Below are 65,368 nucleotides of genomic sequence, written 5' to 3' on the forward strand. Positions count from 1 at the left end.
AAGAAGGGGTAAGGACTTCTCTCCTTCCTTATCAGTGCCAGACACTGAGACCCTAGCCCCCCCCCCCAAACACTCCTCATACCAACCTGCTTCCGCATCTGTGGGCCTTTTTGCAATCTTTTGCAGTGGGGACTGGGTGGGCAGAAGATGTCAAAATCTCCTGTCCAGTCCTCTGTGATGATGCAGCCAGCAGACTGCATGTCCCCCATGCCCTAGGTTCAGGCCTTTGTGGCCTGCCCACAATCTGTCTTAGTTTTAAGTTTGTTCCAATAGTTATTTATGTATTTGGAACTATTGCCATTCTAATGTTAATGCAGTGTGCAGTGCTGCAGAATATATTTGCCATTTCTAAGCTATAATAGTGGCAAAATCCAACTACTAAAAAGAATATGGCCTGTGATAAATGAAAATCATTCCTCACAGTGAAATCAACCAACTTACCTGGTCCACACTGAACTTGGGTACAGCAGGCAGTGAGCAGCAGCAGGCAAAGGGCCACCATGGAGATCTGCATTCTGTTCAGTTTAGAGTGTAATTGCAGAGCAAGACAAATATTTATCAAGAGCACTTCAAGGTTCTTCGAGGTCTGACCGGCTTATGTCCTCCAGCATCTATTTATCCCCAGATAGAAGGAAGGGAAAGCCAGGGGGAAACTCCACAATTTGTGGCATGTGTGATGTCATCACTGAGCTTCTCTGAAAAGACATATGCAGCTCCTGAAAGGAAATCTAAAGAAAAAATTTCAATTTTCAGAAATTGCATCATGCCTAAAAAAGGGAATTAATCTTAAAACTGATTAGTCAATCTCCCTCTTTGTGGACAACCTATTAATATACTTGGTTGATACACATGATTTATTTGCTCTTGTCTGTTTAGTAGACTAGTTTAGTGGATTATTGTCAGTATTATAATAGAAAGCAGGACAAATCCAAGGCAGTAGCTATGACTGCAAAGTGCTTTTATTGGGGAAAAATGCTCCACAACATGTTGCTCACCTTCTCTTTGGATGTTGCTCCCAATAGCCTCAAAGCAGGTACTTATTTTTGAATTCTTGACTTGGCGACAAGTTTTGGTTTTATAAAATACAGGGGTACTGCCAAACAGAGTCTCTTGTTGGCATCAGTCTATATAAGGGCTACCAAATGGCCAATCACAGCTCTTATTTGGCACTCTAGGAACGTTTTCATGCCTGTGTTGCTCCCCAACTCTTTCTATATTTGAATGTGGGGTCCGCCGCAATAGACAATCAAGCAACTCTGGACTTACCTCTTAATATTCACATCCATTGCATCCCTGGATTTAAATATTTAGGGGTCACTGTACACAATTTGTAATATCTGGGTCCTATAATAGCTGCACTGTCCCATCCAGAACTGTAGTCTGCCACTATAGTGTAACTCCAACCTCACCCATTTTCAAATACTGGGTGGTTTTCTTTGCTGGCCTCTCTAAGGGATTGAGTGTGTTAATCTGAAAACTAACCATAAATTGTAACGGCTTACTACGTTTACTATGTTCCAAATCTGCCATGTGTTCAAGACACAATATGATACATTTTCACCTTCAATGTCGAACCCGAATATAGATGGCGCACTTACTTCAGATGACACCAAAAACCTGGTAACCAGGTTATACTGTAATTTATTGGTGTCCCTGCCCCTTTCCACACAACACAAGCCCAATAGCAAGCAGCTGTTCTTAGCCTCACCAAGGATAATTTTGATGAGGCAACAATTAATTGTATACCTGTCTCTTAGTTACACAACAGGCTGGTTCACTAAAAAATATTCCACCAGTTGTATGTAACCCCCCCTGAAAGTTAAGGCTATGGGGAAACGTCAAACTGATAACTTTACCAGGTGTGGGTCACCCTCAACCAAATTCTGCCATGATAGGGGCTTGTCCTATCATGCAGAGCTTCTAGTTCCAAGTGATGGACTACCTATCCTCAGTGTCCTGGGTATACTCAATTAAATTATTACCACCAACTTTTTTTTTCTATGAAAAGTGTGATTATGAACTTGATGGGGCTGCCCTCTACCACCTGAGACTTATGGATAAAATTAGTGAATAGTGCACTCCCCATAATCAAACTCATTCACTCAGTCAAAAGAACCTCAAATAAAAATACACAAAATGGCTGGTTTTACTTGTTTATTTTTTAAAATCAACTTCACCTTAAAAAAAAGAATATGCCAGTACTATTCTCTAACACATTCTTATTATTACATGGTTATATTGTAGATTTGCCCCTGAGTCTGGTCCTATTGCAGTGTAGTAGAACTTCAGAATCCTACAGCTGAACAGATGCGAAGGATCGTATGCAAATATAGATAGTTTTCAAAGTTATTATTAATGGATTACCAGTTCTACCTAATGATAGATTAATTAATGATACCTAATGATAGATTAACCCCTGCAATGGACTTCTACTAACAAAATTGTCATCAAATGTTAAAGGGAAGTGGTTATTTATTGTTAATTTAATTATCTACTTCACAAGGTCCAAACATGGAGTAGATTCGGTTTCCCTGTTTAGATCAAGACATAACTACTGAGGAAGCATATAGTGTGGCCATGGAACGGCTGGGCATATAAGGATAGTCACCTGCAATTTTTTGCATGGGGGGTCACCGAGGGGCAGAAGGGGCCCTGAATGTTTTTTCTTTGTTATACCCCTGGCCCAATAAATAGCCATATTTAATTTCCAGTTTCATTGAACTCATGTTGAACAAGTTAGATATAATGCACCTTTAAGTGTAGACAAGAAACTAAGTACAGTAGATTTTGAGGATTGGGGTTTTGTTTTAACCACAGCAATATCTGCATGGAATATTTATGTTCCTTCTGGTGCTCATGTGTGTTTCCTCTGGGTACTGTGGGTTTCCTCATAAACTACAAAAAAATCAGGCTGGTTAAAGGGTGAGTAGAACCATAAAGTGAAATTATTTAAAGGTGACATGTGACCTGTTATTTTTAGGACCCCTGTTCTCCCAGATCCCTACGTGGTTAAAGGACTCTGCCCTCCTTTTAGTTACAACTCTGCATTTCAGTTCACTGTTAAACTCTGTTCTTTAAACTTTGAATACAGTGTTGTTGTAACCCTGCTTGTAGTTACTATTATTTACATAGTGCCAACATATTCCACAGACCTTTACAAATATTATGTATATATTATTATTATAGATAATTCACATAAGTCCCTGCTGCAGTGGAACTTACAGTCTAAGTCCCTGTTACATTCACACATGTAGTCCACCCGTTACTGTGCTGTAGAAGTGTGGTACAAGTGTGTGCTACTTACAGTGTGCTTTCTGAGCCCTGTATAAGACAATTACTGGCAACTCATAGCAATGTATATTAACAGTGGTTCTTCTCAATCTGGTCAGTATCCTGGTATATCTGGGCCACTGGGAAAGGCCAATCACCTTAGTTACCTATCCTTTGGCAGTTTAGGCAAATAAGTAGAGAAGTAGCAATTTCTTCAAAACCAAAACCAATATATTGATCCCAGGCATGTTACTTCTGGTGATCAGAACTTTGATCACGAAGGAACTTCACAACTGGATTGACACTCGTTATCTGTCCTCTCTGGAGGTGGTAGTGCCTGCCTTAGTGTCAGTCCACCGTGTAGTCTGGACCCACCATGGCCCCTTTCGCCAAGAATCTCACTCACTGTGTCCCTGAAACTCAACCACTTTGATCCTTATACTGGCAGTCTGGTCACCATGGGGTAATAATTCCACTATCCTCCTTGTTGGAGCCTCAGCTAACTGAAATCCTGCCAGTCTCTCACTCCTGGAATAACTATAACAGAGCTAACTATAACTAAATTTGCCTAACTTGACCTGATACCTGCCTACACCCAATCCTGTACCCACTTTCCCACTAAGTGGGATCCAGGAAAAGAGCCTTGAGCACGTGCATGCTCTCCCTTTTATATTCTTAAACACTACTGCCTGCAGCTCTCTAACTCTGAGTCAGTCAACGAATTGAAGGGGGGCCACATGGGACATAACTGTTTAGTGAGTTTGCAATTGATCCTTAGAATGCAGCTCCGATTCAAAAGCAACAGTTATGACCCATGTGACCCCCCCCTCAAGTCACTGATTGGTTACTGCCTGGTAATCATTCAGTGGAAACCAAGTGAGCTGCAAAGCAGGAAGTAGTGTTCTGTTTTGTTCTGTTAGACATCCAGTCACTCCAGACTTTATATATTATGTTTTTGGCTAAATAACTATATTAGAATTTTTTTTATTTTGCACATACAATATATTTCCAGTTTTTATTTTTACCCTGAACAATTCCTTTAACCCGCCTGAGTTTGTTGTGTGTCTGGTTGTTGGGGATCTGGTTGGGCAAATGGTAATATCCCCCAATTCTGCTGCAATCAGACTAAACTGGTACATAATCTACTTTTTCAAATTTTTTGAGAGGGCTGATTTTAGGGAAATATGAAGCCTTTGCATTAACCCTATTTTCCGAGCATGTAGCAGAATGTTTTCTCTTGGTTTTCCCTGGATGTACTGTATACTGCCATAATCAATACTAAATATTCAGGATTGATAGGATAAAACACTGATGTTCATTAATACATTCTTTTTTGCTCTTGAGACCTGCAAGTCCTGAACTTTGTATTTTGTAAGTCCATACTGCATTTGTGGCAGGCCAAACATTGTCTTAAGTATATGTGTTTTTGTACACTGACTTAATATTATAAATATATAAATGATTAAAAAATTATGTAAAATCAAAAAATAAAATGTTAAAAAAGTGAAAGTATTATCATGAAATGAACTCCTAATCAATCATGTATGAATCTTTGTGTCTCAGTTGGTAATAATTTGATTGTAAATCTATATTATTTATCTCTACATTATTATCTATATTAATATTTCATGTATAATTGTATCAATGGTCCCGATCTAATGTTCTGGCCTCAAGGCAGGTTTGATGTAGTGTAAGTGCTGAATATTTGAGGATGAATGCTTGGATTTTCCAGAACCAATAATAAGATAACATTTACTACAAAGTTTATCTGTTTCTAGGAAAACGGGGAGCCTTGCCAAATGTTCAACCATAAAGAAAAGCTTCAACCAAATCAGTCTGAAATCTGAAAATCTGTGAAATATGACAATTTGCCTTTACAGTAAAAACCAGTGCTGTGCTTTAAGCATTATGGTATTCAGTGATGTAGTTAGAGACATGAATAAATATGTTCTGGTTTTAGCAACTAGGGCCCTGTATATAAATAGCAGCATGATAGGTCATCATTGTATATTCAATAACATAAAGAATAATAACTGCTTTACTGAAAAAAAAATATTAATTTTGGAGTCAGAAGTACTGCATTTAACAATAAATAGATATAGAAAAGACATTTACCTAAAGAAATTTTTCAAAACATTCATTAAAGATTTACAAGTCTAAAAAGACGAATTAGATGTTCATTGCAAATGACCCTCTCTTGAGCAGTTGATGTTGCATTGCTCAGTACACAATAAAATGCAACCCAACTAGCAGAGTAGCTTTTGTATGTGATGAGACACAAGTTCTTTGATTTATCCACCTTGAATCTCGGGTTACAGAGAAAGAGATTTCTGGTCCAATTTGGTCATATAATCAGTCACCCATGTGTCACTTGGCACATATATCTTTTCCTTTGTTTGTTCTGAATCTGTTGGGGGGAAAATTACATAATGGTTTAATTTTTGGATGTAAAATGGCCTGTCTATAGCAGAATACAGGATGTAGACCATTGCAATGGGATCTGTGGTTATACCAGCAGTGATTTAATAATAAAACACTAAAAATACTTGCTAGAACCTTTATATCGGTCTATAGTCAGCCGTGAACCTATCTATTCTATCTATTAGTTGTAAATAGAAAAATAGAAATCTTATTGTGCTGCATCAGTTTAAAGTAAGGCATTTCAAACAACAGGGAGTCGCTGTGGGAAGCAAATGTTCATTAAGGCCTCTATCGGAAATGACTTTCTTATAGCTCTAAGGTATCAGTATAATAGGTTTCTGGATTATAGATTCTGCAATCATATAGCCTTTTAATATTTTTGTGGCACTTGGCCTTATTTGCTTTGTTATTTTTTCTTCCAGATCATCTCATTCATTAAGGTATTTAAACAGGCTGTCTGCAAGTTTGTATATATGGAGCTGAACCATTAGGCTGTATCTGTGCTATAAACCAGTGGTTCTGGATGCATAGTTGGCCAAAAGGACATAAAGGAGTGATTTGAATGTCTCTGCCCATGGTGCCTTATGGGAGAATCAAAACTCTATATTGGTTTCAGAAGGCTTCACTTTGCATGTAAAATGCTAGTGAAGGGCTTTTTTATGCCTTTTAGACCTTCTCACCCTAACCAGGTTCGGTTTTTTATTAATCTGTTTCAACATATGTGCTAAAATTAGTATTAGTCAAATATATGGAAGCTCATACAAAATGCTTGTGTGATCCACTAGTCCATGATAATGAAGTTCATGGCTTTATACTAAAGCAGTAGAAAATCTCAATGTGATCTTAAAAATACTTACATAACTCCAGGGTTGGAACAAAAGCTGCTGGTGATATAATAGTCCTTGAATAGTCTTATAGTTAGTAGTTTCTTGGCATAATGAAAACTTCAGGATGTTGGGGAAAAAAATCCCTCCTAAATAAAAAAATAAAATATTTTCTGTACTTGTCTGTAGCTATTATTAATTATATCCAGAATTATATTACTATGTTTTTTCTATAGGTTAATCAATGCAAATAAATAACTTATGGGTTTCATTCAGGTGGTAAACACTCAGGAATAAAGACTTCTCTCCTAAGGGTAGGACTCCACGAGCGATTTTGTCGCGATCCGACACGCTGCGACAAAACACATGCGAATTGTCTCATGCGACAAAAATAAGGCAAGAGATAGAATTGTCGCATGGTGTCACAGCATTGATCCGACCCGATCCGACTGTCGGATGCAGGCGCTGCGTGCTGGATAGCGACAACATCGCTCTTGGAGTCCTACCCGTATATTGGTTGTACTAATTGTATGCTCATGCCAATGCTTGTACAGTGCTGCAGAATATGTTGCAATCTCTAAACTATAATAATAGGCATAATCTAACTACTATAAAGACCAATTGCAAAGGTAATATGCTGCTGTGTAACCTGAGCCTTTTATCCTTTGAATGGCTGCCCCCAATGCTGCACAGCAGCTTATTTATATAAACAATAGTAGTGTTTCTGAAGCAAACCCAGCAGTTTACCAGTGTAGGACATAACTGCATTACATTTTTAATACTTTAAAAAACTTTTTTTTTTTGATGTTACTTTTCCTTTAAGGGTTCAATTGTATTGCTATCACTGAGTAGTGGAATTATCTTGCAGTGATAGTCAGTTGTGTTGAGCACAACTGTGTATCTCCCTTTAACTGCTGGCAGGATAGTGATGTTCAGTCCTTACTTAAAGAACTGAGAGCTCTACTCTCTTGTGTAGTAAGGTTAGAGGGAGGTGTTCTGGCACTTGACACTTTTAGCCAGAGTTGTTCCGCTTCTTCCTTTTGTGATTATTATTTATGGCAGATTCTGTGGCTTTGACGAGTTCAATTACCGGGATGTGTTGTGGTATGTTTAAACAAAGGTTAAAACATGCTGTACAGTAAGTATCTCCTGTTAATAAATGTGGAATAGTTTACCACAAAAAACAGCCCCAGTAGATGATTGATGTATTATGTCCAAACTAGGTTAAAGTTGGAGCCCAATCTAATCCTGATAGATTCTCGAACAGTTTAAATTGCTATTGCATTTATTCTCTCCTCAAAAAAAAATTCAAATTGCCACATATATCAAAACATTTTGTAAAAATGCATGGGTCTATTTTTTTTAATATTTTAAATACTGTATGTGAAACATGCTACTTTAACTGTACTGTATTGCTGTTAAAATCTGGAGGCCTCGTTTACAAAGTATGGAGCAGAGTGCAAAGTGCAAAAAGGGGGTGCAGACCACCATGCCGTTTGCAGTTTCTACCCAGCCCCACACTTTGAGCCCATAGCTGCAGGACTTTGAACTTCAGACTAGTGAGAAAAAGAAAACCTGTACTTACACAACAGCAGGATGGGGGCAGAAACTGCCGGTGAGGTAATAGCCTTTCACTTGTTTTGGTGATAGAAGTTTCTTAGTAAACTTAAAGCTGCAGGATGTTGGAAGAAAGCCCCTACCTGTAAGACCAAAGACAAGATATTAGCTTGTTTTTTTTCAAATACTTTATAATAGTTTTCATTAAGTCTTAGAAAAACATTAGATTTACCACACTGAACCTAGGAGCAGCAGGCAGTTAGCAGCAGAAAAGAAAGAATAACCAGAGAGATCTACATATTAGCAGCTTGGAGTGTCTTTTCTGAACAGGCAAATGATCAGCAAGATCTGATTTTCTTATGCCCCCATGTATCTATTTATCCCCATGGAGAGAAGGGAAAATCCCATGGAAAATCCAAAATGTGCTCTTATGCATGCAGTCAACTCAGAGCCTCTCAAAAAAGTCCATGTAGACACAGAAAGGAAACAATAAAAGCAACAGTGTCTCTGTGCTTAAAGCTGATGAAACAGGAATTTTGTTTCGGTTTCACATATTTCACTATTCCTGACCGAGACCCAAGGAACTAGGGGTAGGCAGAGTAGACACGCACCTCCTCTGTCGCCTACCCCATATCTGGTCCCCTCTCTCCGATGGCCTGTTCTATATGCCCGTGTATTTGCGCATGCACGCAAGTCGATTCTCACATGCACGTGACCAGCCAGCACCGCGACCGCCCAGGTTGCCTAGGGCGCCTGCCCTGCCTGGCCCAGCCCTGGTAAGCCTGTACTGTAAAATACCACATATAATAAAATAACTTCACAACCCCCTAACCCTAGCTACATAATACCCAGTTAATTTCAGACTCACCAAGGCACACTTTATTTCTTAATGTATGCCATAAACAACAATGGAACATTTGTTCTGTCAGATGTTCCAGTTCCCGGCTGAAAAATAGTGTTTTTTGAATGGAAATTAGGAAGTCCATTGCAGTTTGCAGAAGTTGCTGTGATGTAGTAAAAATACATACATGGAAGATAGAAAAGGGAACAGGTGGATTCAGTGATTCAGTAAAAAAGTAACAGTATGCAAACAGTATAGGGCTATGCTGGTTTACATACAGACTAATGTTTCTTCATGGGACATGAAACCATACTGCACTGCTCAATCACACTTTACTCAGTTGTTGCTGGACTACAAAACCCAGCATCCATACAAAATGGACTACAAATCCCAGCATGCTTTAACATAATATCGGAGCTGTAGTCCAGCAACATCATGGTTGTATTCTTAAAGGGGTTATTCAAACACTTTTTTCAGTTTAGTTGATTTTAGATAGTTTACCAGAAATAAAGACTTTTTCCAATACTTTATATTTTCTATGTGTGACTGTTCTTTTGTAAAGTGTAATTTTTCACCTTCTAAAGCAGCTCTGGGAGGGGGGGAGGGGTCACAGACCCTGTCAACTGTTCTAAATTGATCCATTTAGTTGATCTATTTCTTATCTTTGTCCCTGATGAGCAGAATCTGAGTCAGAATCTCTGAGTTTCATTAAAGGCAGATGTTACAATTGATATAATACTACTTCAGAGATGCTGCTGAAAAATGTATCAACTTAATGTTGTAAAAATTGTAACAGTTTAATGTTTTCATCTGGATTATTGAGCTGTCAGTTTGAAACACCAGAGACAGTGACATTAAACTTTAAACTTACATTTCAGAAGAAAATGAAAAATGGGAAGTCATTGAAAAAAGTCTTTGTTTGTGGTAAACAATCTGAAAACAACTGAACTCAGCACTGAACAAATCTATCCTTTAGCCCCACCAGTGAGAATTATACTGATGAAAAACTTCATTATAAATGCAAAATAACTGACAAAACCAATGTCGAATCTTAGCACGTCAGACATCTTGCTGTTATCTTACATATAGAGATAATTATGTCATTTTTTCATTGGAGAATTCTTAGCATTTTAAAGCAGTCACTGGCTGTGGAGGTTTGGGGAAAGTTTTGGAAAAGTTTTATTGTGCACTATTGCTTTGAGAATACAACCTTAATTTTGCTGGACTACAGCTCCCAGCATGCTTCAACCTTTATTATATGTAACATTATTCTGTAATTTGTAGTCCAGCGACACATGAGTAAACATGAGTAAACTCTCGTCGAGCAGTGCAGAGCAGCAGGGTTTACAACCCCTTTAGGTATCCTTTAAAATGTAATTTTAGCCACCTTTGCATGTTTACCAAAAGCAGAGTATACAAATATTGAGATTCTTTCATAAATGTTATTAGAATAAGTTGGAGATATGCAATAGAATTCCTTTGAGACAATAGTTGCTCCAGTAATTTGGAATTTGGAAATACGAGCTAGTGTTGCAGGTGCAAGGTACCAGTGATGTACCTAAAGAATCGGACACAGACATCACTTGCACGGTGAACCAGAAGTGATGGCTGATACTGGACAACTGTGCAACTGTGGCCAAATTGCACTAAAACACAAGTGATTGAATTACTTTTTATTACTTTGAAATACTTTCATTTTTTGATGTTACTGTTCCTTTAAGGGTTCAAATGTATTGCTATCATTGAGCAGTGTAATTATCTTGCAGTGATAGTCAGTTGTGTTGAGCACAACTGTGCATCGCCCTTTATCTACTGGCAGGATAGTGATGTTCGGGTCCTTACTAAAAGAACTGAGCGCTCTTCTCTCTTGTGTAGTAAGGTTAGAGGGAGGTGTTCTGGCACTTGAAAGGGTAGCTGACACTTTTAGCCGGAGTTGTTCAGCTTCTTCCTTTTTAATGTGATTATTTTTGATAGCAGATTCTGTGGCTGATGAGTTCAACTACTGGGATGTGTTGTGGTGTCACTGCATAGTTTAACCCCTTGACTAGCACATCCTTTTTTGGCTGAGTTAGTACACTATCTGATAGGTTCCTAACCCACGTGTCTTTGGTGTCTCATCTTTCTGCCTCCAGGTTAGTTCTTCAGTCCCTTTCCAACTGCTGCTTCGTGACAGTAAAGTGGTGAATTTGCTTATTTGTTGCTCCTTACTCTTAGGGGCCGATTCACTAAGCTCGAGTGAAGGATTCGAATGAAAAATACTTCGAATTTCGAAGTATTTTTTGGGTACTTCGACCATCGAATGGGCTACTTCGACCTTCGACTACGACCTTCGACTTCGATTCGAACGAAAAATCGTTCGACTATTCGACCATTCGATAGTCGAAGTACTTTCCCTTTAAAAAAAACTTCGACCCCCTACTTCGGCAGATAAAACCTACCGAAGTCAATGTTAGCCTATGGGGAAGGTCCCCATAGGCTTGCTAAACTTTTTTTGATCGAAGGATTTTCCTTCGATCGTTGGATTAAAATCCTTCGAATCGTTCGATTCGAAGGATTTAATCGTTCGATCGAACGAAAAATCCTTTGATCGATCGAACGAACGTTTAGCGCTAAATCCTTCGACTTCGATAGTCGAAGGATTTCAATTCGAGGGTCGAATTTCGAAGTATTTTTTACTTCGAAATTCGACCCTTAGTGAATCTGCCCCTTAATGTGTTGAGCCATCTGTGCATGTTCAACAAACACAACCACCTTTTCAGAGTTCCATCAGACAGTTCTTTTTCCAGACTCAGTTTCAGATGTTCAACTTTCTGCTTAAGGGCATCAATGGTAAAGTTGATCTGTCTGACCCGTTCATTTAGTAGATGTTTTTGGGCTTTCTGTAAAATATTGTTAGCTCTGTGAGGCCAGAGCCACACAGATAACTAAGCAGGCCAGTATCAGTAATAAAGTGACATTTTCCCAGGGGGCCACTATCAACCATTTTACTTGCAATTACTTTAACTCTGACATAGACAAAAAAATCTAAAACCCTTGCCTGATGACTGTAAGCAACTAATCAGGTCTTGCTTTCCTTCTTATTTGCATCCTGATATGTATTTATGGTTTGTGGTGCAAATTAAGACGTTTATTAAAAAAAAGTGCTGTGTGCTAAGCAGTATGATGTTCAGTGACAAACACTAGTTGCAAACATGAATAAAAAGCAATGTGTGCAGTTCAGGATTTGCCATATTAAACTAGGCCCTTTGTAGAAATGGCAGGAAACAACATAAATAAATAATTCTATTATTAGAAAAAATATACATTTATTTTGTAGTCAATGTACTCAATTCAACAATAAATTAATATACAAAAGGTATTTATACAAAGAATGATTTAAAATATAAATAAAGATTCTAAAAAAATCGAATTGGACATCCATTGCAAATGACCCCATTTTAAGCAGTTGCTCAGTTCTTAACTCAAATGGCACAGCAGCTTTTGCAGGTGACGAGACATGAGTTCTTTGGCTTATACACCCGAAATCTCAGGTTATAGAGAAAGAGCATTCTTGTCCAGCTTTGTCATATAATCAGTCACCCATTTGTCACTTGGTTGGGCACATATATCTTTTCCTTTGATTGTTCTGAATCTATAGGGGAAAATGACACGATGGTTTAATATTTTAACATAAAAAAAACTTACTAGAAAGAGAAGCCTATAGTCAGTCATTTACCTTTAAACTTTAATCTTGAACTTTTTTGACCACTAATGCCTATGCCATGTATTTCTAAGTTCAGTTTTTTCAGTTATAAAAAGAAAGCTTATTTGAATGTATTAGAATGTATTTGCTTATGATTAAGGGAGTCTTTCCAGAAATGCGTACGGCAATAAAGTTCTATTTTATCCAGAGTGCCGACTAATCAAATTGCTGATTGGACTTATTGGAATGTATCAGTTTAAAGTAAGACCTTTCAATCAACAGACATTCACTGCTGGAAGCAAATGTTAAAAGTCTGCCTATTAACTGCATTAAAGTATATATTGCATATATTCATTTTATATATTTTATCTGGAATGCTTGGGATCTATGGTTTTCCCAGGAAGAGGTATTTAAGTAATCCAATCACCATACATTAAGGCATTAAGGCTACTAAAAATATGCAGTACTGCCACCAAGTTTATGCAAGTTTCTAACAAATACAAAGTACCATTTTAGTTTTACAGAGGTAAAAGAAAACCATTTAAACAAAAGGAATTGTTTGCTTTAACAGACCTGTATGGGAAATCGTATTCTCCTATCTCTAGGATTTGTTTGATAGGTTTCTGGATAATAGATTAATACTTGTATATCGTTTTTGTAGTTTGGTGGCATTTTTCCTTATTTGCTTTGTTATTTATTCTGAGATCATCTCATTTATTAAGGTCTTTTGAAACCCACAATACTGGACAAATGTGTGTGATCCACTAAGCCGTGACAATGAATTTCATGGTTTGAGTAAGGAGGTAGAAAACCCCAGTGTGATCTTATAGATACTTACATAACGCCAGGGTTGGAACAAAAGCTGCTGGTGATATAATAGTCCTTGAATATTCTTATAGGCAGTTGCTTCTTGGCATAAATAAAACAGCAGGATTCTGGTGAAAAGTTACCTCCTAAATGTAAAAAGAAGATATTTGCTTTACTTTTCTGTAGCCATTTTCTAGCATTAGATTACTAATTCTGTCCTACCCATGCCACCCATGCCCTAGGCCTGGGCCTTTGTGGCATGCCCACAAATCTGGGCCTGCTCCTTATATCTTTATTTTAAGCTCTTTATGTTTTTGGAACAATTTCTAACGTTAATGTATTGTGCAGTGCTGCAGAATATGCTGTCATTTATATGCTATAATATGGCATGATATAGTAATCTAACTACTAAAAAGAATATGGCCTGTGATAAATGAAAATCATTCCTCACAGTGAATCAGCAACCTTACCTGGTCCACACTGAACTTGGGTACAGCAGGCAGTGAGCAGCAGCAGGCAAAGGGCCACCATGGAGATCTGCATTCTATCAGTTTAGAGTGTGATTTCAGAGCAAGACAAATATTCAGCAAGAGCACAGAGTTCTTCAAGGTCTGACCGGCTAATGTCCTCCAGCATCTATTTATCCCCAGATAGAAGGAAGGGAAAGCCAGGGGGAAACTCCACAATTTGTGTCATGTGTGATGTCATCACTGAGTTTCTTTCAAAAGACACATGCAGCTCCTGAAAGGAAATCTAAAGAAAACATTTCACTTTTCAGAAATTGCATCATGCCTAAAAAAGGGAACCAATCTAAAACTGATTAGGCAATCTCCCTCTCTGTGGACAACCTATTAATATACTTGGTTGGCACACATCATTTCTTTGCTCTTGTCTGTCTAGTAGACTAGTTTAGTGGATTCTCAGACCCTAAAATAAACAGGGACAAGTCCCTTATCTTTGCATTAGACTAGTTATCCCCAACCGGTGGCTCATGAGCAATATGTTGCTCACCTACCCTTTGGATGTTGCAGTCAGTAGCCTCAAAGCAGGTGCTTATTTTTGGAGGCAAGTTTCCAGGGGTACTGCCAAATAGAGCCTCTTCTAGACGCCAGTCTATATAAGGGCTACCAAATAGCCAATCACAGCTCTTATTTGGCGCTCGAGGAACATTTTTATACTTGTATTGCTCTTTCTATATTTGAATGTGGCCCCCCCCCCCCACAATAGACAATCAAGCAACTCTGGACTAACCTCTTAATATTCCTCTCAAGTGCATCCCTTCATTTAAATATGTAGGGGTTACTGTACACAATTTGTAAGACCTGGGTCCTAAAATAGCTGCACTGTCCTTATTCATAGCTGTAGGCTGCCACTATAGTGTAACTCCAATCTCACCCATTTTCAAATACTGGGTGATTTTCATTGTTGGCCTCTCTAAGGGATTAGGTGCGTTGATCTGAAAACTAACTGTAAATTGCAACAGTTTACCATGTTTAGGTACTTCCAAATCAGCCATGTGTTCAAGACACAATTTAGTACATTTTCACCTTCATTGTCCACTGTAAATATAGATGTAAATATAGATGTATAATTGTTTCCACCAACTTTTTTTCTATGAAAAGTGTGATTATGAACTTGATAGGACTGCCTTCTACTGCCTGGGACTCATGGATAAAAATAGTGAATAGTGCACGCCCCCTAATCAAATTCATTCACTCATCCAAAGGAACCTCTAATAAAAATACACAACATTTGTAGTAATGGCAACTTTAACCCTGATGTGAACAAATCAGTGCTGTTTGAATGGCTGGTTTTACTTGTTTATTGTTTAAAATCAAATCAACTTTACCTTAAAAAAAATAATAAGCCTGTACTATTCTCTACCACATTCTTATTATTACATGGTTATATTGTAGATTTGCCCCTGAGTCTGGTCCTATTGCATTGTAGTACAATCCTACAGCTGAACAGATGTGAAGGATCGTATGCAAATATAGATCATTTAGTTATTATTAATAAATTACCAGTTCTACCCAATGATAGATTAATTAATGATACCTAATGATAGATTAACCCCTGCCATGGACTTCTTCTAACAAACCTGTCACAATAAATGTAAAAGGGAAGTGGTTATATTTTGTTAATTTTATAATTATCTACTTCACAAGGACCAAACATGGAGTAGCTTTCCCTGTTTAGACCATGACATTAATACTGAGGAAGCATTCAATGTGGCCATGGAATGGTTGGGGTTATGGGGATAGTCCCCTGCAATTCTTTGCAGGGGGGGGGGTCACAGGTCACCAGTTTAACAGAGGGGCAGAAGAGGTCCTGGATGTGTTTTTTGTTATACCCCTGGACTAATAAATAACCATATTTAAATCCATTTTCTCATGTTGAACAAGGTGGATATAATTCACCTTAAGTGTAAACAAGAAACTAAGGACAGTAGATTTCTTCACTTGTAGAGTTGAGGTTTGGGGTTTTGTTTCAACCACAGCAATATCTACATGGAATATTTATGTTCCGTCTGGTGCTCATGTGTGTTTCCTCTGGGTACTGTGGGTTTCCTCATAAACTACAAAAAAATCATTCAGGCTGGTTTAAGGACGAGTAGCACCATAAAGTGAAAATATTTAAAGATTAAAAGTTATTAAGCTTAATATTTTAAGGTTATCTTTTTGTCCACTAGGACTGGTGTTCTTGCTGTTTAAACTAAGCTTTGTTCTGATGATGCAGAATTAAAAATGTTTTATCACATCATGTTAACAGAAGCTACTAGCTGGTTTGTAATGGACTGCAGTTTACTCCAAGATCACTTAGTAACCCCAATAATTATGTAATGGATCTAAAGCTTCTCATTCACTATGGGCTTATTTACTATGTGCAGGGCAGGGTGCAACATGCAAAATACAGGTGCAATCAGTCATGTTTAGTGCACTTTGTGTCCAGTCCTGCAGACCCATAGAATACAATGTGTCCTCGTGCTCTTGCAGATGCACCTGGGATGTCATGCAGCAATTACTTACTAGAAAATCATGAAAACATTAAATAAACCCAATAGGCTGTCTCTGCTTCCAATAAAGATTAATTATATCTTAGTTTGGATCAAGTACAAGGTACTGTTTTATTATTACAGAGAAAAAGGAAATAATTTTTAAAAATTTGGATTATTTGTTTATAATGGAGTCTATGGGAGACAGCCTTTCCGTAATTCGGAACTTTAATGGGTTTCCGGATAACGGATCCCATACCTGTACTAACTTTTCAGAACAGAGGCATAATTTAAGAATCCAGGGTCAACACGATGTGCTGTAGAAGTGTGGTACAAGTGTGTGCTGCTTACAGTGTGCTTTCTGTATAAGACAACTACTGGCACCTCATAGCAATGTATATTACTTGTGGTTCTTCTAACTCTGGTCAGTATCCTCTGGACCACTGGGAAAGGCCAGCCACCTTAGTTACCTATCCATTGGCAATTTAGGCAATTAAGTAGCGAAGTAGCGATTTCTTCAAAACCAAAACCAATATATTGATCCCAGGCATGTACTTCTGGTGATCATAAAGGAATAGTGCAGGAATACAGTATAAAATGTTCTTTTTAATGAGCAGCTTCACAATTGGACTCAAACTTGTTATCTATCCTCTCTGGAGGTGGTAGTGACTGCCTTAGTGTCAGTCCACCGTGTAGTTTGGTTCCACCATGGCCCCTTTCCCAGTAACGTAACTAGAGGGGGACGGGCCCTGGTGCGAGACGTGCAGCCGGGATTGAACACTATTATCTGCATGAATCCAGTGGCGCGCGAACTGCCGGGGGGCCCTGAGGGGGTCCCCTGGCCCAATTGCAACCCCTGCTCCCCCGGTAGTTACGCCACTGCCCTTTCACCAAGAATCTCACTCACTGTGTCCCTGAAACTCCACTTTGGTCCTTATACTGGCAGTCTGGTCACTATAGGGTACTTCTATTTTCTTTGTTGGAGCATTGAACTGCTCAGCTAACTGAAATCCTGCCTGTCACTCACTATCACTTATAGCTAACTATAACTTTGCTTAACTGGACCTGGTACCTGCCTACACTCAATCCTGTACCCAATTTCCAGGAAAAGAGCCCTGAGCACCTGCATGCTCTCCCTTTTATATTCTTAAACACTACCACCTACTGTGCAAACAATGAATTGCTATTATATAACTTTTACCCTGGAAAGAAAAATAATCACCCAGAACTTACTGTGGACCCCCATAGGGGTTCAAACTATAGGCAAAACTGTCTGAACAAAATATAGCTTAACTCTCAGGGTCCCTACATGACCCTATGATGAAGTTTATGAGGAGCCTTAACCTGCCTGAGTGTGTTGGTTCACATCCATATGCCATAGACAGTCTGGCTGTTGGGGATCTGGTTGGGCAATTGGTAATATCCCCTAATTCTGATGCAATTAGACTAAACTCGTACATAATCTACTTCCTCAAAGTTTTTCTGAGAGGGCTGATTTTAGGGAAATATGAAGCTTTTGCATTAACCCTATTTTCCGAGCATGTTAGCAGAATGTTTTCTCCTGATTTTCCCTGAATTTTCTGTGTTTTGCCAGAATTGATAATACATTTTCAGGATCGATAGGACAAATATTGATACTCATGAATACATTCTTCTTTGCTCTTGAGACCTGCAAGTGTTGAACTTTGTATTTTGTAAGTCTATACTGCATTTGAATTGTGGCTGGTCAAACATTGTCTTTGGTATATGCGTGTTTGTACACTGACTTAATATTATAAATATATAAATTGATAAAATATAATGTAAAATATCAAGAAATAAAATGGTAAAAAGTAATAGTATTATTAAAGGGACTCCTAATCAATTATGTATGCATCTTTGTGTCTCAGTTGGTAAAAATGCAATAGTAAATCTATATTATTTATCTCTACATTATTATCTATATTAATATTTAATTTATAATTGTATCTAATGTTCTGGCCTAAAGGCAGGTTTGATGTAGTATAAGTGCTGAATATTTGAGGGTGGATGCTTGGATATTCCTGAAACAATAATAAGATAACATTTACTTCAAAGTTTATCTGTATCTAGGATAAGGGGGAGCCTTGCCAAATTTTCAGCCATAAAGAAAAAGTTGGAAAATCCGTGAAATATGACAATTTGCCCTTAAAGTAAAAAACAGTGCTGTGCTTTAAGTATTTTGGGAGGGGTGTCCAACCTGCGGCCCAAGGATGGATATGAATGCGGCCCAGCTTGAAACGCTCAGTTCCCGAGGAAATGTCATAATAATATAATAATAAGTCTATTTAATATCCAGGTGTCCCATATTCCAGTGTATAGTTATCCAACTGGTATTGTAGTTCTTTTCTGTGTATTTTCTTTACTTTAACGAATCAAAAGTGTTTGTGTATGTCATGTGTGGCCCCAGACAATTTTTCTTTTTCCAATGTGGCCCAGGGAAGCCAAAAAGTTGGACACCCCTGCATTATGGTATTCAGTGAGAGGTAGTTAGAGACTTGAATAAATAAATTCTGGTTTTAGGAACTAGGGCCCTGTATATAAATAGCAGCATGATAATGTCATCATTCTATATTCAGTAACATAAAGAAAAATAACTGCTTTATTACTGAAAAATATATATTTATTTCATAGTCAAAGTACTGCATTTAACAATAAATAGATATAGAAAAGATATTTACCTAAATAAATATTTAAAAACATTCATTAAAGATTTACAGGTCTCAAAAGACCAATTAGATGTTCATTGCAAATGACCCTCTCTTGAGCAGTTGATGTGGCATTGCTCAGTGCACAATAAAATGCAACCCAAATGGCATAGCAGCTTTGCATGTGATGAGACACAAGTTATTTGATTTATCCACCTTGAATCTCAGGTTACACAGAAAGAGAATTCTGGTCCAGTTTGGTCATATACACCCATGTGTCACTTGGTTTGGCACACGTTTCTTTTCCTTTGTTTGTTCTAAATCTGTTGAGGGAAAATTACATAATGGTTACATTTATGGAATAAAAACTCTCTGTCTATAGCACAATACAGGATGTAGACTATTGTAATGGGCTCTGTGGTTATACCAGCAGTGATTTAATAATATAACACTAAAATATACTTGCCAGAACCTTTATAGTGGTCTATAGTCAGCCATAAACTATCTATTCAGTTGTAAATAGAAAAACATGCATCGTATTGTACTGCATCAGTTTAAAGTAAGGCCTTTCAAACAACAGGGAGTCACTGTTGGAAGCAAATGTTAATTAAAAAATAAGGATTGCTTACTGTACCAGGCCTATATGGGAAATTACTTTCTCGTAGCTCTAAGGTTTCTGTAATATAGGTTTCTTCATTATAGAAACTGCACTTAAATAGCCTTTTTTTAGTTTGGTGGCAGTTGCCCTTATTTGCTTTGTTATTTTTTCTGCAAGATCATCTCATTCATTAAGGTCTTTAGAAACCCACAATACTGGACAGGCTTAATCTATTTCAACATTTCTGCTAAAATTAGTATTAGTCAAATATATGGAAGCTCACACAAAATGCTTGTGTGAATACTGGACAAATGTGTGTGATCCACTAAGCCGTGACAATGAATTTCATGGTTTGAGTAAGGAGGTAGAAAACCCCAGTGTGATCTTAAAAATACTTACATAACTCCAGGGTTGGAACAAAAGCTGCTGGTGACATAATAGTCTCTATGGGTGAGGTAGAAGCTCTGTCAGTGTTCTGTTAATGAAAAAGTATAATATTCTATTCTAGAAGTGAATATTGCCTTTGCATCATGTTGTATGTACTCTGCTGTAGTTACTGTGTGCTGTGCAGCAACTTTACTGAGTTTGCACTGCAGATTAACTGAAGTTTATAGTGAAGCACTGCAGAGCACATGGTGCATCCCAAGATGGCTGCTGTATAATCGCTGGTCTATGAGAAATCTGCCCAGTCTGAACAGCACACTGTTACTATCATTTTCTCATCACACTGAAAGGATATTGTTATCTACTAATCTTTGATGTATTTTGTGTTATACTGTATACTCTATAAAAATCCTGAGATATCTAGTAATAACTGCCTGTAATGTAGGTGGGCTGGTGGCCTTGCTTTGTACATGACAGTGGCAGTGTCTTACAGGGCTCCAGCTAATTGCGCTCCACCTTAATGAAGAATTGAAAAAAACCCTGAACAACTCCACTCAAGTCCTTTTGTCAGCAGGTGTATGTCTATATGCTGAGTGAGTGTGAGATGCAATGCCTGCACACGCTGATGCGACAAGGTGGGTTACATAAGGAAAAGAAGATATGTGTATAGCTAAATATTAATTTCATTGGCTTTAGGATTGTGGGATATACAGTATTTGTGCTGCTCTTAAAGCTGTTTCTGCTGCACGTAAATACTTTCAGAGAACCTCCCATCCTTTCTCCAGCCTCATGCTAAGATAGATTCCTGAGCTCTGATAAGAGTTTTTAGAGACCCAGCCATGACTGATGGCAACCCTGTATACTGGTCTCTTGACTGTGCAGGCAATATGGCAGTGTCTATAGTAGCTGTGGTTATATACAGCAATGTTTATAGAAGCTCTGGGAATAGTACCCTTTGGGAATGAATTGTGGCAGTAGAAGGCAGATACAGTAGGGTAACATTGGTTACAGTTTATTTCACAATGGCCCAACCTGCAGCTGATGGGCTGCTGGGAGTTGTACTTTAACAGCTGCTAAAAAAAAACGGTTTGGCCCAGGCCCAACCACCACCAAAAGTTGCCCTAAACCACATGTTGGAAAACAAGCACAATTTAAAATCTACAACTTGTAGTGTATTGGTTGGACGGCGCACTCCAGGGCCCTCTTAGTACAGAATCGCTCGTTTCCAATTCAGCGTTTAAAACACATTTCCTTTAATGAATGAAATTAATTAATGAAATGTGTTTTAAATGCTGAATTGGAAAGAAGCGATTCTTCTAAGAGGGCCCTGGAGTGCGCCGTCCAACCAATACACTACAAGTTGTAGATATGTTTTCCGTGGTGACGGACTCAGGGCAGCAGCACCTGGGTCACAGCACATCCTGGGTAAGATTTTTTGTTGAAAACCGGTTGATGTGAGGGGAGTTTGCACCGCTCCAATTTTATAGCGTGAGGTCCGGGGCATTGAGCACCCAGGCCATAAATTCTGAACCGTGAGCGAGTGCCAAATCTATTTACATACCAGGAATTGTGGCCATAAATTGTGAACGGAGAAATTCCTATTATAGTGCTAGGATTTGTGTTTATTCAATGGAAAATCTAGAAGTGCTGCGGTTAAATGAAGGCATGTTTCGGAGCACTGTAAATAGGTTAAACAGGAGGAAACGTAACTTTGAATTAGCAGAAGTAAGCCAGAAGAACAAGAGTTACAGTTTCCTAAAATTCTATTTCTGATTTTAATGCTCCACTAGGTCACTTCTCTTTTTGCAATAACGGAATTCTAGAATTCATTTATCTGAGAATTATGAAAACTTCAAACACATTCAGAAAACATAACTCCACTAAATAACAACACTAAATTAATTATATTAGCTATATGCAAAATGGTTGCTGCCATTAATTGTAGAATGCAGAGTGCAATTTCAACGTGCAGGAGAATATTTACCATTTTGTCAAAATAATAAAGGAGAAGATTTCTGCATAAACCAATCTTCATTTTCAAAGAGCTAGGTGCAACTGCAGGAGCACCAGGGTCAGATTGGGCTGGCAGGACACCGGAAAAAAAACTTGGTCGGTAAAAAAAACTTGGTGGGCCCCACCCACCCAGACTGGATTCCCACCGTTAATATTGGTGCTCCCAGCTGCCGTCTCTCCTCCCAATCGCAGCACAGAAAATATAAGGTGTGTGCATGGGAGAGGCTGAAAGTGAGTGGATGAACGGGTGGGTGGATGGGGCCCTTTGGGTAATAGCCCCAATCAGGCTCAAACATCCAACTCTTTGAGCCCCATACACCAGGGAGTCCTGTACTTATCATCTGCCAGAAGCAGACTATAAGTACAGGCTCCAATGCACTCCCAAGCTTGCGCATTCTGAATGATACATGGATGCCCAGCGCTGACTTCCACATAGGACATTCCATTGTTTTCATTGTGGAAAGTGGTTTAGTAATATGCCGGTGCAAGGTACATTTATCAGCGAATAAATGTCAGAAACCTCACTCATTCTCCTGCATCTCACACAAATACAGTATTTCTAGATATCACCATTCCTCAAGTGTTATTTGACCGGCAGCAGATGACGGTGTTGATTATTGTATTTGACATGAAAATAAAGCATTCAATATGTACAGCAATGGTATTGAAAACAACATGTCCTTTTTACCTCTAAAAAGTACTGAAAATATAACCTTTCCCCATGCATCTCTTGCAAAACATGCATTCTGCATGACTTGCCGATGCTTCACACACATTACTTTATTGACTTCAGATTGACCTGTATACAATGTGATAGCACTTACTTTATTGGATATAGTGTATTTGAGATGAGATTAGAGGGTCTTGCCTTTAAGAGAACCCCAGGGACAAAACTAACCATGCCCCGTTGAAATTTATATAGTCAGCCTCTGCCCCAAAGCTTTGCAGTGCTGTTTACCTCCATGTAGTCATAGGCCAACAATGTACATAGTACAGATATGGGACCTGTTATGCAGAATGGATCTTTCCGTAATTTGGATCTCCATAGATTAAATCTATTTAGAAATTATTTAAACATTAATTAAATCTTAGTTAGGATCAAGTACAAAGTAAAGTTTTATTATTACAGAGAAAAAGAAAATAATCTGAATTATTTAAATAGAGTCTAGAGATGGCCCTCCTGTTATTTGGAGCTTTCTGGATAACAGGGTTCTGGATAACATATCTCATACCTGTACATACACAAGTTAGTTCCAATGGAAAAAAAACTCTTTGCAGTATTTACTAGCATTATTCGGTTATTTTCCAGCAATGGTTTTGCATGGGTTTTGTGCATTGTCCTTGGGAGTAGTTCCTTGGGAGAAGACAAATAAAAATTACCCAGTATTAAATTTTACAGCTTTGATTGCTAGGTGACTGCAACTTGGAAACATGGCAGTAAGTGACAACACCTAAAGGTAATTGTTATACAAGCAAATGTATTGATTTTCAATATTTTGTTAACTTCCAATTGTGCTACTTGTGACCTGAGCTGCAAAACACTCGTCATCAACCCCACTTGTCACCTAAATGTGGTCATCCTGGTACTGATGAAAAAAATTTATTATTAATGAAAAGGCTTTATTTACTGTCTTTTATACATGGGCTTTTGGGGGTATGGGTTTTATGTGACGTATTCCTATTTTTTTAAGGAATTTTTGGCCTTGAAATCTAAAGTATGTAGTTTTGTTGAGCGGTGCTTTGGAAATTTGGTAGTGTACTGCTGGGAGTTTTTTACATGAACAAGTCAGAAATCTTCATAAAACTATACATATTTGGTAGTGACAAGACCAGGAGACATGGGAAATCAGTATTGTCAAATGGTATTGTCATTCATAAAATAAATTATGCTTCTAAATGTCTTTAGAGTAACAAAAATATGATTTCTTCATGTTTTAGACATTGAAGGGTCCATTTATTAAACCTTGATTTTTTTCTGGTCGAGGTTTTTAGCGGTAAAACTCCGATTTTTCGTGAAAAAGAAAAACCTCATTTATCATATCCCAAAGCTGTAAAAGTGGGGGGGGTTTCATCCAATAATCCAAAAAAGTTGAGGAAATTCAATAAAATCAAGTTTTAAGAGCATCAATCGTACAATACGAATTGGTGCTCAATTTTGTTGACATTTTTGTTCAAGAAAAATTATTGATAAATGATTTAAATTCCTGGAAGGGAGTTAGATCGCTTTTGTTTTCATAATAAAATTTTGATAAATTCATGTTTTAGTAAATCAGGAACAATCCTGTTATAGAAGTGGCAAAAGAAATCCAGCATAATTTGAAATCTTAGCTTGTCCTAAAAAATATATATGTTTTCTAGGTGAACTAAAATTCCCCAATCCCCAGGAAATACCTCTAAAGTGAAAGAGCCAGGGGTGCTTCGCCAATGAGGCGAGTTGAGGCTGTCGCCTCAGGTGGCAACTCCCCACTAATTACCAGGGGCAGCAAAAATGCTGCTCCTGGTACTGTAAGAGCGAATTTCCAGGGGAGGGGCGGGCAGCTGCTGCCTCAAGCGGCGGAGGGGCCAGGATCGCCCCTGGAAAGAGCACAAAATGTTCAAAAAATACCAGAAGCATCAAATCGTCTGGCCGTGGTGGGGTTAAATGAATATAATGAGCTCTGTACAAACAACTCCTTCCATACTTCAGCCTAAAGCTCTGCACAAGGCATAGAAAACAGCCACAATTCAAACAAATAGAAGCAGTAGCACACCTGGTCTCTCAGTATCCTCACCGGTGCTTGGGGTTAAAGGAGGACGGCACCTCCAACAATTGATCAATAAGATGAAACTCCAGCACACGGATGCTTAAGGGTTCATAACCCGTGTTTATTGTCAATGCCAAACAGGAAACAACGTTTCGGGGGCGTACCCCTTCGTCAGGTGACGAAGGGGTACGCCCCCGAAACGTTGTTTCCTGTTTGGCATTGACAATAAACACGGGTTATGAACCCTTAAGCATCCGTGTGCTGGAGTTTCATCTTATAGAAAACAGCCACCCCTTGTAACTTTGTGAGCATCTTTTAGTGCAGAAAGCACAATTGCAGGTGAAGGTCACTCTTGTCCCACTCTGTGTCAGGTAAGCACACTTGGGTGAGGCATCAGTCATTGCACTGTTTCGCACAAAAAATAAGAAAAACCATAGATGACCCTTATAGGCATAAAATATGTATAGCACAAACCCTCTTCTTTGAACTCACACTGTGTTTATTTTAAGCAATATGCCAGATTTGTAATATGCTATTGAGTTTTGTGCAATAATATCTAGTCATTTTTGAAATGACATAACATATGACTCTTCACATACTCCCAATCTGATGTAAAGCTCAGCACAAACCTTGTTTGTGCAGAGAGGAAAAGAGAAATTAATTCAGTGACAGCTCTAAATTCCGGCATTTGGTAAAGTGCAAAACAGGAAACAGTGACAGCAGAGTAATAAAAATGAAGGTGGTCTCCTTCAGACCTAAAATTAATTTAAAACCTTGTTTAATTGAAAATGCTCATATATTGAGAAGGATACATTTTCTGCTTTCTGATTCATGTAAATATGATCCTATAGATGATGCAAAACATCCCTGAGCCACCAGATTTAAAAATAAAAAGTATAGTTTGTTAAAGTAATGTTTGAATACTTTTTTATTTTCAAATCACCCGAATTATAGGAGTTCCTGTCTCTGGTGTTTCAATCTGGCAGCTCAATAATCCAGGTGCAGATTTTGAGCTGTTACAATTTGCTACATTAGTTGATACATTTTTTTGCCATCCATAATGCAATTAGAGGAAAACATGTAAAATTAGTGTAAAACCTTTTATTACAAGATATAAGAATTCCAATGCATCCACAAAGGCCTGGCTTCATCAAGAACAAAGGGGTGTATCTTTTGATACTGCCTTCAGAAAACTCCTGCACACTCCTTCTGAATCATAAGTGTTGCACGAGTATGGAGATTATCAATTTTACAGAGTTCAAAGACAAGAAACTCAAACTGGAGATAGCAATTCCCAAGCAGACCAGACATCTAGGAAGTGAGGTGTTTTGTTTTGTAATACAGCAATGCCGTCCTTGAAAACTTTATTGTCGTTCACATTTTTTAGAATTTCCCCTAGGGAAGGCTAATATCGTCATCTCATTTTGCTGCATTTTGCTGCAATTACTAGACAGGTAACTGTAAGAATTTTATTGACTAAAGTGTATCTCTGTTCCTGAACATTTTGTATAGGTTTACCTCGCCCAACATATGTTTTAATACAATATTTGTTCCCAGGCTGAAACAGGAAAAACCTGGAATTTTTTTCTGGAAATCATCCAAGATATCCAAACAGAGCATGAGAGGAAATGATTAGGGCTGCAGTAAATCTGTTTCAGTTCCAGTTACCAAGAAGAGAAAACATTCTTCTGAAATTGATGACAGGTTGTGAACTAAGAGGCTTATAGACTGAGAGATGGGTTAAGCAAATTCAATGATTTTGTGGGGGGGAGTTTGGTTTGAATATACTCACCTTGTATGGGAACAATACACGGATAATAAGGAAGAGGAAGGGTGGAGAATCACAATGTTGGATACATAATGGAAAATGGAAATGCTTTGAGATGAGTAAAATATAGTGAAGCTGAAGGGGTTATCGCAGATAGAAAAATTGAACAGAATGGGAGCTGTTAATCAATACAGAATGTATCATGGGCTTGTATCTATTCCTACATATTTTGTATTCACATTCTAACTTTATTTCATATGGGTGATTCATGCCATGTGTTACAGGATATAAAGGGTTACATTATTCTGTGATGTGGATAGTAATCTTGCTACAGAATTCAGAGACTGGTTCCATTCTATCTGCTAAAATTAACACATTTCAGTATGGAAGCTCCATCCCCTACTGTAAGTATTTTCTGTCCATACCTTGTCTGCTGATTCCTCATAGGGCCCAAAATGGAGTTTAGGGGTGAAGCAGTACATTTCTGAGGAGAGAAGTGTGGAATGACATTGTGATGAATCAGTTAGGAACTTTGTTAAGAGGAGGTTGTTAGCAGTGAGATTGCTGTGGAGCAACTGGCTCCTGAACCACATTATTGGAATTTAAAAATTATAAATGAACTACTTTTCACTATTGAAGGGGACAACATCCTCTCAGTAATGCTCCTTTAATCTTATGGAACCATCAGTCGCAACCCCTTGGATGTTGCTCCCAGTGGCCTCAAAGCAGGTGCTTCTTTTGTTTATGAAGATTCTCATTTATCCAGGTCATGATATACAATTAAACAGTATCTAGTAGAACTAAGTCATAGGCAACTGGACAACAGGTGCTTCTTTTAGAATTCCTGGCTTGGAGGCAAGTTTTAAACCATGAGTACTGCCAAACAGAGCCTCCTGTAGGCTGCCAGTCCACATAGAGGCTTCCAATAGCTAACTGCCGACCTTATTTGGTACCCCAAGAACTTTTAGCATGCGTATGTTGTTCTCCAACTTTTTTTACATTTGAATGTGGCTCACAGGTAAAAAAGGTTGGAGAACCCTGGTCTAGGTAAATCTTGCCAGTTACTTCTGAGCTTCTGCCTTAAAATTGCACCAACATCTTGTGCTAATGTCTGAACAAAATTACTTGAAAATCATATCCCTGACCTTTAAGTTCTCTTGCCTGATAAATATACTATGTTGTCATGAAGGCCTGTCACAAAAGTATACAGGAGAGAGTACGATTAATGATACAAACAGTTCTTTCTTCTGACTGATATAGTTAGCCCCAATAGAGCTTTGTTTTAACCTCAAATACATTCAAAATATATTTTTGACCTGAAGATTTCAACATTCTTTTTAGCTATTCAGACAGGGTTATTTGTTTAGTTTTTCCTATAGCTGTAGCTTGCTATAAACTACAGTTATCACCTCCAATACCAGACGTTTTCCTAGCCACCTTATCCCCACTGTTACTGACTGCTAAGCCTAGCATATTCTCTTTGGACTTCTCCATAATGTGAGGGTTGCTACAAACTGCTGTGAAGAATCCCAGGCTTGGATCATTTAATAACCCATTCCACTTTTTTTGATATGTATACTAGTTTATTCTCTCAGGGTGGATTCCAAAGCCAGGAGCCATTCCTGGACCACCTAGCACTTTCTGTCTCTGTTCAGTCTGGCTTATTCCCTTTGCTTCTCTCCCCTTGTGGTAGCCTGCCGGAAACTGCAGGTAACATTCCCAGGGCCCCTCTGACCAGTCCAAAGCTTTCTGATCAATTCCCTTGTGGTGGCTTCAAAGAAAATAAACAGCAGTATGGAAATTAAGTGGGGAGAGTAGGACCAGGAGATGGTTTTATGATTTTCTGTGAGTATTTGTGTTGACCATACACTGCCACATCCATTCAGGTGTGGTCAATAACAAGAAATCTGGGCTCAATTCGGCCATAAACACACTTGGTAAAATCGGGCTAATCCAATTGCTGGCCCAGGGTCATCATACAGAGGGCTTACAGTCCGGTCACTGCATCAACTTGCTGCTGCTGTCTTCATTGGACTGATATCTAGCTGGTTTTCAGACAGATATTTGTCAGAGAGGTACATGGCCATACACTGCCAGATGCATTAATTAGGTCTTCAAACAAGCAATGTGGGCTTATTTTGGCCACCTATACACTGGACTAAATCATGCTGATTTTATTGCTTACGTAGATTTATTAAGAATTTAAATGTGTGATGTATCATGTTAATATCCTCCCCACTGCAAGCAATTCAACTGTAATTATAAGTATTATTTCTAGGTTTATTTGTTTAGATAATGCAGGCCTAAAGTACTTGCTTTGTAGCTACTGCAGATATTACTGAAACCGGAATCTGGTGCATTGCATAATTTGGAATGTTTTTAAGATGCTCTTGTTTCTTTGAAGATATTTGATTTCTGGTTTTTGACGATCACTGTATTCAAGAAAAGTTTTTTTACACTTGATGATCTAGCAAATTATTTAATGGCAAGAAACAGTAAATGTGAAAGAGGAAATATTGTGTAAATTTAACTCATGGCTCATATAAGCTTCCTTAAACCATACAAAGCAAATATTACTTTTTTGTATCTATTTTTTGGTAGGCACCTTTTAATAAATATGATCCAATGATTCAAATTACTGTACAAGTATGGAGGCAAAAACTAAAAGAAAATACAGATGTATCAGATCCGTAATTTTCAGAATCGGACAAATACCAAATCCTCCACAAAAAACTTGTCTGAATCCCATACTGAATCTGAACCTTAATTTGAACAAAAATTGTTGCATGCAGTTTTCCAACAAGTGCATCCCTCATTCAGATGCTCATGTTAGAGAGTCCTATAGGTGCAGTGAACTACAGAGTCCTGTCCTATCTTTACCCTGCCCACAATGACCATACTCTTCTACATCTTAATGCTCTTATTAAATGGGTGTTTACCTAAGTTAACTTCTAGTATGTTATGAAATAGCTAATTGTAAGCAATTGTTCAATTGGTCTTAATTTTTTAATATAGTTTTTCAATTATTTGCCTTCAGTTTCTGACTCTTTCCAGCTTTCAAATACAGATCACTGACCCCATCTAAAAACAAAAACTATGTAAAGCTTGTTATTACTCATCTTTCAATTTAGACCCTCTCCTATTCATTATTCCAGTCTCTTATTCAAATCAGTGCATGGTTGCTAGGACAATTTGACTGAAACAACAAACTGGAGACCTGCTGAATAAAAAGCTAAATATCTCAAAAACAACAAATAAAAAAAAAATCAAAGAAAAAATTGCAATTTAGCTCAGAATATCACTGTCTACGTCATACTAAAAGTAGATTTAAAGGTGAACAACCCCATTAAAAAAAAGGCTTCTTTTTTATTTGATCCATCTGTGCAATGTCCTGTGTTCAAGGTTTAGAAGAGAGGTGGGGTAATTTTACCTCCTTGTAAAGGTAAGACTTATTAAAATAAATTTCTCATTGGCTGCTGTGACATCCGAGTGGTATCATTTCTACATTCTGTGTACTCAAACATAATGTAGAAAGTCTGCCATTGCTAGAAAATTAATTGGTCAGGATTTATTGCAGTTGAAAGGGAGGATGGTTTATTACATTAAACTTCTTTGTTTAAATGGGAATAACATTTTATTAACACACTTAGTAAAAGTGGGAAGTTATGTTACTCAAATGATTACAAACCATGCATCATCTTGATTTTAGATCTGACCTACCTCACTGGACCTGCAAGAAGGTACACGAAGAACTGCAAGAAGGTACACATGGGGGTGGAGGGGAACCAGAAGGGGCTTTGCGGCTGGGGAGGGGTGTGGGGGGCCCCTGAAGCAGCAGCCCTGGTGGGCCCCCCAGTCCGACCCTAGCTTTAACTGGAATTTTGAATCTTATTTTTTTATATATCCTGTAGATTCATTGTGTATTGTTGACCTTTTCCCCATTAGCTTTTAGCCAAAAATAATATTTTCTGATAATGAATTTCCCTAATGCTAATTTTCCATGAGAGTGCATTTGTGTCCTCTAAAATACCTTTCCTGTCCTGAATGTGCAGAAAGGGATATGAATGGCATTCTGTTATACAATCCCTAACAATCATTAAGAAAAAAATGTTCTGGCAGGTACACTGACTGATAGTAAATGTGTGCATAATTTTGTGAGTAATTAAAATCAGTATTTAAGCAGTATATTTAAATAAAATATCTTTATTTCACATACTACTTATGGCCAACATTTCAGTCCACATTGGGACTTTCATCAAGGATAACAAATAGTGACTTATGCAAATATTTGCTATTTTGCACATTTAACATAACTTTTTTGAGGCATGAATTAACTGGTTATTTGATCTAATGTTGGTGCCATTTTCACAGTGGTTATGAGTATTTATGATATGGACAAGTCACTATTTATTATTGATAAAGGATACATATAAATTCTGTAAAACTTATGGATATCAATGTTTTTGCACTTTTGTTCTCCATGTTCAGCATAAAGGTTGTACTTTTAGGGGGTTATTTATCAAGGCCCAAATATATCTCAATATCGGTTGCTATATACTCTGATCTAACCCGCTCAGGTTTTTAACGCTTATTTATTATTACATTGCCCGAAAATTACCTTTGCCGGGAAAAGCTCAGATTTTCATGATTTTTTTCGTGAATTTTCCCCCCGAAAACTCGGAAATTTTCGGAGTTTTCACCCAAAAGCTCAGAAAACATTGTGAAATTGCCCGAAACCCCCGACACAACCAAAAATCAATGGGACTGTTCCTATTGACTTTTATGCAACCTCGACAGGTTTGAGATGCCGTGTTTTCATATTCGGGCTTTTTAGCCCTCTGGGTTCAATAAATTCCGAAAAAATTAGTGATTTTTTTTTAAGCCTATTATAACACAAAAAATCCCTAATTTTTGGGATTTCGGGTATTCGGAGTTTAGCAAATAACTCCCTTAGTGTACAATATGCAAAAGGATTTCCTCAACTATCATTGCATTGCATTCTCTGTTTATTCCCTGGTACTGTACTAACGTTTACTACATTTCCCCCAAGACTTTTGAACTAAGCATCTCCCACCTAGTGACAAGAAAAGGAAATGCACACATTTCTGTCACACTTGTACAATTTCTGGGGCTCAATATTTAATAAGGTTAAGAATACAAAGCTAAATTTACACCTAAATCTTTTCAGAAAGCAAGCTACTCACCAATATAGCCGATTAAAGAACTTAGTACCAAAATTAGGCATGCACCAGATCCCATTGGGCATTTGGCCAAATCGGAGCCTTTTTTGCAGAGTTTAAATTTACCTGAATTCTAGGTGCCTGCTGAACTTAGTTTAAACCTTTACTATCACGACTTTAGTGAGTGTACAACTAAAGGTGGTAGTTTTAAGTATGCTTATTTTTTTTCCCTATTTTTACTAAATTGGGTTTGGATTCAATATTTAGCTGAAGCTTTGTGGTTGATTCAGTATTTGCCAAATCCTACAATTGTGGACTCCCTAGCCATGTGTATTCCAAGCCATAACACAGGAACATTTTTAATACAATACAGTAATATGCACACAAACAGTTAAAAGCATTTAAAAATTGTGGTCTTCTTTTCTAAGGCATCAAAGGTTTTTTTTAAACTGGTGAACTAAAATCGAATTATTTGTCCTAATTCTATTCTCTTGCATAAATTAGTGCTAAGGATATACAAAAATATCTAATATTACACTATGACAAAAAGCAGTAACAGTGGCCCATACAGTAAGCTTACATATTGTGGCCAAAGTGGAGTGCTAATACCTCATTGTTTCTAACAGTTGTTCTTTAATTTTCATGACAGTAATAGCTTTATAGTATCCAGTCAATTTCAGAATGTAGATTAGACTGAGCACTGGGTGCTATTGACAAGTGGTCATCATTACAACATAGACCATGTGCTGCCCATTTCTTTTTTTATATATGCAATGGTGCCTTCTGTTTCATTTAGTGGCATATTTATTGAGCTGTGTAAAAAACAGCAGGATAATACACCACACATCGCCAGGCTTCGCTGTGTAAAACTCATTTTCATTCGCTGTTTAAAACTAATTTTTTACTTGTTTTCTATTAGAGTGACTTCAATGTAATATAATGGTGGCAATCCTGACGTTTGCATGGTGTAAAATTACACACACCTTGATAAAATCGCCATTTGTTTTACACAGCTCTGCAGGCTGAATTACACATAGAGGGTTATTTACTAAACTCTAAATGCAAAAATAACGAAAAATTGGTGAATGAAACCAGACTTCTAAAAAATCACAAATTTTTCGGAATTTATTAAACCCCGAGGATGGAAAAGTCTGAATTGGAAAATCCAGCATCTCAGACCTGTCAAGGTTGCATATAAGTCAGGAGACCCAATCCCAATGATTTTTTGATGTGCGATGTGTTTTGTGCAATACCCCAAAGTTTTCTTGGCAAAAAGCATAAGAAATCTCAGTTTAAGGTTGAAAAATCCCAAACAAATCTGCGTTTTTGGTTGAAAAATCAGAAAATTTAATTTTTCCAGCAAAGCAAACTCTTGGGAAAATGTAATAATAAATAAGCCTAAAAAACCAGAGCGGATTTGATCAGAGTTTGCAGCAGAAAATGTTGAGATAAAATCAGACTTTGATAAATAACCCCCATAGTTTAGTGCTACATAGTCATTAGACTGGGGATGGGGCAGGATGGCCCTCTACTTTTAATTGTAGTTTAGTTTCCATGTGGGAAAATGTGCACTAAATAAGTCATGGTTTGTACTCATAGCAGCAGGAAAAATGTGCAGTAAGCAATTTATTTGGTGCTGCAATACATTTACCACAGATTTTCTATCCTCCTGTGACTATAAACACATAGTCCCAGAAATCCCTACAGAAATCCACACTGAACTGAATTTACTTTTGCAGCTTCTTGTATTTTTGGGACTACCTTATATCAACTATGTCCAGAAGTGAAGAAGTGCCCAATCAGCACAGCACATGTATTTGATTTTTTTTCCTTTATCCAGCAGGGTAAAGATAACAAATGCATGGTCCTATATAAAATAAAATCAAAGCCATGCTTGTATGCAAGTGTCTGTTTACTTTGCACATAAAACATTTGCTTTGGAGTACCTCTGCCTATGATACAGTAAAATGTTCTTGAAAACATAGTGGTCTGGCGTTTATCTTAGTTCTACTGTGTTTATGTTAATAGACCTTGGGAGGTTTTCTTTATATTATATAGCCCAACAAATATAGAGCAGCAGCATGATGAAAACTCTGGAATCTACTATGGGATTTTTTTTTTGGTTTTTCTGGGAACACAAAATGAGCTGTGGCTTTTATTAGAGTTTCAGAATAGAGTTCAGCTGACGGGTTATTATTTTGATTGTTATCGCTAGCAGCACAATATAATGTGTTCTGACATTTAAGTGAGCTTGTCTTAAGGTAATTCTAGTAAATGTAAAATTCTTTTCATACTGCGGCTGCATTTGCTTCAGATTCTGACTGACTGGAAAGCAGATGTGCAATTGTCACTTCCAAGTAGAATTTTCAGGACAAAACCATATAAATAACCGGTGATTACTAGTGTGGCTTCCCTAATGATTTAAACCTTGAGAGACACAGAACAAGTAGTATTTGTCATTCTCCTGAGATCAGAGCAAATTGCTAGCTAATGTTTTATCATATCATATAACCTTCAACTAAAAGCACAGAAAACATTTCAGAATCTGAATGAAGTGAGACAGTTATTGCAGCCTGCAAGCTCATCTTTCAACCTACTTGAAAATGATCTGAAAACTGAAAAAGCTGAAAGTCTGCAGTATAGCCACCCTATACAAATTAACTGCAAACACTTTGGGGCAGATTTATCAAGGGTCAAATAGTAAATTAGAGTTTCAAAATTCACACATTCTAATTTTAATCCCCCTAATGTAACTTCGAATGTGAACTTTAACACAGCTCGACCATGGAAACAGTCCTAATTCGATTATTCGCCACCTAAAACCTGCTGAGTTCATGTACAAGTCAGTGGCAGAAGACCGTTGAGCCATTTGGAGATGTTAATAGCCTTATTGACATTCAATTTTTTTTTTCAGGAGAAAAATTTGATTGTACGAATTGAATACAAATCGAATACGCTTTGAATTTTCAGGTCAGAACCATTCGATCGAATATTAGTCATTTTTTAATTAACCTCTCAGTCGAATTGCGAGTATATTCGAATTTAAAAATATTCACATGAATTCGAAATTTGACCTTTGACAAATGGGCCTCCTCATCTATGTATCTAGTTTGGGTACCCACTCACATTCTGTAAAGAGATATTGCAACCTTACACATTTCTTGAATCGATGTGTGCCTGATAGCTGTTTCTTGCAAGGCACATATAGGTTATTGTACTGTACTTTATAATATTCTCAAACATCCAATTTCTACCACCAACCAGCTACACCAACATACCATACAACATTAAGATGGTGCCACTGTTCTGATGCTAGTATAGTATACCATCAATTAGAGCTCCTGTTAAGCATAGAACAAAAAGGCATTACATCAGAATCACATAGTTTTTTGATCATGATCACTGGAGTTAGCAACTGACTGTTCTGTTTTTCTCCAGCAGGGTTAGGGGCATTTCATTGGCTAGTTGGAGCATTAGGGCAAAATATCCTGCAGAATTGTGTTTGTACAGGGAAACACCAATGAGATCGTATTTCTATCTCTTTAGCAGAAAAATCTTTGAATTTGTTTTGTTTAAAGCATTTTATAATCTTATTATAAATGCTCAGGTCCACTTACAGGCCTGTTGGGCTGGACCATGCTAAGGAAGGTGATAGGAAAATGTATGGCTAGTAAATAATACGGGTCACTATAAGCAAGAAATACAAATTTACTATGTATACAAGAGGATGAACATTTTATAACAGCCTTGAAATTAAGGAGGTTAGAGAGTCTTTGTTCTGATGTTACTCAAATCAATCACACATTGCTGTAAGGCACAAATAAATGTTTTTATTTTCTTTAGGGTCAAAAAACTGGAAAAAAAAACTATTAAAAGAGGTCTGCCTGAATTCAAAAACAAAACACAAGCAGTAATAAATTATGGCTGGTATTTTCTGTAATACAATTATTTTTGCATAATATACCTGTTGCAAAATTCATAATGCTCTGTACTGGTTCCAAATGGTAGCATGCACTTCCTTAAATATGGCAAGATTTTCATACTTGCGTGTCTATATTAAGGGGAAAAGGTTACCATTTGCATCTTTTCCATACTGTAACAGTTACAGTGCAGAAAAGAGCTTTTTACAATTTTTTTGACCCAAGCCATTTAAAGAAATGAAATGTGGATAAACCATCACTACTACTTATTTGAGAACCGGGTTTACATATAGACTAATAGATATTAGGCATGTTAGGTACACAGACTTCCAAATGTGTTTCACTACAGATATTACTCACAAGGAAAAGGCAATAACCCTTTAGAAAATAGCCTTTGCATTTTCAGCTGGCCACGTGATAAAGAGTTCAGTTACAGGGCTATATCAGAGGCCTTAGAGACCCATGCAAAATGCACTTGGGTTTAGAACCGTGATTGCTATATTGAAAATCCACTGCAGACACAGCATTGAAAAACACAAGGGAGCCCTAAACTTTGAGTCTGCTGGAACTACTGGTTTTGCATCCCTAAGATCAGGCAAGTTACATATGTACCAGGGGAAGCCCACGTTATTCATGACTGTATACATCATGTGGCAGTGGCACATAAAGAGAGTGGTACTACTATTTGCATTGCCAGAGTAGAGATGCAATGTAGACAGCTAATTCTGATGGGTTAATGAACAAAGAGCAAAAAACATTCCATGTTGCCCCTGTTTGTAAATTAGCTGGAATTGGTATTTTCAGGTCCTGCTGAAAAAAAAGCAATTGAAGAAACCCATCATTTGAATGCTTATGGCAGAGTTGCAGAAAAAGAGATGCAGCGTAACATCCCTGACTGCACTTGGGATCTACTGTGCATACTGTACATACGGTATTTACACCAGGCATATCCAACCTGATGTCCAGCTAAAAAGCTCTTCTGCTACAGTTTAATCATAGATATACTGACTATGTGCTGTTAACAGGTTATGAAACATAAGCCTAAGGATGTAAATGTATCCCCAAGAGTGAAAGTTATTTCCATAACTCTGTATTTTTTCTTTATCCTCTTTAAAGAAAAAAAGATTAAAATGTCACTACCCATTATATCTTTTTGTGTGAAAGATTGTTTTGTTTTACTGTGAGAGTGCAGATAACCACTTACTCTAAAAAGGTATCTTATTAAAATAGAACATAGCTATGGCACTGTCATCCTATCAGTATGCTCTAGACAGTGTACATTGTTATGCAAATACCCTTTAGATGTCTAGTCTGTAATATATCCAGTCTAACAGTATCTTAGCCTACAATTATAAAGTTATGTAAGTTTAACATTACAAACATATAAAAGTCCTACATGTATTATCCAGAATGCTCAGAACTTACGTTTTGCCAGATAATTCTCTCTGGATGTAGTACTTGAACTGATAGCGATGTAGAATCTACATTGCTGACAAAAAAGTTACTGGACATCAGCAACGTAAATGCTTTATTTCTGCATTCCATACCCAATAATGGAAAAATGATGTTGTTAAACTGTGGCACTGGGGTGGCACCAATGTCTTGCAGAGGGTTGATGTTACGATTTTTTTTATCTTAACATGAAGTACAAGTACTGTAGCGTTTTTTGTTTTTTAAAAGGATGCTAAGGTAAATAACAGTGCCATATTTCAGAGCTTTTGGGATAACAGTTCTCCTGATATAGATCCCATACCGATATTGAAAAAACGAACAATTTTATTACATGAATTTTATACATCAATAAATATTGTCCCATTCATAATCTTATTACTAAATCCTGCGAATGTGAACCTAGAATTTCAGACAATAGGTACAGTTATTTTCACTAACACGAAAGCACATGGCCCTACATTCTTTTACCAGATAGAAAGGCCACAGGATTTACAAACAGACTAAACAACCATTAGCACAGATAACATAGAATCTTAGTAATTCAAAAACACAAGATGACAGTTTAACAGGAGCACAGGTATAATTTTTTGAGAATGTAAGTACAGTTCACGAGCCAGCCATATGCCAAAGTGGTGCAAAAAATATTTGTAAAGCTTTTATTTTGGCCTAAAAGCCCTATATTAAAGTGCTTTAATGCCCCACAAATACATCTCTCACAGGTTAGGATTGCCACACTAAACCACGCTATTAACGAAGAGAATGCAAATAAAATCCTCACATCTTCCCCATACTAAACAATGTTCTGAAGATATGTTTAAAATCAACGTTCCCTCAAATTTCTTCTTGGCTGTGTATGGAAAAAAAAATTTTGTGCACCGTTTCAAAACAGTGTTCACACTTTTGTGCCAAATTGCTGTGTGCAGGTCATAATCAGTATAAACGTATGTGTTTTCACACAAAAATTCTTTGTGTGAAACACAATTCATTATGTGACCTCAAAACGTGTGTGTGTTCAGGTGTGCACTGTTTAGGGGGAACAGTGTTTCTGCGCAGCATTAATATTTCAATATTTATCTTCTAAATTTACCATATGGGTTATTTACTAACTACTCTTCTACAATTTTCCCATTTTCTACATCATTTACTAATCTCTGATAAAGTTTTCCCTTTTTAATATCTACTCTGATGATGGAAGTATAAGTAGGTTTAACCCTACTAATTACTTTTGACTGTGTGAAAATCAAAAATAGAATCTCTGATATATCTAAAATACAATAAATGTTTTCTTTTAATAGACATCTATTTTAAATTGTTCTAAAAAAACATTTTTTAGTTACTAATGTAATAGAATGCTCCAGAAAGCCAAAAAATATCTCGATCACAGTCTATACAAATGTTAGTATATAGAACTTCAGAATGCATACTGTCCTCGTTTGCTTTACAAGGCATTTGTGTTCGATGTCAGGGTGAAGAAGATCAAAACTGGTAAGATAAAGTGGGCAGCATAAAATGAAGTGTAAAGGGAAGAGAAAATCAGATAGAGGGTAAGAAATATAGGAATAAGGAGGAGAAAAAGTGGGAGCAGAATGAGAATTGGCAGTAGAATTTGGAAGGGAAAGAAAATAAACGCTAGAGTAGATGGTGAAAGAGGAATGGTGATATCAAAAGAAAAAGGAGAGAGGAATATGAATACAAAGGGGCAAATTCACTAAGATGCGAAGTTGCGCCAGGCGCAACTTCGCCGCACTTCGCCAGGCGTAGTTTCGCCAGGGCTCCGCAAATTCACTAAAATCCGAAGTTGCGCACAGGGGTAGCGTAAGGTTGCGAAGTTGTGCTAGCGTTGATTCGCTATATAAAGCGAAGTTACGCTAGCGAAGGCTAAATTGCATACGGCGCGAAATTCAAATTTCAATGGAGGAACACGTATCTGCACTACAAATGCCTAGAAAACCTTCAAATCAGCAAATAAAAATTTTATTTTGCCCTACACATGTGCCCACTGTCTAGGTAAGTTGCCATGAGTCAGGAAATGTAGGGGGGAGGAAGGGGAGCCCCAAAAAAATTTCGATCTTTTTCAGCCTATCAGCCATCATGTAGAAAACACGCCAGCGTTTTTTGGGACTTAGAAAAAAAAATGACTTTTTTTTTAAACAATCCCTATCTACTCTATTGCGCTTCGCCAGGTCTGAGGGAAGGAAGTCTAGCGTAAAAGGTAGCGTTCAGTACACTGCGCAAGTTAGTGAATTTGCGTAGTTTCGTCGCTAGCGAACATTCGCCTGGCGTAAGGTTGCAAAGTAACACTAGCGAAACTACGCCAGCGTTCGTTAGTGAATTTGCGCAGTATCGAAAATGCCAAACGCTAGCGAATTAACGCTAGCGTTCGGCACTTCGCGCCTTAGTGAATTTGCCCCAAAGAGTGGAGAAAAATAAAGGAATTAATGGGAACAAAATAGATAAAAGCATACATACAGTATATATGCAGGGCCTAAATAATATTGCTGGCCCTTGGTAAAAGTGTAGTTTAAAGTGTAGTTTAAAGTGGAGTGGCTTGAAAACATCTAACATCTTATTGCACCAATAAATTACCATCCTTGCTTTGTGTGGTGTATCCTGGCATGACCAAAAGTAGGAGATCTGGGAGTCAAAAACCTCAGAAAATGGTGATTTTAAATAAAAGTTGGGTTATTAAACCTACTGGTGTACAATAGCAGTAGACCCTCCTAAATATATGCCACCCCATTTCAATCCAAGTAATATATATATTCTTATTATCTTCTTCCATTTAGAAAACAATAAAAAGCATCTTATTGTGAATAAAAAATGTCTGCGGCTTAGAATATATTTAGGGAGAATAAGTACTTGCCTACGCTGCCAGCCAAAATAAGTTATGGATCCAACATAACTCATCATGATGTGCATCATGCTGCCCAGTGTATTCATAATATAAAAGTTTCTATTTAGGCATATGAATCATTGTATGATTGTATATTATACAAATAAATATATGAATAAATCACATTTATAGTTTGTCTCAGAACCATTATTTAAACAGTCAAACAGGAAAAACTTCCCATTGTGGCTCTGTGCTGGAGGTACAAAAAACATTACCAGCCATTTAGCTTTGCCCTTACTGTGGGGCTGTGTCTGTGCAAACTATAAACAGCCTGACAAAATTTCTAAGGAAACAGCAAAAGGAAAAACTAAAAAAAAAAAGTTTTAGGAATTTGTCAATGAACTTGCAGTCAGGTAGCTAACTCCTGTTATGGGAACAGTAATTATAAGTGTGCTAGGTTACTGAAGGCATCAGCGCACCGTGCAGTTTAATCATGTTCTTTTTATCACTAACATTTCTCTCAGTGGTGTAATATCCCACCATATTTAGCTTATTACATTATCTTCTGCCCAGCGCTATGCTGTATTATATACATATTAATAGCCATCTAGTACAAAACAGTGAGCAGTTTGTTGCATTTGAAGTCTGTTTCAAAAGATTTGGTCCTAGAGTTCCTAGAGTTGCCCATAAAATCTTACCACCATGTGATCTTGAACTCATAGATTGGGCGCTTGCAGTAATAATGATTTATGAGATGTTTGTCACAGACACCTATGCACTGGTGTTCCACCGCAATGCCTCTCTCTGATAGATCAGTAACTATACAATGAAGAAGGTCATACACATCTGCCACTGCTTCCCATGGCCCAAAAGAGACATCAACCTCACAATGGTGCTCAAAAAGTTTTGATTCACTTTCACTCCTTTCGAAGCGCAATGCATTGAATTGAGGGCACTCATAAGGTGTGATGGGCATCTCTTCTTTAAACACGCAGACCTTCAGTTTGGCAAAGCGCGCTTTCCTCTGTATAGCTCTGTGTTTCCCAATGTCAATAATGCGCTCCAAGTGGTCTTAACAGAAAGGAGAAATTGATTAAAAAAAATAGAATTTTTATAAAGCACACAGATATAGATCTGTAGGTCTACAACAGAATAATGTTTGTTTTAAGAATTGGTTCTGTATCATAACCCCCACCCCTTCCCACCCCATGCCAAACCCACATCACACAGATCAGTGCAGGTGTTGGGAAAGGGGGGCGTTAACTCTATATATATATATATATATATATATATATATATATATATATATATTGTCCAACGAGATCGCACACCATGGTATAAAAATTTAAAACATATCGTTTATTTCGTAAGAATAAAAACAGCCAAGGTAAGCTTATCCATACTCATCCATATGGAGCTCTGTGCAACATTTTGGGTGCTTGCTGCTCCCTTTCTCAAGCTGATCTCCATGCAGTACTAGGACTACAAGTCCCAGAGGCTCGCTTAAGCCCTGTGGCGTCCCATGTGGTAAATACGCAGCGCTAGTGTGCAGGTGACAACGTCAGCGTCGCGCCGGCGTAATTTCACTTACCATGGACGTCTCAACAGTGACCACCATTTTGGAAATGGGCTCAATATGTAAGGCAGTATTGTTTCAATACATAATAAATAGTAGAATGGCCAAAAACATACATTGATAATATTGGCATGATTATGAACATTTTTGAAGGAATAAAGATAATTTATACAGAATGCATGAATAAACCCCCAGGGGGATAAAGCTAATTAATAAATAAATGAAGGTCAAAATCCTTGTTCAAGCCCAGTGGGCTACGGGTTTTTAACCTATGTATCCATTGAACTTCTGTCTTTTTCAACAGGAGTACCCTGTCACCTCCCCTTTGAGGCTGAGGTACCTGTTGCATAACCCTAAATTTTAAATCCTCCGCTGTGTGTCCCTTTTCTATACAATGTTTAGAGACTGATAGAACACTGTTGCGAGTATTGACCGTGGATCTGTGTTGTGAAAATCTATCCCTTACTTTTTGAGTGGTTTCACCCATATATATAAGATTACAAGGGCAAACTAACATGTACACTGCAAAGCTAGTATCACAGCTATAATGATGTTCATTGTTGGATCGGTAAAGGTAGCTCCAGTTAGAACAAAACGACATTGTGCACATCCCCTACATCGAAACATACCTTAATTTGGGGGCCCCATAAAGGTGTATTGTCTGGGTGAAGGTGTTATTTCTGCCTGTGTGTTCTGCCGGCGTGACGGCTGGTCGCTTTTGCACCACGCCGTCAAGCTGACGTCGTCGCCTGCGCACTAGCGATGTGTATTTACGCCTCGCTGCTCCACACAAACCACCACATGGGACGCCACAGGGCTTAATCGAGCCTCTGGGAATTGCCTAGTACTGCATGGAGAGCAACTTGAGAAAGGGAGCAGCAAGCACCCGAAACGTTGCACAGATCTCCATTATGCTTACGAAATAAATGCTATGTTTTAAACTTTTATAACATGGTGTGCAATGTCGTTGGACAATGTACATATGTTTAGTGAAGTGACTCACCACATTTAGAGATAACGCACCCAGTACAGCTTAATCACTGCTTTTCAGCGAGTGTGCAATACACATGTTGGACTTTTTGTATATATATATATATATATAAAACCAAAGGAATGGTGCACTCCTTGACAAAATTAATACCTGGGTGCCAGCATGAGAAATAAGCAGTGAACAAGCATTACGGCACTCACAGGGTTTTAGTGGAAAAAAAAAAATGTTTTATTATTAAGCCTCAACGTTTCGATCCCCTACAGGCGGATCGAAGCCTCAATGTTTCGATCCCCCACAGGCGCCAAAATCTGTTGCTAGGCAACCATACAGGTGTCAGTGAAAGTGCTCAAATCTATTAGCCAGTGATATCATCTAAAAGGCACATAGGGAAAACAAGAGTGCAGTACTGTGAGTGCACAGTGTCAGTATAAAGGCCACTCCCCCGACTCCTGCTCTAACTGTCAGTGCGTGTCAAAGGCGACCTATCACTGAGCAGCGGTGGGTGTATACTGTGCTTCTACCGGGTCTCTGTACTTCTGCATTATTAGTTCATTTGTAATTAGAGAAAATAACCTACTTTTCTATTTATGTGCATTTGTTTTTATGTTAGTTCTAGTATTTCTAAACATACTGTATGCTATACACCACATAGAGCGTGATAAAGACTACAAAATGATCATACACCTTAGTTAAGGTATCTATTATAACTTGCATTTCATACAATTATATCATTTTTGTTTGTTTTGTATATTAGTAAATTAAAAACACAGTTGTGTTGTGAAAATGTTCACTCTGCACAGTCTACAATAATTCCATGACCAAAAATCATATTTATTCCCATTATTCTGTAATTTTATAATAATGCAGGCTATACATTGCTTTACTTTCCAGTGCCTGCTCCAGATAAGAATAAAAAAATAAGTCTTGCTTTATATGTACAGTACTCTCCACAATTAGTGAATACCACTGTAACATTCCAGGAAACTACCCATACAGCTAGTACTTTGGGTCAGATCTTGTAGCTAAAAGCTGGAATGCATATTTATGATTTAGTCGGGCTGAGTTGGGAAATTCCATTTGAATATCTGCTCTTGGCAGCAAATCAAAATAAACCCATTTATAACAAATGCTACTTTTCTTTTAAAGCCATCAAATTATCCCACAAAAAAGTATGGGTCCTCCATAACGGTCGGGACCTGTGGTTTTCTGGATAAGGGATCTTTCCATAATTTAGCTCTCCATCCCTACATACAAAACAAACAAAACTCATATTAACGTTAATTAAACCCAATAGTATTATTTTGCCTCTGATAAAGATTAATTATATTTTTGTTCAGATCAAGTACAAGGTAATTGTTTTATTATTGCAAAATAAAAAAGAAAAATCGTTTTTAAGAATGTAAATTATTTGATAGAATGGAGAATGGGAGATGGCCTTCCCGGACCTTTCCTGATAATGGGTTTCTGGATAACGGATACCATACCTGTATTTCAAATACATCAGATATATCAAACAGCTCAAATGGCAATTTGTAGCATAGCACATCTAATAAAAATGAAGAAACACACTAAAAATGTTAGGGATCTACCAAATGCATTTTTGTTTTTTTGGATTCTGCTATATCCTTTACAAAATAACTGGAAATTGAATATATTAGTGTTTATTTAGAGGTTTTAAAAATAATCAAAATGTATATTTAAAACAGGTTGAGGTACTTATCAGGAGCAATACAGCTTACACAATATGAAAGGAAGCTCACTTTAACAGCTATACTATGTCCCTAAGGGTTTGGATTTGATTCATCAAGCACTTAGGGAATGGCCAGATCTGAATCTTGCAGAAAGAGATGGAATTTGGCCAAATCCTGGGTTCAGGACAAAACCAAATATATTACAAAGATTGAATATTATAAGTTGAATAATATTTATGTCCTCAAGTATATATTGCCTCCAATGAAGGCATAATACCTCAGGGGAGTATACCTATAACAGGGGTGTCCAAACTTTTTTCCACCAAGGGCCATATGCGGTAAAATACACAAACAGCCGGGCCACTCACTCGAGGTGAAGTAAGTACGTACGCCGTGCAGGTCCTCTCCATTGAATATACAATGAGCATATATCTGCAGAGGGAAAACACTAGCACAGCTCCCAGTTTATACCAAATTTTTGTTGTAGTTATTCTGCCTTCTCACCCCTGTCAAATCAACAGCAGAAATATATATGAAAGGCGAAAACGATTAAAGCAGGATAAATATCTCGTGCCAAACGCTGCGCATTTTTTAATTCTTGATAAACCCTCAATACCCTCTCTTTTGTAACAATCAACTTAGTTTAGGAGGATTTTCGGACACATGCGCAGTAGCTCTGTACCGGCAAATGTCTCTACTGCGCATGCGCCGCTGAATCCAATTGCAGGCCAATTAAAAATGGATATCGGGCCGCATTTGGCCCACGGGTCGTAGTTTGGACACCCCTGCTCTATAAAATCCCTACCCTAGGGGGCACATTTACTAAGGGTCGAAGTGAATTCGAAGTGAAAACAGCTAAATTCAAACAAAAAAAACTCAGACTATCGAATTTTTTCAATTCGATGGTAGAATTTCGAAGTTTTAACACTTTGAAATTCGACCCATAGTAAATGTGCCCCTAAGTATCAATAATAGGTAAAAAAATGAAAGTCTATCCCAGCTCATATCATAGCCAGGGAACTAACTACAGTTCTTGCAGGTGAATATAGGATAGCTGTGTAAACCTCAGCAGCTTGCCAGCTTTTTATTGTAGTGGTCTTATTATCCAGCATGCAACATATTTGGAGGCCAGACTATAATAAAACAGATGTTATCCAAAAAAAGTCGGCAGAGCCATTATGCAGCCTTGGGAACAAAAAATCCCGAATGCCAACCCTCATGACAAGATAACTGCAAATTACGCTTTATTGTGCGTCCACACAACATGTTTCGGGCACCAAGCCCTTTTTCAAGTGATTCCCAAATTCGTATATACTGTACATTATTAATACAAATAGGAGGCCAGGGCCACTACTATTAACTACTAAAAGTATGGCTAATGTGTGAAACATTGCTGTTGGGACAACCCTCATGGCAGCCTGTACTACTGTATGTTGCTAATAATTATGCAGTTCTTTTACCTTCTTTGCAAATGAGTACCTACATGGCACAAAACTTTTTAACTTTTTTCTGCTCTTTACAACTCGCTGATGTTACCACCAGTTTACACATTTATTCAAATTGTCTCAGTAAACTATGAACTGATGCTGCACTTTTTACCTTTGTGGTTCATGGAGCCTCTATTTCACCTTAATGAAATACCAGATGTAGTTTGCAGGTAATTTGCACATTTTTGTAACCAAAAATTATATCTAAAATGTTTCTAAAAAAAATTACATTCTTTACACTGAAAACTAAATGATGAATCGCTAAGAGGTTAGTAAAATGGGTGGTAAATTAGGATAGCTGGTCATAATCTGTTTCAAGCCCATTTTCTAGTGTATTTGCTGTAATAGACTGAATCATGTTTCCTGGGTATTACCTTTGTAATAAGGCATCAGGTCTAGGAAGGCTTGTCTCACTTTTTCTCCAGTAAGTGGTTGCATTTTGTCCAAAATGTCTAGCAGTGGCCCAATCGAATAGTACTGAGCTTCCTTGTATACCATCTTCACCCTTTCTTGGGGAGGGAGATCTCCACAGCGCAGAAAGTTCAGAATATCTCTAAAAACATATATATTACAGAAAGAGAAAAATATAATTTGATAAGCAAAACACTTAAAATAAGTGTTTTATTTAGTAAACCTCGATTTTTTTAAAGGGGAAAATCAAATTTTTAGTGGGAAAAAACTCGAAGATTTATTGTACCCAAAATATAAAAATCCGAATATACTCCAGCTAAAAACGGTCAAGGTCATGTAGAAGTCAATGGCAAATGTCCCTGAAGATGTTTCTTGACATAGTGATCTGCTCTGGTTTTCGAACAATATTCCGAAAGAGTCAGGGATTTCGGACGACAACTCCGATTTTGGCTTTCGAATTGTCTCACGATTTTTTTGAGACTTTTCCCGCATCAACTTATTTGAGCCTATAAATGAGTTAAATTTGTGGATGGGTGTTAGGTCGACTTTGTTTTAATAAAAAATTAGATAAACTCGAGTTTTAGTAAATACCCCATATTACTCTTCAAATTCTTATGTTAAAATGGTAGAAAAAATGGTAAAAATCATATAACTACACTCTAACAAAGCATTGTTTATGCAACTGAAAGTCACTAGGAACAATTCACTTCCAAATAATTACCGGCCACTACTGCAATCTACCTAACAGCTGAAGTGGTCATGTAGAAATCAATGGCAGTTGTCCTTCACAAATTATAAAACTCGGCTCTATAACGTAAATAGCTGGCAGAATTCAGTTTCCATCTCAGCAGAAAATTTCAGTGAGCATGAGCAGGACAGTTTGTAAAGGCTTTGCTGTAACAGTAGACATTTTGCAGTACATCTTGGAGACACGCTGTACAATATGTTTCCCATACTGAATACATGGATGATTTTGGCTGCCTTTACAAGCAGCTCTGGCAAGGAGTTCCCAATTTAGTTTCACTAATAATTCTTCTAATGTTCTTTATTAATGTTCTAATTTAAATAAATAATTAATGTACATAATAAATGCCACTTAAAGGCTCTTCAATGTGCTTCCTTTAAGAAATGTTTCCTGCTTAACACAGAACATCTGTCCACATTAGTCTTGCCACAAACTGGCTTTCAGACACATGCTCACAAGGCATATCAGCCATAAACCATCCCAAACTCTGTCTGGGATACTTTTTAGCACTTGTTTAACAATTTTAACAAATCTGCCTTGATGTAATGTGAGTGTTCAGCTCACTGGAACAGAACCAAAACTCACTCTCACTATAAACAAGAAATGTTACTTCCAGTATCAGCTGACAGAGCAGAATGTGCAGCTTCTCCCTCAACAACAGCTAAAGGTAAAGAGCAAAGAGGGTTAGGTGGCTAATTCCCCTAGCCATGTATTGTCAGTGTTAGTTGCCAACTGACCATATTATAAAAGAAAAGTTACCCTAAATATAATTTCCTTCCAATAATTAGATACCAGTCTCTTTAGTTACCAAACCGAATCAATCAATCATACAATAGAACAAAATACAGCTGGGCATGCACGCGCCATTAAAATCATGTGAAACAAAGTTTTGAATGATTCTTGGTGTCTATATGGTTGTTTGACCATTCTGACCAGAGTTACAGCTTATTTATTACATCAAGGATCACCATTTATACATGGCCCTGGTCAGAGAGAGTTTTTAATTCTGTGCCCCATGTTTTATTATAACAAAGTCCTGTACAGGTTTGGGCTGGGGGAAATGGTATGTTCATATGTTAACCTTATGTACCTTGACATTTGCAGTACAATACTGGTGAATAGCTAGAAAAAAACCTATTTCAGGTTCTTCCTGGGGTCTGCCGCTGCTGGTAACTAAGAGCCGAATTTCTGTTTTTCAACCCGGAAATTCGGCTCTTCTAGTGCAGATAGCGCAATTGCACTAGCGACTGGGCCATCCAGACCTTCTCTGGCACGAAGTGGTCTGCCCCCTCCGAGCTGAAAGGTGAGTGCTGTGGGGAGGGGTGGGGGCTGCAAAATGAAGGCCGTCTCAGGTGGAAAAATGGACAGGATCACCCCTTTTAGTAGTTTCACCAAGACCTGCCAGATCTCAGATCAAGAGCTCACTGTACATAGTGAAGTCAGAGACTTTGGACATTGAAAGAGGACTTCTGATATGTCCCCTTCTCCATCAAGTCAAACTTCATCCTGAAAGATTGGTTTGGCGGTGAGGGTGCTGCCCTGAAGTAATGGGAGGACCAGCATCAGCTGATTATGTTTTTTCAGAAGGCCACTGTGTGCGTAAAGTACCATATTTTCATAGCCTTACCATGCCTCTGAGTACAGACAGAACACAGCACAATTTGACGTACATAAAACACTAGTGTTTACAGCTTATACCATGTGCTACAGAATTCCTCTGGTTATTATACATGACCCTGGTCAGTCTTGATCCAGAGAGAGTTTTTCATTATGTATCCCATATTTTATTAAAGAAATTCCTTTAAAGGTTTGGGCTGGGGGAAATGTTCTGTTCATATGTTAAACTTATGTACCTTGACAGTTGCAGCACAGTACTGGTCAATAGCTGGAAAACTAACCCATTTCAGGTTCTGTCTTGGGTCAGAATAATCTGTCCACTTTCACTTCATTTTTTTTGTTTGTTGTACAGAGCTCTTCGCTAAAGGCATCAGACAAAATCCAGAGATTAGCAGTATCACCAGGACCTGCCAGATCTCAGATAAAGAGCTTGCTGTACATGGACAATGTGATCAGCAGACAGCAAGAGCACTCATCCATAACTGCAAGAATTCAACGGCACGAAGTCAGAGACAATGCAGAGACAATGCACTTTGGACATTGAAAAGGGGACTTCTGATATGCCCCCTTTTCCATCAAGTCAAATTTCATCAAAATCTTGAAAGATTGGTTTGGTGGTAAGGGTGCTGCCCTGAAGTGCTGGGAGGACCAGCCCTAGCACCTGATGTATTTTCAGAAGGCCACTGTGTGCTTTAAGTACTATATTTTCATAGCCTTACCATGACTGTGGGTACAGACAGAACACAGCACAGCTTATACCCCATGCTACAGTACTCCTCTGGTTATTCCAGTCTGATTTTGGCTTATTGCCGTCAAAGGACCATAGAGACTGATAATTGTTTATAAAACCGCATGCATGCCCTGACAAGTCTTGTTATAAAAATAACTAATAACAATTTAAATGTCACTTGTTTAAATATCACTCTTATTTTTAAGGTCTGAACTGTAAACAGAGACTATATGCAGTATAAATGAATATTCCATATTCATTTATACTGCACTTCTATATAATTTGTCATTTGTACTAAATCTATTCTGTATACAAAATTATCCCTAGCAGAAAATGAATGTCTCTCATGGTTTATAAGTATTTTGACCATATACAAAGATAAAAAATATACAAAAGACCTATTTCTCTTCAAAATCTGGTTAGCGCACAAAAGGATGTCATTATATCACAAACTCCATTCTGTACATTTTAACAATCAAACAATCAAATGTATAACCTCCATGTAACAGACACACTTATGTGCAAAGTTACTTACAGAATAAATTATGTAAATAATAAAAACTTGGACAGAATATATAATAGTGTAACTAACTAGTGCATGTCAAGTTAGATTTGAATGACAAAATAGATATTTGTGACAGAAAGCAAGATTTTATAGTACAGGATTTATTCTTTCCACAAAATGAAAGCTCAGTTTCACAAAACAGATAAAATATCCATTCTCTGAAGCAATACTGTCAGTCACATTCCTGAACCAATAAGAACAAAGCTTACTGCCATATAACAAACAGATGAAAAGTTGCCAGCTCTGCTTCACATGGCTGCATCATGCCTTAAAAAGGGCTGCTGCTAAACACTACAGTTTCCTAATTGGAAGTTCTTCCAAATGGCTGAGAAATATAATGATTCACTGATAATGATTGTAGAGAAAGAAAAGTATGTGAAACATAAATATGATACTTTTAGGTGATATAAAAATCCGAATATACTCCAGCTAAAAACGGTCGAGGTCATGTAGAAGTCAATGGCAAATGTCCCTGAAGATGTTTCTTGACATAGTGATCTGCTCTGGTTTTCGAACAATATTCCGAAAGAGTCAGGGGTTTCGGACGACAACTCAAAAAAATGTGGACATTTTGGTTAAGGGCATTCCTGCTGTTTGCCATTGTATTATGATTCATTCCTGTTCCTGTTTCCCTCTTTCTGACTAAGCTGAGAGCAATAATGGGGAAGGCCGCACCTACCTGCCATGTTGTAATAAATGCACCAGAAGTTCCTGTGCTTGTCTGGCTATTTTACATGAACTATCACAGCAGAATCATTTAATCCATTACCTGCCATTTTAACACAATTATTATCTTGCAGCCTAACCCATCATAGGCCTAATATCCCTTTAATAACATCTGACAAACTCTCAGAGTCACTAATAAGCTTGTATATGATTGTTAGACTCCAATGTCTCCTCCTAACTGTAATCTTGCACCAGTTAGCTTTTAGCAGTCTCTTAATAATTTGCTTAGCTATAGTTCAACTACTACATAATAGGTTTAGCCAGAGACGTGGGACTGATCTAGGGTTGCCACCTGTCTGGATTTCACCCAGACATTCCGGTTTCTGGAAGGGCTGCCTGGGTGAAAAGTCCGGATTTCCAAATTAAGAAATCCAACAGGACACTGAAGTAAATGACAATCGCTGATTGCAACATAATCAGTCCTGTCCCTCATGTCACCTGGCACGTCCCCCCTACATCACCGGCCACTCCCTGTCCATTTTTGCTGGAAAAAAAGGCGGCAACCCTAGACTGATCAAATGTCACATATTCTGTATAGTATGACAGGCGACTGAGACAGGAATTAGGTAAGCAGGATCAAACTGCAGCAGCACATTCAATTCTCGCGTGTCTCTGTGATCACATATGAATGAATGTGCGGCAGTAGGAAAGTAAGTCACAGTCACGGAATCCACCTTTAGTTTCTGGGTGGGAGGGGGGAGCTGGCAGCTCAGAAGGAGAGGAGCCTGTGTGTAAGGGGAGAGAGAACAGAGGTTTAAAAAATCACCGAGACTGGCTGCTGCAGTGGGAATGGGGAGGCGAGTTGGCTGTGGTATCATTGTAAGGCAGAGCTGCGTCCGGTGAGTGAGGAGGGGTCCAGTCGGCAGCAGGATTCTCAAGTGCAGCAGGCGCATGTGAGGTGCTGCTGTGACATTCAGCTCCTCTTCCACTCTTTGCTGCGGGCCAATTAAAAATGGATTGCGGGCCGTAGTTTGGACACCCCTGATGTAGTAGTTGAACTATAGCTAAACGCATTATTAAGAGACTGCTAAAAGCTAACTGGTGCAAGATTACAGCTAGGAGGAGACATTGGAGTCTAACAATCATTTACAAATCTTATTACTGTCTCTGAGAGTTTGTCAGACATCAATGAAGGGATATTAGACTTATTATAATGATGGGTTAGGCAGCAAGATGATGTGTGACAAACTGGCTGGTAGTGGATTAAATTATTCTGCTGTGTTAGTTCAGGCAAATCAGCCAAACAAGCTCAGGTACTAACTTCTGGTACATTTACTACAACATGGCAAGTAGGTGTGGCCTGCCCCATTATTGCTCTCAGTTTAGGAATGAATTATAAGACAATGGCAAAACAGCAGGAATGCCCTTAACCAAAATGTCCACACAAGCAGGTTACTACAATAAGAATAGCCATATCACCTAATATGATCACATTTAAGTTTTGCATACTTTTCTTTCTCTACAATCATTATAAGTGCAGCATTATATTTCTCAGCCATTTGTAAGAACTTCCAATTATGAACCTGTAGTGTTTAACAGCAGCCCTTTTAAGAAATGTTTGTTCGTGTTTATTATTATGCAGCACAGGCCAGGGACATTAGAGGGTGCCCTCTATAGCAGGCCAGATAATATCCTATGCCTTAGGGATGATGCAGCCATGTGAAGCAGAGCTGGCAACTTTTCATCTTGTTTGTTACATGGCAATAAGCTTTGTTCTTATTGGTTCAGTAATGTGACTGACAGTATTACTTCACAGAATGGTTATTTTATCTGTTTTGTGAAACTGAGCTTTCATTTTGTGGAAAGAATGAATCCTGGACTATAAAATCTTGCTTTCTGTCACAGATATCTATTTTGTTATTCAAATCTAGTTTGGTATGCAATAGTTAAGGGCTGACCAACTGGCGCCCCACTCCCCCCCTTCTGTGGCCCCCCACATGCTGTGTCTTCTTACCATATGTAAGGTATCACTACAGAGATTAACTGGCCCCTGCATTGTTTAAACCTCAAATTCAGACTCTAATCCCCTGTATTGTTCACACCTGTGATCCCCCTGCATTGTTCACACTTGTGACACCTCTATTGTTTATATCCTAAAGCCTGTACTGTTCACACCTGAGACCCAGACTGAAACTGCCCACATGGTTCACACTTTATTCAAAATCCTAATGGGGCACCAGCACTGTGTCACTGTATGTAGTACATATTAGAATGATAGCTTTCCCTGTCTCCTGCTCTGTTCTGCCTTCCCTCCCTGTGTGTGCCATTCTCTACTTGCCCAGTGCTGCTTGTGTGTGCCATTCTCTGTAGTAGCGTAACTAGAGGGGGACGGGCCCTGGTGCGTGACGCGTAGCCTGGCCCCGCCCCCTCAGTACCGCCCCCATTTTCAGTGGCGCGCGGGCGGCCGGGGGCCCCTGCTCCCCCGGTAGTTCCGCCACTGATGCTCTGTTCGCCCAGTGCTGCTTGTGTGTGCCATTCTCTGCTGGCCCAGTGCTGCTTGTGTGTGCCATTCTCTGCTTGCTTAGTGCTGCTTTGGTGTGACATTCTCTGCTTTCCCAGTGCTGCTTGTGTGTGCCATTCTCTGCTTGCTTAGTGCTGCTTTGGTGTGACATTCTCTGCTTGCACAGTGATGCTTGTGTGTGCCATTCTCTGCTTGCCCAGTGCTGCTTGTGTGTGCCATTCTCTGCTTGCCCAGTGCTGCTTGTGTGTGCCATTCTCTGCTTGCCCAGTGCTGCTTGTGTGTGCCATTCTCTGCTTGCCCAGTGCTGCTTGTGTGTGTCATTCTTTGCTTGCCCAGTTCTGTTTGTGTGTGCCATTCTCTGCTTGCCCAGTGCAGCTTGTGTGTGCCATTCTCTGCTTGCCCAGTGCTGCTTGTGTGTGTCATTCTCTGCTTGCCCAGTGCTGCTTGTGTGTGCCATTCTCTGCTTTCCCAGTGCTGCTTGTGTGTGCCATTCTCTGCTTGCCCAGTGCAGCTTGTGTGTGCCATTCTCTGCTTGCCCAGTGCTGCTTGTGTGTGCCATTCTCTTCTTGCCTAGTGCTGCTTGGGTGTGCCATTCTCTGCATGCCCTACACTACCTGTGGGATGTAAGCATGTTAGGGGTTTGTTCTTGGGGTTTGTTAGCATTTGGAAATTGTTGTTAAGGGCCCTTAAGGTGTTTAATCATGTGTTGGGGTGTTGTTGTATTATCCACAGGGGAGGATGAGCCATATGGATTTAAGGGTATGTTTTTAATATGACTTCAATTTTTCACATATGAGTGATGAGGGATTTCCCTGCAGTGAGCAACCATTGGTTTTTTGGTGTGCTACCACCGTTAACGTGGACATGATCTTAAAAGTTCTTGTGGTAATATGCGTGTGGTTTACAGTGGTTGTGGTTTAAAAGGGGGAGTGGCCAACACTGACTTCAATTATCGGCCCTCCACCACATATGCCAGTAAAAGTTTGTCCTTCGGTACCACAGAAGTTGGACAGCACTGCCACTAGTTAGTTACACTATTATATATTCTGTCAAAGTTTTTTTTTACATAATTCATTCTGTAAGTAACTTTGCACATAAGTGTGTCTGTTACATGGAGGTTATACATTTGTGAGACAGATTGCTTGTTAAAATGTACAGAATGGAGTTTGTAATATAATGACATCCTTTTATGCACTAACCAGATTTTGTTCTCATTCTTTAATAGAAATAAGTCTTTTGTATAATTTTTTATCTGAGTATGGTCACAAATACTTATATACCATGAGATACGTTAATTCTGTGTATTAGGGATAGTTTTGTGTACAGAATGTATTTGGGACAAACAGCACCCCATACTTTTAAAGACCCAGGACTTTGTGGTCTTTCCTAGAATGCGCGTCTGATAAAAGGATCTCTCAATAAAAGTTAGCAGAGTATTAAATAAACTAACAGTAAAAAAAAACTATACTTTTTTCAGTTTGGGAATAAAACACTATGATATACAAAAACTGTACTCAACTTCATTATTTATTGTACTTACGTAGCATTTATTGAAGCCTTTTAGAACTCTTACCCGAAATAGGTGCCATCTCTGTCAATAAAGTATCTCCCTTCTGCATCTGTTGGAACGTAGTGGCGCCCACTAAACATAGCAGCCAGCATGGTGTCCTCGTAGCGTAGGAGTGTTGACAGCCTGGTTGTAAAGCCCATCCCTCCCACATTAAGTGGAATAACTTCAGGAAGCTGCGGAAGCATAAATAATAACGTACGTCTTCCACCATCAAAGGATAATGATCTAAAGCGTATAATAAAAGGTACTCATAAGGAGAGCATGTGTTCCAGATGCTTAGAGATACTGCAGCCTATGTTCTGTACCAGAGGCAAAGCGAGGCAAGGTCAGAAGGACAGTAGAAAGAAGCTGAACATGACTTCACTCCATAAGCAACTGCCACTGATCAATAACGAGAAAAACAGAGAATTGCTAATTTGCAGTTTATCATTGTATATAAATGTCAAACTAGAGTTATATTCAAAGGGAAATGAGAGTGGCATCTTGTTATTAACACATGCAATATAAGGTATTTTCCTTATATCAGATGATGAAATATCCATCATTTTTAAAAATGTATAAACAGATTCAGGTTAAAACAGAATATTTCCTTTAACTATAGAGCAGCCTGCACAAGTTAACTCTTGCATCGTACCCTGTTCAAAAACAATATCATTGTCCATCTGGATTTCTCACTGTCGAGCAAACTGTTCCTCTAGAGGCCTTAGAGTATTTCTGAAATGGCTTTTTTTTTGCATGCTTCTCTCAAAGACTTAAAGCACATTATCAGGCAGCAGATTTAGAAATTTAGAACAACAGGAAAGTGAAGAGCAGTAAAGGGCCTAATGACAAGCATTCTTTAAATAATTTAATATATGGCTAAGCACATTTCAGACTTTCGCCTCGAAAAAGCTACTAAGCCTAACGAGTTGGCGATCTCTTGCTTTTATGCTCTCCTTTTTTAAATCCTAAACAGCATTTGGTCTGGGTTCATAACGGTTGTGGGGCTAACTCATTGGCTACAATACAGTGCCTTTCCTTCAGTTCTTAATCCTTCCTTCCTTTCCAAGGGGCCGTGGTTTTGTGGCTTTTTAGGGTCAGCTTAGCCTTTTCTAAAAATAGGGCAATTTTAACAAACAAGGCCACAGTCCCGATTACCCTGACCTGCCTTCAACTTTGAGGTGTCCCAGGTCTTAGAAAAAAACAGGCAGTTTGTTTACGGGACAACTCCACCCTCTATTGTTTCTAATTTCTATCAATTATTTAATGGATTTTTAGCAAATGGTTTCAACCCACTAATATTTATGGTCATAATAATGTTATACTATTCCTTTTTTAATTAGACACTTATATTATTATTATACAATTATTTTAATGATAGAATTCTAATTAATTCACATATGCACTGATCAGTACTTTATTTAATTAATTGATCCTGGTATCAAATTGAATCTGCACCTACCATAAATTTTTTGTAACTTTATAAAATTCATGATTAATTGATAATTAGCATGAGTATGGGTCAATGAATTGATTAATGCTTTAAATCAGCACTTGTATTTAATGAACTAGTATTTTATTTTGTGAATTATTACTTGCACTGTACTTTAAGGTTAGCTTTTAATGCAATCCTAACATCTTTTCTTAAGTGAAGTAAATAGTAGTACAACTTATTATTGCGGGGCACCTGTTAATAAATAATTTATATTTTATTTAGGAGTCACAGGCGGGGTTCTTAATAATATTATTATTAATAATAATAAACATGATATTTTTTCCTTTCAGGTGTGCACAGAAGAAAAAAACTTTTTTAACTATAGTTATCATAGGAGCATCTCACTATTTAACAGATTTAAAGGAACAGTAATACCAAAAAATGAAAGTCTTTTAAAATGTAAAGTACTGTTGGCTGCACTGATAAAATTGGTGTATTTGCTTCAGAAACTCTACAATATATTCTATAAACAAGCTTTTGTTTAGTCATGGGGCAGCCATTCAAAGCTAAAAAAGGAGAAAAAAAGCACAGGCTACACGGCAGATAACAGATAAGCTCTGTAGTATACAATGGGATTCTTCAGAACTTATGTTATCTACTGTGTAGCCTGTGCTTGAATGGCTGCCCCCATTGCTACACAGCAGCTTGTTTATATAAACTATAGTTGTGTTGCTGAACAAACACACCAGTTTTACCAGTGCAGGGCAACAGTACATTATATTGTCATTTATTTGAAACATTTTCATTTTTTGGTGTTACTGTTCCTTTAAACTCTTGGTAAGAGTCTTTCAGGTCAGCATTCAGGAAAACTCCCCCTCTGTCAGTACTCAGTTCTGCTTCTTCTGTGATTTTCCCAGAGATAAGGTACATAGCAATCTGTATAGCAGGCACAGCCAGGGAGATTATTCCCTACTGTTTTTGCTGGAATGTATTCCAAAACTTCTGCTTCCTGAACATCCTGATTACCTTCCACTAATACAGGCTGAGGATCAAGGTTGGACATTGAAAAAACTAAAAGGTGCCAAATACATATTGTAATGTGTTAAATATATTTTGACATAGTAACACAATATATGTAATTGTGACTTTTATATAACTTAAAGGAGACATATTGGATAAATGAAAAAAACCCTAATTTTGTATGCAATTATAAGTAATATATGGTGTTGCTTTTACATTGTGCTAAATATTAATATTATCTTTAAAATAGCCCCTTTATTGGAGCTCCCTATAGATATTTTCTGGTCCCTGTCTGTGTTTCAAATGAGGGGTGGGCGTGTCCTAACGGTCCCTGCCGGAAGCACAGTAGGAGGGGGACAGCCAATCACAGCCCTGCAGTCACACAAGCACAGATATGCTTCAGTTCCCTATCAGGTCTTGCTAGCTGCTGATTGGTTCCTGTCCTACAGTGCAGTGAGCTGAGAGCTGCCGGCTCCCCTGCACAGCTTGGGAATTCAGGGAGCAGGAAGTGGAAGAGAATGGAGGAATTATTAACATTTTTGCAGAAATATTCAATAAATCAGCCTGAAACACTACTTTTTTAAGCACAATTCTTCTATATCTAAATGAGTATAATGCACTGGTACATTCTTATTTTTTACACAAAATGTCTCCTTTAATTTCTTTTTCACGAAACAGCTAAACACTTATCAATGCCTTTATCTTATCCCACTTAATCTACTGCAATCTACTTCCCACCTCTTCTTACTTCAATTTGTCTTAAAATCTAGTCACTTTAGAAAGAACAGACTCCAGTGCTGCTGAAATCTTTATCATGCCTGGACTTTGAGTTAACTTCTAGTATGATGTAGAGCAGGAGTGCCCATAGTTTACTAATGCGAGGTCTACTTTTAGTGATGTCCCCTTATGATTTACATCCATAAAAGCATTGTTAGCATTCTGTTCCATGGAAAATGTTACTTTAAAAATGACTTAAATATTGATTTATGACAAAATGTATATTGCTAAATTAAACAAACATCTATTTGTTCTGTAATCTTAACATAAATATCTGAATGAAAATCATGAAACAGGAGGGTGATTTAGAGAAGCTGTTTGTTGACGGTGGGGCTCATTTATCGAATCTGGGCAAATTTGCCCATGGGCAGTTAGCTATAGCAACCAATCAGTGATTACTTTTTAAAGGGGAAGGAAACCTAGTCGGCGCAAACCCCCCACCCCCCCACCCGTTTGTTGCCCACCCTCCCTCCTCCCCCCTGGCCTACCCGTCCCGCTGGGCAAATGCCCCTAACTTGTTTACTTACCCATCTGCGCAGGTTCAGTCCAGGGAGTTCACAGACGACATCTTCTTCCACGCGATCTTCTTCCTGCTTTGAACGGCGCATGCGCAGTAGGATCAGTTCGCCGGCACGATCTACTGCGCATGCGTGTGACTTTTGGCGTGATCCTACTGCGCATGCTCCAAAACGCCGTTCACAGCAGGAAGAAGATCGCGTGGAAGAAGATGTCGTCTGTGAACTCCCTGGACTGGACCTACGCAGAAGGGTAAGTAACAAGTTAGGGGCATTTGCCCAGCGGGACGGGTAGGCCAGGGGGGAGGAGGGAGGGTGGGCAACAAACGGGTGGGGGGGGTGGATTGGTTTGCGCCGACTAGGTTTCCTTCCCCTTTAAAGCCAGTTGCAAGCAGAACAATGAATGCAGCTATTTGATTGGTTGCTATGGGTTACTGCTCATGGGCAAATTTGCCCAGTGTTGATAAATGACCCCCAGTGTCTTGAGATCTACTGATCACCAGCTAAAGGTCTACTGGTAGATCCCGACCTACCTTTTGGGCACCCCTGATGTAGAGAGTGATATTCTGAGACAATTTGCAAATGGTTTTAATTGTTTTATTTGTGGTTTTTGAGTTATTTAGCTTTTATTCAGCAGCTCTCCAGTTTGCAAATTAAGCTTTGACTCGCCCTGCCGATGACATCACAAAAGGGGTGGGGCAGGCGCAAGTCTATTAAGTCGGAAGCCGGCAGTCAGCAGATATAATTTACTGACTACCTGTTTAAAGGAATTTTACTGGTACTGGGCAAACTTAGTGACTTTTACATATGGGGTTAGTGAAAGGGCAGGGCAGCCAAACACCATCCCCAAATAGCTCCTTGTCCCTCAAGCCATAGCCAAAATACATCTTAAACACTGTACATTTTTGGCAACTGAAATAATACTGCACATCTGAAGCCTTGTCTTGAAAAATAGTTGCCTCAAAAGTGGGCACATTGAAAAGCAGTTCCTTCAAATAAATAAATATGTTTATGCCAGTGCATACACTGTTTATTTCCTTTAATAACCAGAGAAAGTGTTAATCGTAGTATGTTTTGTGCCATGGTACAGTTACATGTGGAGTAATACAGTGTGAGGAGGGCTGGAGTGAGAAGAGAAGCAGGGGCCATCTTCACTACTGATTTTCCTCGGTCCCTAAACTGACTGAGAGCAAGGGATGAGAGAGCTGACAGGGTCACGTTACACGTAGCTGGATAGATCCCTCCCCCTACTAGGAACAGATACACTGGCTGCTGCAAGAAGCAGACAGGGAACAAGGAGGGGGCACGGGCTGAGCTTTCACGGTCAGATTTTTCTTCTGCAGCTAAGAACTGGCACTCGACCGAAAAACAATATAAATAACGTGAAACTGCAACCACATTGGGCCGCCTTAAATGATTGGGCCCTGGGCACATGCCCCATTTGCCCTTTATAATTAAAGCAGCCCTGGGAAAAGGTGGTACATTAGATGAGTGACTTGATGTGGCACTGCCCTTACCTGCAGCGGGTGCACTTTGTCCTGCAGTGAGAAGACGGCGTTGGTCGGGGTGGGCGTGGCAGGCTCAATAAGCTCATCTTCAGCATCAGAACTCGACATGGCATCGTCTGTGGTCCCTCGATCTTCCAGCTGGCCTGAAACTACCACCATCCCTCTGCACTTCTCTGCCCAGGGCTTTATCTAGAGGGGTTGGCGGTAGGGAAGTTTGATGGGAGTTCCGGGCACTGCTGGATCAGGGCTGGCATGGGCTCATGGTCCGGTGTCCAGCTGTGTATATATTCTATAGAGGTGTCTATTTCTATGCCAGGCTCTGGGTACAGGTCAGTTGTCAGTGCGTGCAGGCGGGGAACCTGTGTGTATTGATCTAATTGTAGCTGTCACATCACCCTAGAGGTGGCCGTGCTGGAAACTGCTCTGACATCAGGGGGCGGGGCCTAATCATTTTTCTTGGTCCCTGAGTCACGTGTCATTTTATTGGCTGCTGGCTTGTTTATTTGGATTGTGTATGTTCCCTAAGTGTGCTTTTGCCCTGCACTTTATAACATGCCTGCTAATTATTGATGTTTCTGTATAAATGTCACGTTGCTTTCCTCTGTAGAGATATTCTCCTCCTTTATAAATATTCCCCAAAGGCAACAAGACGCATATGTATTAGAGGGGCAATGATAATTCACCAGAGGAGGGCTTTATGGCTCTCTGTTTAGAATTGTTAGGGTTCTTTGAGTAACTGTACTCAGGACTGCTATAATAAAGATGCCCAGGGCCCACTGATGCTAGGCGCCTCGCTGTGGTTGCAGCTCCATATCATTTATATTGTTTTTTTTCAATTTGGTGCTAGTCTTTAGCTGGCCATAGACTCAAAGATGTCGCCAAACGAGCGGATCTTTCCCCGATATGCCACTAACGGCATGACTATATCGGGGGTAATCCGAACGTTTGGCCTTATAGTCGAACGATCGAATTACGATACGCCAAGGGGCTTCGACGGGTCGGTCGGGTAAAAATCAAACCTTCCCAATCGATATCGTGGCCAGATATCGATCGGAAAGACCCGCCGGAAGCCCCCATACACGGGCAGATAAGCTGTCAAATTGGTCCAAACGACCGATATCGGCAGCATTATCTGCCCGTGTATGGCCACCTTTAGCTGCAGTGAACAAAAAAATCTGACCATGACAGCCCAAGCCGTTTCCCCCTCCTTCTATTATGTTCATATTCAGGGTCGGACTGGGGGCCCCGGGGGACCACCTGGACTCCTGTCCAGGGCCCCCTCTGAACCCTCTACAGCAACATCGTGCATGTGCAAATAGAGCAGCGCGCTAATTGGTTCTTTTGTAGGGCCAGGAGATCGGGAGAGGGGGTCTGGCCCGGCGGGGGGCCCATCGGGTTTTTTCTTGGTGCCCCGCCTGGGCAGTCCGACCCTGTTTATATTTTGTTTTACATTTTTCAATAAAAATCATGTCTGTTTCAAATGCTTCTATAGCAGGAGGCAGTGTATCTGTTCCTAGTAGGGATTAAGATCTCTCCGGCTATGTGTAACGTGACCTCTCTCGTCTCTTGATCTCAGTCAGGTTAGGGACCGAGGAAAATCAGTAGTGAAGCGTGCCTCTTAACATTTCGAAAATGGAAAGAGGGACAAAAGATACAACGTTTCTGAAATTCAATTGAATAAGAGGCTCTTGGCAAGAGAGCCCAAAACAGTTAGCGCCTGCACTTTGATACATTTGCAATTTAAGATAAGCAAAGAAACAATTGGATCAGCAAGTCTCTTGGGAGCACTGAGACTCACAGCTTAAAGGGCACCTGTTGGGTAAAAATGTTATCCCCAACCAAAGGTGCAGCCAATAGAGCCTGCATTCCAGTTGAGGATAGCAGTAGCTTCTTTTTAAAAAAAATGCCCCCCCCACCCGCCAGCACTACGCTACCTGCAACGGGAGGGAGCTCCCAGTGCGAGCAACCATGTTGTGTCACTCGCATGTGACATTATGCTCATGAATATAATGAGCAATTTGTGGCACATTTTCATTATGCACATGCGACTGACCAGACATGGCTGCTCGCACCGGGAGCTTCCCCCCAGTGCGGGTAGCATAGCGCTGGCTGGGGGCATTTTTTAAAAAACCCCAACAGGGATGCAGGCTCTATTAGCCCCCACCTTTGGTCAGGGATAACATTTTAACCCAACAGATGCCCTTTAAAGGCCGATTCACCTTCATTAGTAAAACTGTTATAAGACATAAAACATTACCCTAAAACTCCTAGAAATGTGTTCAAACTTTCCATAACCTTTTTTGTAAAATGGACATGGTATTTAGGGGGTGTGGCCATAAAGCGGGTCTGTAGTGTGTAATCAGCCTCCTGTCACTCAAGACAAAACACCCCCACCACCAAATATTTATAAAACTAATTATTAGTAACCAAATAATCACTCTAACAATAAAATTTGAATTGAAAAAAAGGGGAAGTTATGTTTATTAAAACTTTTAACTCCGATTTCCTCTATAAAATGCAGCCACTAAAAATCATTTCTATTTAGGAACAACACACATTGCACCGTTGCAAATGGGCAGGCCCATATGACATGTATGCAGTTGTTATAGTAGAAATGTAAGGGTAACTCCTGTTGGGGTATTCCCTGACCGGAAACAAAACCAGTGTCAGGGAACCCCTCAGTGGTTGTCCCTCTGCTAAAATGGGCTTTCCTCTGATTTATCTCTGAGGCTGGAAAGCAGAATCAGTGCCAAGTGGATTTCCAGTGGTTGCACCACACCGTTTCAGGGGCCTGTCAAGCACTATGTGTGGCCCACATTGCTGCTGCTGTCCTGACGATTTTCCATATTTCATACCTTAATAATCCTAGAAAAACTTAGGGAGGGTGGGAGAAAAACACACAGGTTAGTTATGCTCCCCCTCTGTATGCTTCTACTTTAAGCTACTCCTGGTCCTTTCCTCAGATTTTCTGCCTTTTCACTACAACTCCCCAGACTCTCTTTCATAGAAGCCTATTGTATCACAATTAAGGTAAAGTTTTGTTGTTTTTTTCCCCATCAACAAACTCCCAGACTAGGTTTCACTGGCTTTGCTCTTCTGGCAGCCCATTGTTTCCAATCAACAAAACCTCCATACTGGTTCTATTTGGCAGGTTCTAACACACAGCCCTTATGAGTCTTCACTTGTAGTCACTGCACTCAGCCTCTTATTTGTGCCACTGTCACATTACTCCAGATGTGTTTCTGCCGGATAGGGTTGCCACCTTTTCAAAAAAATGTTACCGGTGGTATGTGCTTATGTTAAGGACAGCAACTAGATGGACATTTTGTTTTATGCGCTTGTACAAGCATTAGAATACCCGTGTGATGAGGATAGACAAAATACATGTTAAATGCATTGAAGTAATGCTCTTGGCACTATTTAAGGGCAGTTGTTAAAAATATCTTGATCTTTTACCTTATTCATTTAGCATTGATGCTGTCTCTTTTAAGATGTGTTAAAAATTATAATGGGGATCATTCAGCAGAAGTTTTTAAAAGAAATACAAATATATATTAACAGGCCCGGATTTGTGGAGAGGCCACCAAGGCCCGGGCCTAGGGCGGCAGTATTTTAGGGGGTGGCATGCTGCCCAACCACACCCACATTGGTTCAGAAACACTGGGGATGTGCAGGAGATAGGATCGTTTTTTAAATTTCCTGTGCGCCAATCCCTATTGATCTGGTCCAGATGAGGAAAATTTGAGCGAATAAAAGGGAGGGAACGGGCGACGAACGACAGCAGGCCTAGGGGTGCCTGCTATGTAAATCTGGCCCTTCTTATAAAAACATGGAAATTGCATTTTCTAACACCAGTAACTATTTTTTTTAAGAATAAGTTTAATAGGGTGCACAACACTGACCACAAAAAAGGGGTAAATTACATTCCTTACACTCTACATACTTATAAGATGAAAACAGGGCTGCTGCTGCTGCTGCTGCCAAGGAATATTTTATGCCAGTCTGAAACACACATACACAGTTTGGTTTTACAAACACTTTAATATGTACACTGCTGGGTCCTGGTTTAGCACACAAATATTGAAATAAAGCCATAAATTGGCTCAGAGTTACTGAAATGTTTAGAAGATTTTGGACAAAACTTTCAACAGTTACACCAACTAAGAGGAGACTGTGATCTGTACTGCAGAGGTAAACCCATTTAACTCAAGCAGTAAAATAGGATACATCTACATTTACATAAATTCTGCACAACGTTTTACAGGTAGTGGGCCAATTATTTATCATTCTGCATGTAGAAGGGTCAGATTATTTTAAAACAGTTATGTCATACAAAGATGTATGTTGAGCCATTGCTTCTGTTGTGCCATCAAAGTCCCAAATTCTATGGATAGAAATGCTTACCGTACTAGTAAAGGGTTTGGTTAAGTTTGGAGGTGTGCAACACACATGGTACAAGCTACAATGATTTGTTCTTTATCTTTTCAGGGTGCAAAGGGCTAGCCACATTTAATGAAAATTATTTTTGTTTAATGGAAGATTCCGTGTCTGTGATGAGCTCAACCACTGGGATGTGTTGTGGTGTCACTGCATAGTTTAAACCCTTGACTAGCACATCCTTTTCTGTTTGAGTAAATACCCTATCTGATAGGTCCTTTTCCGACTGCTGTTTCATGACAATAAGATGGTTAACTTGTTTTTTGCCTCTCCTTGCTTGTAATGTGTTGGGCCAGTTGTGGGGGTATAGTTTTCCTTTAAAGCAATATTGCTCAATAAAACTTCCCCAGTTCTCCAGGGCTTGTGGCTGCATTAAAATGCAAAATAATCCTCCAATGAGAATCCCAACTGACGTGTGTAAATCTGGCTCCATGTTCTTTTGTTCCTGCATTTGGAGTTGGAAACATTAAGCACAGTTCCCCAGCAATAAACACGTCTATGTTTGATCCCTATGTTTGATTCCTGTGTAATATAATGAGATTAAAAAAATAACTCAATAATTTCTCTTTGGATAAGCATTCTTACTTGATGTTCTTGCATCTGTAATTATGTTTTTGGTCAGTAGAATTCCCATAGGTTAATTGGTTTCCATGTGTAATTATGTTTTGTCTCAACTTCTATAGTGAACTAGGGGGCGCAGTGGGACACTGCTTTAGAATGCAAAATATCATCCAATGAGAATCCCAGTTGCCCTGTATAAATCTGGCTCCATGTTCTTTGTTCCTGATATTGGAGTTTGGAGCTTTAAGCACAGTTTCCCAGCACTGAACAAGTTGTTTATCCCCATGTTTGATTCCAGTGTAATATTATGAAATTTTAAAAATGACAATTATTTCTATATGTAGAATAACAGCAAGATGCCTGCCATGATGCTGGGATTCTTATTTGTCCATTCTATTTATTTATTTGTTATTTATTTATTCTATTTGTTATTTATTCTATTTGTCTATTCTATTATTGTCCATTCCTTATTTGTACATTCCATTCTTATTTGTCAGTTGTTTTGCATTTATAATGAAGTTTTTGATCAGTAGAATTCTCATTGGTGAATTTTCTTGCAGCTATAATTATGTTTTGCAGCAACGTCTGTAGAAAGCTAGGGGGTGCTGTGG

General features: G+C 38.7%; 3 protein-coding genes across 5 annotated transcripts in view; all 3 read right to left on the reverse strand.

Annotated features, from left to right (window-relative positions):
* LOC108708329 (C-C motif chemokine 4 homolog) overlaps nucleotides 1-591 on the reverse strand; it is a 2,139-nt gene extending 1,548 nt beyond the window's left edge. Inside the window, exon 1 of the mRNA XM_018246924.2 lies at nucleotides 442-591. Within this exon, the coding sequence (XP_018102413.1) occupies nucleotides 442-514 (73 nt within the window). The 5' untranslated portion in view covers nucleotides 515-591. The remainder of the gene's footprint in view (nucleotides 1-441) is intronic.
* Nucleotides 592-12,198: 11,607 nt separating this feature from the next.
* LOC108708330 (C-C motif chemokine 4 homolog) lies at nucleotides 12,199-14,022 on the reverse strand. The gene is made up of 3 exons (XM_018246925.2): nucleotides 13,873-14,022; nucleotides 13,434-13,548; nucleotides 12,199-12,544 (listed from the first exon to the last, which is right to left on the reverse strand). Exons 1-3 carry the CDS (start codon nucleotides 13,943-13,945, stop codon nucleotides 12,445-12,447), a joined length of 288 nt encoding a protein of 95 aa, XP_018102414.1. The 5' UTR covers nucleotides 13,946-14,022; the 3' UTR covers nucleotides 12,199-12,444.
* Nucleotides 14,023-39,907: 25,885 nt separating this feature from the next.
* kctd7.L (potassium channel tetramerization domain containing 7 L homeolog) lies at nucleotides 39,908-60,364 on the reverse strand. Of its 3 annotated transcripts, XM_041582254.1 has the most exons (5): nucleotides 59,805-60,364; nucleotides 58,796-58,797; nucleotides 54,529-54,726; nucleotides 46,075-46,253; nucleotides 39,908-41,026 (listed from the first exon to the last, which is right to left on the reverse strand). In XM_041582254.1, the coding sequence occupies exons 1-5, from the start codon at nucleotides 59,916-59,918 to the stop codon at nucleotides 40,650-40,652; spliced, it is 870 nt and encodes a 289-aa protein (XP_041438188.1). In that variant the 5' UTR covers nucleotides 59,919-60,364; the 3' UTR covers nucleotides 39,908-40,649. The 3 variants fall into 3 exon arrangements, with proteins under 3 accessions (XP_041438188.1, XP_041438186.1, XP_041438187.1); XM_041582252.1 differs by lacking the exon at nucleotides 58,796-58,797 and having other exon boundaries at nucleotides 54,529-54,750; nucleotides 59,769-60,364; XM_041582253.1 differs by lacking the exon at nucleotides 58,796-58,797 and having other exon boundaries at nucleotides 54,529-54,698; nucleotides 59,769-60,361.
* Nucleotides 60,365-65,368: the final 5,004 nt, after the last annotated feature.

This window comes from Xenopus laevis, chromosome 2L, assembly GCF_017654675.1.
Source record: "Xenopus laevis strain J_2021 chromosome 2L, Xenopus_laevis_v10.1, whole genome shotgun sequence".
NCBI lineage: Eukaryota > Metazoa > Chordata > Amphibia > Anura > Pipidae > Xenopus > Xenopus laevis.

Excerpts from the sequence above, each read along its gene's own strand:
- LOC108708330 (XM_018246925.2), bottom strand. The coding sequence starts at position 13,945 with ATGCAGATCTCCATGGTGGCCCTTTGCCTGCTGCTGCTCACTGCCTGC. Across the intron at positions 13,549-13,872 it reads CCAAGTTCAGTGTGGACCAG|GAGGTAACTTTTCACCAGAA; the intron begins GTAAGGTTGCTG and ends TTTTACATTTAG. Across the intron at positions 12,545-13,433 it reads TGTTCCAACCCTGGCGTTAT|ATTCAGAACAATCAAAGGAA; the intron begins GTAAGTATCTAT and ends TTTCCCCTATAG.
- kctd7.L (XM_041582252.1), bottom strand. The coding sequence starts at position 59,872 with ATGCCATGTCGAGTTCTGATGCTGAAGATGAGCTTATTGAGCCTGCCA. Across the intron at positions 54,751-59,768 it reads ACAAAGTGCACCCGCTGCAG|ATCATTATCCTTTGATGGTG; the intron begins GTAAGGGCAGTG and ends TATACGCTTTAG. Across the intron at positions 41,027-46,074 it reads CCTGATGCCTTATTACAAAG|ACCACTTGGAGCGCATTATT; the intron begins GTAATACCCAGG and ends CTTTCTGTTAAG.